The sequence below is a fragment of the Phoca vitulina genome, unplaced genomic scaffold (assembly GCF_004348235.1).
Source record: "Phoca vitulina isolate PV1807 unplaced genomic scaffold, GSC_HSeal_1.0 scaffold57, whole genome shotgun sequence".
Classification (NCBI taxonomy): Eukaryota; Metazoa; Chordata; class Mammalia; order Carnivora; family Phocidae; genus Phoca; species Phoca vitulina.
In genome coordinates, this window is record NW_022589760.1 from 7,884,519 (window position 1) to 7,956,607 (window position 72,089).

The 72,089-nt window shown below is 36.4% G+C and overlaps 2 protein-coding genes across 2 annotated transcripts; one reads left to right on the plus strand and one right to left on the minus strand.

Moving 5' to 3' along the window:
- Positions 1 to 1,430: 1,430 nt before the first annotated feature.
- FAM133A (family with sequence similarity 133 member A) lies at positions 1,431 to 50,104 on the minus strand. The gene is made up of 3 exons (XM_032390043.1): positions 50,017 to 50,104; positions 49,172 to 49,240; positions 1,431 to 4,345 (listed from the first exon to the last, which is right to left on the minus strand). The coding sequence occupies exon 3, from the start codon at positions 4,243 to 4,245 to the stop codon at positions 3,511 to 3,513; it is 735 nt and encodes a 244-aa protein (XP_032245934.1). The 5' UTR covers positions 4,246 to 4,345; positions 49,172 to 49,240; positions 50,017 to 50,104; the 3' UTR covers positions 1,431 to 3,510.
- Positions 50,105 to 50,236: 132 nt separating this feature from the next.
- On the plus strand, positions 50,237 to 52,637 carry NAP1L3 (nucleosome assembly protein 1 like 3). The gene has a single exon (XM_032390083.1). The coding sequence runs from the start codon at positions 50,598 to 50,600 to the stop codon at positions 52,014 to 52,016; it is 1,419 nt and encodes a 472-aa protein (XP_032245974.1). The 5' UTR covers positions 50,237 to 50,597; the 3' UTR covers positions 52,017 to 52,637.
- The last annotated feature ends 19,452 nt before the right edge of the window (positions 52,638 to 72,089 follow it).

The window sequence follows — 72,089 nt, forward strand, 5'->3', positions numbered from 1 at the left end:
CTAATCCCTTGTTTTCGGCCTAAGATCTTTAAAATTCTTCTTTTTGTGCTCGCGATTACATTACTAAACTAGATTGTATTGATTTTTCCCCTCTCCTATCTACTTTCTTGTTGATTTTCCCACTATTTCTCTTCCCATAGTCAAAGCTAGTTGAATATTATGGCTAAAGCTATTCCTTTTTTTAAAGTTTTTATTTTAAATCCAAATCCAGTTAGTAAACATACAGTTTTTTATTAGTTTCAGGTATACAATATAGTAATTTAAAACTTCCATACATCACCCTGGGCTCATCAAAAGTGTACTCCTTAATCCCCATCACCTATTTAACCATCCCCCAACCCACCTCCCTTCTGGTAGCCATCAGTTTGTTCTCTGTAATTAAAAGGCTGCTTCTTGGTTTGCTTCTTTTTTTTCCCTTTGCTCATTTGTTTTGTTTCTCAAATTCCACATGAGTGAAGTCATATGGGTTTCTTTCTCTGACCGACTTATTTCACTTAGCATAGTACTCTCTAGCGCCATCCATGTCATTGCAAATGGCAAGATTTCATTCTTTTTTGTGGCTGAGTATATATATATATATATATATATATATATATATATATATATATATACACACACACACACACATATATGGAATATAATGGAATAATTATATATAATATGTATACACACACACACCACATCTTCTTTATCCATTCATCAATTGATGGACACTTGGGCTATTTCCATAATTTAGTTACTACAGATAATGCTGCTATAAACATTTGAGTGCATATGTTCCTTTGAATTAGTATTTTTGTATCCTTTGGGTAAATATGTAGTAGAGCAATTGCTGGATCATTGGGTAGTTCTATTTTTAACTTTTTAATGAATCATATAAGCAAGCCACTAATAACAACTTCAATGCTTTTCACATAAGGGATAAATTATTTTGTTTTCAATCTGGAGGCTACGTATTACATGTTCACCTAAATCTATTTAATCTATTGTCCTCTACATATTTCCATATCACTTTACCATACCATCTATACTTATATCTAAAAAAAAATCATTCCTCTTCCTTATCAAGTTCCCAAGAGTGCTTTTAAAAGTTCCTTCCTGAACCCTTTACTGGAGTATTACTTTGGCTATAATCAGAGAAATAATGAAATAGTTTTACTTTCCAGACAGTCAGCACTGCTGATAAGCATAAAATGTTATGCTAGACCACCCTCTTCCTCAGTCATTACATAAAAACCAATACAAACAAAATAACATTTCCTTCTACAATGGCATAAACGATCACCTCTGAAACAATCTAAAGAAAGATGTGATAGAAGATACATGAGTTATTTGATGTAAATAACAAAATAGACATTCTAGAATGCTATGGTATTAAATTAGGTTAGGTGATGCTGTGGTAATAAAAAAGACCCAAAATCTCAGTGGCTTAACATATAACAGTTTATTTCTTACTCCCAAAAGGTTCCCTGCAAGTCCATCAGCTCTCCAGGGCAGGTCCCTTATAAACAGTAACTTAGAGATACAGGCTGCCTCTATCTTGTAGGCACACCATTTGGAGTACATTGAGAGAGTTCGAAGGTCATGCAGGACATTTTGCTGCTCCAGTATTGAAATGACACCTCATTTCTGTTTACAATTTTTGCAATCCCTCTGCTAGAAGTAGTCAAATGGCATTGCCTATCTACAAGGGGCTAGGAAGTGAATGGGAGCACACAGATATTTGGTAAGCTGTTAATGTTTTTGCCATATTCTACAAATAATATAAGCTTTTCTCATATTTTAATGAAAAACAATTTTGGAAAACTCTATGTGGTTATAAAATATCCCTTAAATATATATTTTATCAGCATATATAGTTTTTTGTTTTGGGTTTTTTTTTGTCTGTTTGTTTGTTTTTTAGCAAACAACTAAAGTTATGAAGCTTTAAGGTGATCTAACATGACATCACATTTATAATGTTCCAAGAGCCTTTCTGAGAGATTCTGGTATTTCAACTGCAAAAATTTGGGGAGTCAATATTTATTTGCTTGATGTTTTCTATCTTTATAATAACTTTACCTGTGATTCAAGGGAACTGATATGAAATCAGTTATTAAAAAATAGCTATTGATTCTCTCATCATGCCAAAATACTTTGTAAATATGACATTACAATTAGCACATCCTCTGTAACAGGTGGTTCTTTTTTGAGACATCAATTGATGATTCGTATTACTCTGATATATCAATATGTAAAATAAAAATGATTCTCAACTCATTCCAGCATTAATGGTAAACAAACACAAGTCACCAAATCTTAGTAAAATATGACACAGAAAGATCAATGATGTCATTATGTCCTAAACTGAATTCCTATTTTAATTCAATACTAATGCTTAACACACTGAACTTTTAAACAGCATACTTACTAAGATTTTGGCAGTAGTTTTATGTAACAAGACACATAGCGTACTAGAGGTCTGGCACTTAACTTGCTTAGAGTAAACAAGCTTCAATATGAAGGCATTAAATATTTTTTAAAAACCTTCTTTTTACATGCTAAATACTTTGTCAAGTGTGCAATTAAACCTAGTAATGAAATATAGTAAGATTAAGAAATTACAAACTTGTATCCTAAGCATAAATCATATAAAAAGGATTACTGCTTGTATAGAATATCCCTGGATAATCAAAAATTAATAGTATAAAACATGCAAAATATTTCAGAATCTTTATTAATCAAAAAATACCAGGGTTTATTTAAAATGATTCCCCTCCAAAGGGTATCAAAGTTAATTCAAATAATGTAACACTCTAATGCTAAACATTATTCAGTACTGCTAAAGTGGAGGTAAATTTCACAGAACTGGGGGCTTATACTTTCTGTCTTCTTGTTCACTTGAAGCAGCATACAACATCCCAGAATTTCACTAAATAAGAAAAGAATGGCTGCTGCACTGGCAAAAATAGGATGTGTAAAGATCAAAGGCACACTATTCAGCTAGCCAAAGTGATAGCAAACTCTTTTTTCCCCCACAAGCCCTTTCCCCATGTAAACTAAAGTTTATTAAGAAGTAAAATAATCTTCAAAAGTAAGGATTCTGAGACATCATTAAGTCCATGCTTCAAAAATGTCAACTATAGTTGTCTAGATATTTCTGATTATATTTTAAAGATATATCCAAATTAGATACTTTTAAATTAGATACATTTGGGGGGTCAAAATTATTATCTAAAACATTTTAATTCAAAATCCAAATGTTTTAAACACTAGTATGAACAACAGGGTTTTAGCTCTCAGAAGAATTAACCCTGGAAGGGAAAACATACAAACAAAATTATATATTTATGCTGCAGGCAATGATTATGGCCCTTTCTGGCACAGTGGCATATGACTGGCACTCAGTCCAGGAATATTCTACAAACACAAGGAAATTCATGCATTTTGGTAAATATGCCCTAACATTCACAGTTGAAATTTCCTTAAATCCTTGCTTTTTTAAATAGGAAAATCTTAATTTTTTTCTTGTTATCCTGACTTGTGACTTGAACCTGACTTCTTTTTCTTCTTCTTACTATGTTTCTTGTGCTGTTTCTTCTTCTTCTTCTTTGCTTTTTCTCGCTCTTCATGTCTTCTCTTCTTTTTTGCTTGCACTTCCTCTTCATAATCTGATTCTGATGAGTACTCTGATGATGAGGGTTTATCTTCAGGATAAGCCTTCTTTCTTTTTTTGCTGAGACTTCTAATATACTTTTCTTTCTCTGTTTCATCCATTGACTTCTTTTTCTTTTTCACAGATTCCTTGCTCTCTGATTCAGATTCATATGTAGAGCTTTCTGATGATTTGTATGAATGGTTCTTCTTTTTCTTTCTCTTTTTTCCTTGTTTCTTTTCCTCATCCTCAGAATCTGAACTGCTTGAAGAATCAGAGCTTGATGAAGAAGAAGATGAAGACCGACAAGATTTCTTCTTTTTCTTTTTCTTTTTTTCTTTTTTTTTAGAAGAGCTCTCATTTCCACTCAATAATTTCTCTCTACTTTTTTCTAATTCTTTTTTCCAATTCTCATTCATTTTTTCTTCAAATTCAGCTAATGCCTTGGAGCCTTTCTTTTTATTTTCTAATTGTTTCTTCACTTCTTCCCAGGTGGGCCTTGGTCGATTCAGATAATCTTGTATTGTTGGGCCTGTAGATTGAGTTGAGCCCCTCCATCTGGCCATTGCTATAGGATTCATATAGGCCACTCGATTATCCCGCTTCCCCATGGTGCCTGATGGTTCCAAAAGCAGACTCTCAATGCTAAGAAGAATAAAGATAAACCCTCCTTTGGTTCTTCACCTGCTGGTATATCAAGCAGGCTCCATTCTGTTAGAGAAGCAAAAGGAATGGTTACAAAATGCCTTTAATATAAGACAAAATAAACACATGAGCTTAATTGTTCACTATCTATCATATAGTACAGTAGAAATTTTCAAAATCTTAGACCTTGGGAATAAAGAATATACACATTTAAGACTTTTGCATACTCAAGATATTGTGGTATGGATCTAAAATAAAGTATTTTATATAACTTATGTACAATTCTGACTTACCTGATTTTTTATTTTTTTTTTTTTATTTATTTTTTTTTTTTTTTAAAGATTTTATTTATTTATTTATTTGAGAGAGAGAGAGAGAGAGAGAGAGAAACAGCATGAGAGGGGATAGGGTCAGAGGGAGAAGCAGGCTCCCCGCCGAGCTGCGAGCCTGATGTGGGACTCGATCCCAGGACTCCGGGACCATGACCTGAGCCGAAGGCAGTCGCTTAACCAACTGAGCCACCCAGGTGCCCTGACTTACCTGATTTTTTAAATAAATATTTCCTTTTATATTATATGATACTGTTTTCCTTTTTTTCATTTGGCCTTATTTAGTATAAAAAGAGAAATTTCTATAGCTAAATTCTATATGAGGCAGATCTCCTCCAACTTAAGAAAGGGCAGCACAATCCACTCCACTCGGACAGAAACCTAGGAGGCATACCTGAAAAATCCTCTCCCTCAAGTCTCACATCTAATCCATTACTATATTCTGCTGTTTAAGCCTTGACAATAGGTCTCATATCCATTCACTTTTTCCAGATATATTGTCACCAATTTAGTACAGGCACTATCATCTCTCACTTGGACTATTAATCTCTAGTATCAATTAAGTGTTATCTGCCCGGGACTGCTTAGTGTTTTGTAACAGATTATCTCATTCAATCTCTAGACTAATTCTAGGAGGATGATTCTATTATTATCCCTATTTCACAGATGAAGAAACTGAGTCTTAGGGAATTTGAATAACTTGCATAAAGTAACAGCTAATAAATGTCCAAACTAGGATTTAAACCAAGGCAACCTGACTCCAAACCCTGAACACCTGACATAACACTATATTGCCTCTTTACATCAACCTCTTAATTGATACACTTATTTCTACCCTTACTCTCTTCCATTCCAGCCCCGCACTACAACCAGCAGGTCTTAAAATACTACAGTGGCTTTATATTTTAATGAGAATCAAATCCAGACTCCTATAAAGGTCCTATATGATCTGCCCTGCTTCTCTTACTTTTTTTTTTCTTTTTTTAAGATTTTATTATTTATTTGACAGAGAGAGAGAGAGCACAAGTAGGCAGAGCAGAAGCTAGAGCAGTAGGCAGAGGAAGAGGGAGAAGCAGACACCCCGCTGAGCAGAGAGCCTGATGGTGGGTCTCAATCCCAGGACCCTGGGATCATGACCTGAGCCGAAGGCAGACACTTAACTGACTGAGACACCCAGGCACCCCTCTCTCTCACTTTCATCACCCCTTTTCTCAATTCTATCTTTTCTTATCTTCTCTTGGTTTCTGGAACATGATAAGCTCCAAGCTTAGCCATCATGACCCATGCTACTACATTCTTCAGGTCTCAGCTTATTTATTTATTTGTATGTATGTATTCATTTTATTTTATTTATTTTTAGAGAGGGGGGAGGGCCAGAGGGAGAGAGAGAATCTTAAGCAGGCTCCATGCCCAGAGCAGAGTCCAATGCGGGGCTTGATCTCATGACTCTGAGATCACAACCTGAGCTGAAATCAAGAGTCGGATGCTTTCCAGAGTGGCAGCACCAGCCTGCATGACCCAACAATTGCACTACTGGGTATTTACCCCAAAGATACAGATGTAGTGAAAAGAAGGGGCACATGCACCCCAATGTTTATAGCAGCAATGCCCACAATAGCCAAACTTTGGGAGGAGCCGAGATGTCCTTCAACAGATGAATGGATAAAGAAGATGTGGTTCATATATACAATGGAATATTACTCAGCCATCAGAAAGGATGAATACCTACCATTTGCATTGACATGAATGTAACTGGATGGTATTATGCTAAGTGAAGTAAGTCAAGCAGAGAAAGATAATTATCATATGGTTTCACTCATACGTGGAACATAAGGAATAGCACAGAGGACCACAGTGGAAGGGAAGGAAAACTGAATGGGAAGAAATCAGAGAGGGAGACAAACCCTGAGAGACTCTGGACTCCAGGAAACAAACTGAAGGTTGTTAGAGGGGAAGTGGTTGGGGGGATGGGGCAACTGGGTGATGTGCATTGAGGAGGGCACAGGATGTGATAAGTATTGGGTGGTATACGCAACTGATGAATTGTTGAACACTACATCAAAAACTAATGATGTACTATATGTTGGCTAACTGAACATAATAAAAATAAATAAATAAATAGGGAGAATGCTTTAAAAAAAAAGTTGGACGCTTAACCAACTGAGCCACCCAGGTGCCCAGGGCTCAGTTTAAATGTCAATTCCTCTGTAAGGAAATTATTAGGTTGAACTACATAAAACTGCCAATTAGATGGGACAGAAACAACTACCAGCAACTTCATATGCATCAACTTTATATTAAAGCATGCTGCCTTTGCATCTGCCCCTCATACAAATTATTTTGTATCACAGATCTTTGCATCTTTTATGCACAACATTTAGCAAACTGGTGATTATTTTATTTATCTGGTTATTTGGATGTGTGTGTGTGTGTGTGTGTGTGTGTCCGCCACTAAATATAAGGCCAAGAAGAGTAAAGGGTATGTTTAATCTTTCTTATTCACCATGGTGCTTCTAGTATCTAACATGCCACGTGGCTCACATTAAGTACTCAATAAATATTGGTTCAGTAATAAACAAATGAATGGATAGATGGGTGTATGGCTCTGGGAGAAAGGGATATTTAGAGAAACTTCCTAGAATTGGTGATGTCTGTACAGGATTTTAAAGAATAAAAGTTTATCCTGGAAATTAAGACATGAAGGACATTCCAGGCAGAGAAAACAAAATGTGAAAAAACAAAAAACAAAAAACAAAAAAAACCACAGGGATATGAAAGAGCACCATGTATTTAGTGTTGATGCAGCCTAAATTTCAAGAAAGCAGTGGCTAGAAGTGAGGATTCATAGACAGGAAATAGCCTGATCACAGAACCCCTCTAAAATATATAGTTGTTAGGAAGCCAACAAAGTTCTTTAAAGAGAAGCAAAAGATGATCAGATATATCATAGATTTTCCTGTCAATCTCCATCCTGACTCTGACCCTTTAAATCAACCAAACATACCTATTCATCATAAGCTCAATGTCACAGATGTTACAGTGACCCTTGGTGATAGTTTACTGCATTTGATTTGTTGTGTTCATGATATTCTCCTTCCCTTTCAGTTCTGTCCAGCTCCTCTTAGGTATTTCTGTGATTTTCATTCTGACTGATACTCTAAATATCTATCAGACATTATTGTTTCCCTGACCTTATCATCAAAAGCCCTTAAAAACTTTAGTTCATATTCAACTTGCTGGTTCTCTCTGCTACTGGACACTTAGAATAGCATAATCCATTCTAACTTCAGTTCCTTGAGACCTAGTCCTGACACCATCTAGAAAGATAGGCAAAGATCAGTTCATAAAAACTTTGGATGTGATGCTAAGGATGTTGGAATTCATTCTATGAGACTTAAAGTGAAGTTAATTGGGAGATAATGACTATTTTAAACAGGAGAATGATATGACCATGTTTGAGTGTTTACAAAACAATTTTTTATAGCATGGAAGTTGGATTGGATGCAAGTAAGAATGAAGGCAATGAGATCACTTAAGTATTCATTCAGACAAGAAATGAAAGGGTCTAAAATAAAATCAGCAGCATTTTGAATAGAGAGGGGAAGATACCTGAGAAATGTTGAGATGATTACACTAAAATTAATGACTAATTGTATACAAAGTGTGAGAGCGAGAAAGGACAAGATTCTGGCTTGTGAGCATAGATATAAGGCAATGCCAATGACTGGGTAATATAGGAAATGGCAGACTTTAAGGAAAGGTCTACATTCAATATTGGATTCATAAAGTTTGAGGTGCCTATGAGACATCTGAATGAAGCTGCATGTAGAAAATCAGATGTATGGGTGTTGGCATGCTGCAATGTGACCTGAATTAGAGATGTAGGATTGGCAGTCACTGAGTGAAGGCTAAATACATGAGAGAAAAATTAAATTACCTTGGGGAGATTTCAGATGAAGAAAGACTTGAGCATTGGATCCAATTTAACAAGATGCAAGAGGTTGCCAGAGAGAGTAAAGCCTATAAATAAGACTTCAGAAAATTAGCTAGAATGTTAAGAGCTAGATTGCTATCAGAAAAAAAAGTAAGAGTTACAGAAACACAGGGAAGGAGAATAAAGTTTCAAGGTGAGGACAACAATCCTCAAAGATGTGTGTTCATGCAGTCAAATGCTCTACCACTAAAGATGTGTGTTCATGAATTTAATTTGAGCAATTTTTAAATATCAAACATTTTGGAAAAAAACTAAATGTCCATCAATAACAAACAGGTTTGGGTTCCTGGGTGGCTCAGTCATTTAAGTGTTTCTTGATTTTGGCTCAGGTCATAATCTCAGGGTCAAGGGATTGAGCCCCACGTCAGGCTGTGCTAAACGTGTAGTTTGCTTGAGATTCTCTCTCCCTCTTCCTCTGCCCCTCTCTCTGCTCACACACACTCTCTAAATACATAAATAAATAAATAAATAAAATCATTAAAAATTTAAAAAATATAAAACAGCTTATGTGAATTATAGTGTACATATACAATGGAATACAATACCCACAACATATTGTTGAGTGAATAGTTTGTCAAAAGTAAATATCAGTTATCTCTGCATATTGCGGAGGCATAATTTCCTTTTGTATGTTTTTCTATAATGTTTACATTTTCTACAATGAGCAGGTGTCATCTTTACCTTTAAAAATCCAGAGAAGAAAAGATATCATGGACAATATTAAATACAGCAGATGGATCAAGTAAGATAAGATCTGAAAATATCCATTAAATTTAGCTATGAAGGAATCATTAGTAACCTTTGCTAGTACAATTTCAATTAAACAGTGAGGGCAGAAGCCAGAAGACCACAGGTTAAAGACTTTAAAGACTAAATGGGAGTTGAGAAGGTAGAGATATAGGGTATAAAGATACATTTGAGAAAAAAAATAAAGAGATAAGTTGGTAACTATCATGAAGGATGCAGAATTAAAGAAAATGATTTTTTTTTGTATTTGTTTTTGTCACCGAAGAAACTTGAACAGATTCACAGGGTGACAAGACGAATGGAGTTATAGGGGTACCTGGGTGGCTGAGGGTCCTGGGATCGAGCCCCTCATCTGGCTCCCTGCTCAGCGGTAAGCCTGCTTCTCCCTCTCCCACTCCCCCTGCTTGTGTTCCCTCTCTCGCTGTGTCTCTCTCTGTCAAATAAATAAATAAAATCTTAAAAAAAAAAGAAGAATGGTGTATAATGAGAGAGTTTTAAGAAAATAAAAAAGAAGATAGAAAAGAGAGGGAATAACTAATGTGGCAAAACTGTAGAGAAAGCAGAGAGGACTCAAAGTCACAGGTACGAAATGCTTCTTCTTGCAAGAACAGATGCAAAGAATAAAGAGATGGTATAGGTGCAGGGCTTTTTTTTTTTTTGTGGAGGGAGAAATGAAAGGGAAAAAGATGAAGTATTTCTCACATAATGGCCTTCATTTTCAGTCAGTGGTAGGTGCCAAGGTCATCTACTAAAATTAAGGCAGGTCAAGGTAAGTTTTGAGACCAATAACTAAAATTCCTGAGAGGATGCTGACACCAGGTAAGTGTAGGAGGCCTTCAAAACTGCAGAATGTGTGTGGTCTTTTCTCAGAAGATTAAGCACACTGAGAAAAAAGAAAAAGTAACACCACCAAAGTTCTCTTGCTCAAATAATCTTTGCTTTAGAATTTAAAATTCTTTGTTTCTATTCCAGAAGAGAAACTTGATTCTCTATATCCCTATTTATTTGTATGAAGTATGTTAATTTTGTATAGAGATTAGATACAAATTTTGACAGTCCTGCTGATAATTTGAGTATTATAATAATTAAATGTTCATTCATTGTCAAAATAATTCCCTTTTGATCTGGATAGGAGTTAAAATGGCAGAGTAGTAGGAGGACTTTATGCTTGCTTCATCCCTGGAACACAGCTAGATAAATATCAAATCATTCTGAACCACCAGGGAATCGATCTGAGGTAAGAGAACAAAACGCACGACTAGAGGGAGGAAAAAGGCCACACTGTGGAAGGTAGGTGGTGTGGAGATGGGATTTGGGGGAGAAAAGAATTGCTGGTGCCTTAGAGGGGAGGGAGTCCTGATCAGGGAGAAAGGAGAGAGAGAAGAGGGGTGGATACAAGGCACAGCACAAGAAAAACACTTCCCCAAAACCACTGACGGGGAAAACGAGAGGGGCTGATAATCACAAGTTTTTACAAGCAGCAGAGCTCAAAGTCTGAAGTTTTAAAAGTCCATGCAATTGCCAGGGTGGAGCCTGGCAGATGTAGAGGTGCTCCAGTGGAGGTGCTCCACTGAGAGGTGCTCCAGTGGAGGAGGGCAGAGGCCTAGGAATGGAGAACATGGTCTGAGGATCCCCTGGGATGCACTGGGAGAGAGAGTTTCTCTTCCTGGAGGTGGCACTGCCTCTCTGGGGACAAGAGAGCTGATGGGCACCACTGAGCTGCCCCATTCATTAGCATAGGAGCAGAGGCAGCTGCTGAGGGCAGCTAATCTAGACACCAGCTCTTTCCTGCACTTTATCATAAACTCCAAGGCCCTATATGTTCATGCAACTGCCCTTTTGGGACAAATCAACAACAGCCACAATGCAGCAAGACCCTCCCCCAGAGGATCAGCACTGGTCTGTGAGACGCCAGGTCCCTAAAGTTTGGAGTTTTGAAACGCAGCTAGCATGCCTCACATAAAATATAGGAGCACTGAGGCGCTCTGTGAGCAGATGGCTTGGACACAAATAAGGAGAAGACAGGGATCTGAGGGATATTTGGGACACATGAGGGGTGATTTTTTCACTCTTCTGCAAGGGCTTCCCGAACAGTGGCAGGCATGAACTCCCTCCCCTGTCTGGGGATGAGAGACGTGGCTGCTACCATTTTTACCCCTGCCCATCAGCACGAAGGACTTCAGTGAGCAGCATAGTGCCCATAGTGGAGACTTGAGCCGCTTACATCAAGCTCCACCTCCCTGCATTCTGCAGGTGCTTTTTTACTAGGGCAAGTGTGCCTAAGAGTCGGAGTAGCAGCAGGCCCCTCCCCCAGAAGAACAGCACAAGACGCCGCACCCATCAAGACCATAGAGTGCTGCAAAACTTCAGCTTTAGGGGAAATATGATCTAGCCTCTTTCAACAAGCAGACCAAAACACACCTAGTTAAAACTTGCCACATGGTGGATAAGGTTCAAACACTCCCAACTGCAGGCAAGGAGAAACTCTGCAGAGGACAGACATGATGGAGACAGTAGCCAAAACATAAGAGCAGAGTGTACACCACATACACCAGAAACACTTCCTGAAGCTTCAGGCCCTGGACAGTATATGACCCCTTCTTAATATAGCATTAATCTCAGGAGCAGTACAAATATCAGGCTTTCCTAACACACGGGAGACAGACTTACACAAAATGCCAAGATGGAGGAATTCATCCCAGAAGAAAAAACAAGAGGTTATGGCCAGGGATCTAATGAAAACAGAAATAAATAATATGTCTGAACCAGAATTTAAAACAACAATCATGAGGATACTAGCTAGGCTTGAGAAAAGCATAAAAAGTACCAGGGAGTACATTACCACAGAGATAAAAGATGTAAAAATTAGTCAGGCTGAAACAAAAAAATACTATAACTGAGATGCAAAACAGACTGCATGTAATGACCACAAGGATAGAAGAAGCAGAGAAATGAATAAGTCAGATAGAAGAAAAATTATGGAAAAAATGAAGATGAAAAGAAGAGGGAAAGAAAAATATTGGATCATGAATGTAGACTTAGGGGACTCAGCAACTACATGAAACATAGTAATATTTGTATCATAGGAGTCCCAGAAAAAGAAGAAAGGGAAAAGGGGGCACAAGGTTTATTTGAGCAAATATAGCTGAAAATGTCCCTAATATGGGGAAGGAGGAGAACTCCCATTAAAATCAACAAAAGTAGGCCAACACCAAGACATATCATAATAAAATTTGTAGGATATAGAGTTCAGAAAAGAATCCCAAAAGCACAAGGGAAAAGAAATCCCTACTCTACAAGAAAAGAAAAATAAATTTAGCAGCAGATCTGTGTACAGAAACTGTGTAGGCCAGAAGAGAGTGGCATGATATATTCAATGTGTTGAATGGGAAAAATATACAGCCAAGAATATTTTCTCCTGCAAGACTGTGATTCAGAAAAGAAAGAGAGAGAGTTTCCCAGACAAACAAAAACTAAAGGAGATTGTGACATTAAACCAGCCCTGCAAGAAATATTAAAGGGAACTCTTTGAGTACAAAAGAAAGGCCAAAAGCAACAAAGACTTGAAAGGAAGAGAGAAAATCTCCAGAAACAATGACTTTACAGGTAATACAACGGCACTAAATTCATATCTATCAATAATCACTCTGAATGTAAATGGATTAAATGTTCCAAACAAATGACATAGGGCATTAGTATGGATAAAACAACAACAGCAACAAAACAAAACAAAAACAAAAAACAAGACCCATCCATCTTCTACCTACAAGCGATTCAGTTCAGACCAACAGCCACCTGCTGATAGAAAGTGAGGGAATAGAGACCATTTATCATGCTAATGGAGATCAACAGAAAGCTGGAGTAGCTATCTTTACATCAGACAAGTTGATTTTATTTTATTTATTTATTTTTTTTTAAGATTTTTTAAATTTATTTGCGAGAGAGAGAATGAGAGACAGAGAGCATGAGAGGGAGGAGGGTGAGAGGGAGAAGCAGACTCCCTGCTGAGCAGGGAGCCTGATGCGGGACTCGATCCCGGGACTCCAGGATCATGACCTGAGCCGAAGGCAGTCGCTTAACCAACTGAGCCACCCAGGCGCCCCAGACAAGTTGATTTTAAAACAAAGACTGTAACAAGACATGGTGAAGGGCACTATATCAAAATAAAGGTGTCTATCTGACAAGAAGATCCAATAATTGTAAATATTTATGCCCACAACTTGGGAGCACCTAAATATATAAATCATTAATGACAAACACGAAGAAACTAACCGATAACAATACAATAATAGTAGGGGACTTTTATAGAAATGGACAGATCATCTAAGCAGAAAATCAACAAAGAAACAATGGCTTTGAATAACAAACTGGACCAGAGGGACTTAATGGACATATTCAGAACATCTTATCCTAAAGAAGCAGAATATACATTCTTTTGGACTGCACATCACATGGAACATTCTACAGAATAGATCACATGCTGGGTCACAAATCAGGCCTAAACAAGTACAAAAAGATTGAGATCATACCATGCATATTTTTGGACCACAACACTATGAAACTTAAATTCAACAAGAAAAAATTTGGAAAGACCACAAATACATGGAGGTTACAGAACATCCTACTAAAGAATGAATGGGTTAACCAGGAAATTAAAGAATAAATAAAAAAAAATATAGGGAAGCAAACAAAAATTAAAAGACAACAGTCCAAAACCTTTGGGATGCTGCAACAGTGGTCCTCAGAGGGAAGTGTATTGCAATACAGGCCTACCTCAAGTATCAAGAAAAGTCTCAAATGTACAACTTAATCTTATACATCTAAAGGAGCCAGAAAAGGAAGAACAAATTAAGCCTAAAGCAAGTAGAATAAGGGAAATAATAAAGATTAGAGTAGAAATAAATAATATAGAAACAGAACAACCCTGGTAGAACAGATCAATGAAACTAGAGCTGGTTCTTTGAAAGAATTAAAAAAATTGATAAATCACTAGCCAAACTTATCAAAAAGAAAAGAGAAAGGACACAAATAAATAAAATCATGAACGAAAGAGGAGAGATCACAACCAAAACCACAGAAAAACAAACAGTTGTAAGATAATATTATAAAAAATTATATGTCAACAAATTGGGCAATGTGGAAGAAATGGATAAATTCTTAGAAACATATAAACTACCAAAACTGAAAGACGAAGAATTACAAAATTTTAAAAGAACCATAACCAACAAAAACGTGAATCGGTAATCAAAAATCTCCCAATAAATAAAAGTCCAGGGCCAAATGGCTTTCCAGGGGAATTCTACCAAACATTTAAAGGAAGAATTAACACCTATTCTTCTGAAACTGTTCCAAAAAATAGAAATGGAAGGAAAACTTCCAAACTCATTCTATGAGGCCAGCATTACCTTGATCCCAAAACCAGACAAAGACCCCACTAAAAAGGAGAATTACAGGCCAATACCCCTGATGAACATGGGTGCAAAAAGCTTCAATGAGATACTAGCAAATTGAATTCAACAGTACTTTAAAAAAATTATTCACCATGATCAAGTGGGATTTACTCCTGGGCTGCAGGGTTGATTCAATATTCACAAATCAATCGACATTATACACCACATTAATATAAGAAAGGATAAGAACCATGTGATACTCTCAATAGTTGCAGAGGAAACATCTGACAAAACAGAGCATCCATTTTGATAAAAGCCCCCAACAAAGTAGGGACAGAGGGAACATACCTCAACATCATAAAGGCCATAAAGAAAGACCTACAACAAATATAATCCTCAATGAGGTAAAACTGAGAGCTTTTCCTCTATGGTCAGGAACAATACAGGGATGTCCATTCTCACCACTGTTATTTAACACAGTACTGGAAGTCATAGTCTCAGCAATCAGACAACAAAAAGAAATAAAATGCATCCAAATCAGTAAGGGAGAAGTCGAACATTCACTATTTATAGATGACATGATACTCTATGTAGAAAATCTGAAAGATTCCTCCAAAAAATTGCTAGAACTCATACACCAATTCAGCAAAGTCACAGGATACAAAATTAATGTACAGAAATCTGTTGCATTTCTATACACCAATAATGAAGCAGCAGAAATAGAACTCAAGAAATCGATCCAATTTCCAATTGCACCAAAAACCATAAGATCACTAAGCATAAACCTAACCAAGGAGGTAAAATATCTGTACTCTGAAAACTATAGAACACTTATGAAAGAAATTGAAAAGGACACAAAGAAATGGAAAAATATTCCATGCTCATGGATTAGAAGAACACACATTATTAAAATGACTATACTACCCAAAGCAATCTACACATTTAAGGCAATCCCTATCAAAATACCACCAGCATTTTTCATAGAGCTAAAACAAACAATCCTAAAAATTCGTATGGAACCACAACAGGCTCCAAATAGCCAAATCAATTTTAAAAAAGAAAAGCAAAGCTGGAAGCATCACGAATCCGGATTTCAAGCTATATTACAAAGCTGCAGTCATCATGACAGTATGGTACTGGCATAAAAACAGACACATAGATCAATGGAACAGAATAGAGAACCCAGAAATGGATCCACAACTATATGGTAAACTAATCTTCGACAAAGCAGGAAAGAATATCCAATGGGAAAAAGTCTCTTCAACAAAGGTGTTGGGAAAACTAGACAGCAACATGAAAAAGAATGAAGCTGAACCACTTTCTTACACCATACACAAAAATAAATTCAAAATGGATTTAAGACCTAAATATGAGGCAGGAAATCATCAAAATCCTAGAGGAGAATGCAGGCAGCAACATTTTTTACATCAGCCATAGCAACTTCTTACTAGTTACATCTCCAGAGACAAGGGAAACAAAAGCAAAAATGAACTACTTAGACTTCATCAAGATAAAAAGCTTCTGCACAGCAAAGATAACAAACAACAAAACTAAAAGGCAACCTTCAGAACGCGAGAAGAGATTTGCAAATGACATAACTGACAAAGGGTTAGTATCCAAAATCTATAAAGAACTTATCAAACCCAATACCCAAAAAACTAATAATCCAGTTAGGAAATGGGCAGAAGACATGAGTAGACATTTTTCCAAAGAAGACATCCAGATGGCTAACAGACACAAGAAAAGATGCTCAACATCATTGATCATCAGGGAAGTACAAATCAAAACTACAATGAGTTATCACCTGACACCTACCAGAATGGCTAAAATTAACAACTCAGGAAACCACAGATGTTGGCAAGGATGCAGAGAAAAGGGAATCCTCCTAACTGTTGGTGGGAATGTAAACTAGTCCAGCCACTCTGGAAAACAGTATGAAGGTTCCTCAAAAAGTTAAAAATAGAACTACCCTACAATCCAGCAATTGCACTACTAGGTATTTACCCAAAGGATACAAACATGCTGATTAGAAGGAGCACATGCATCTGGATGTTTATAGCAGCCATTATCAACAATAGCCAAATTATGGAAAGAGCCCAAAAGTCCATCAACTGAGAAATGGATAAAGGAGTTGTGGGGGGTGTGTGTGTGTGTGTGTGTGTGTGTGTGTGTGTGTGTGTGTGTACACATACAATGGAATATTACTTAGCCATCAAAAAATGAAATTTTGCCATTTGCAATTTTTTTTGCAATTTGTGCAATATGGTATTCCACATTAAATACCATATGATTTCACTCATATGTGAAATTTATGAAACAAACAGATAAACATAGGGAAGGGAAAAAAAAGAGGGAAGCAAACCATAAGAGACTCAACTATACAGAACAAACTGAGGGTTGGTGGAGGAAGGTGGGTGGGGGATAGGTTAAATGGGTGATGGGTATTAAGGGGTACTTGTGATGAACAGTGGATGTTAAATGTAAGGGATGAATCACTAAATTCTACACCTGAATCCAATTTCACTATATATGTTAACTATCTAGAATTTAAATAAAAACTTGAAATAAAAAAATAAAAAAATAAAAATAACGAAATAAAAAATAACCATCAAGAAATTATTTTGCAACATAAACAAACAATTCCCTTTTGATCTTCTATTATGTACCACACACTTATGTTATATGCCATGGAGACTACGGTCTAGTAAAGTGGTAGCCATTACACAAATATTAACAAAATGAGTATGTAATTATAACCATGATTAGAATGATGAAGGAAAACTACAGGATGCTAGTGAAAGCTATAATGAGGGACCTAATTCAGAATGGAAGGTCAATTCTCAGACCCTAACATAATCTGAGACCTGATGGGTAAATCAGAGCTAGCCAGATGAAGGAGTTGAACAGGATGCAAGTAATAAAAAAGCCAAAGTTGACTGAATGTTCCAAGCAGAAGGAATAACAGATGTTAAGGTCTTGAGGTGAAAAGAAAAAGCCAAATACAATGCAAAATATTGACATTATCACACTCTTGAAAATCAGTCATCATATAATTTTCTCCTCTTGAAAGTGATTGTATCTGTACTATTTTTCAATGAACATGTTCCGGTAAAAGTCTATGAATTTTAGTTAATTAAAGGCATATTTTAATGTTTCACAATGAAATTTATATTGTAAATATCGCCAAAGCTAGTTGCTTTAGAGACTTACTCTATTTTAAAAATAATTTCATTGAATTTTCAGTGATATGTCTAACTGTGGACAAATTCTCACAGACACATGCACTTTAGTTGAAAAACCTTTTCAAATTAGTTGGTAATCACTCTGAGACTTAATCTGAAGCACCCAACTCTTCTGCAAAGGTCTGGACATTTGGATGAGGTTCTTATAAAAATAAGCTTACTGTGGGGCACCTGGGTGGCTCAGTCAGTTAAGCGTCTGCCTCTGGTTCAGGTCATGATCCTGGGGTCCTAGGATCGAGCCCCGCATCAGGCTCCTTGCTCTGCAGGGAGCCCGCTTCTCCCTCTCCTCCCCACTTGTACTCTCTCACTGTCTCTCCTCTCTCACTCTCTAATAAATAAATAAAATCTTTAAAAAAAAAGAAGCTTACTGTTCTTTGTTCACACTAGTTAAACTAAATTGAAATAACATGCTACTGAAATAAATGCCTCTTATAAAGTTACTGAAAGGATTTAAGATAGTAATGAATTTACTAAATTATAAAATAATTGTCTACACATATATGCTAACAATACCTTAAATTATCACAGTATGTTTTGCCATTCCACACAGAATGAGATAGAGAACAGCCACAGAACAATCTAATTCATAGGCCAAATAGGAGACAGAGAGAGTTAATGAAGAAATTTAATGTTGCTTCACAATTTCTTGAAAATATCTAACTCTATCAAGTGTACGTAACATGATATCCATTCTTCTCAATAAAACTCAAGCCTGAGTGCATTCTATTTTAATTGTTAACATGACTACTTTGAGAGAGGAATTACTGCCCTTAGTTTAACTGGGAACAACCTGATAGAAAACTATATACTGTGTTGAAACCATTCTCCTCGTGTGAATTCCCTCTAGCATAGTCGTGTCATGGAACAGTTGCTATTCTAAAGAAAAGGTGCAGAATTTGAAATAATGCTTCCTCTTTCTTTCCTTTATAGAACTGCCAAATAATAAAAGATCAGTCTCTACCATGTTAAGGATGATACCAAAAAGCTTACAGCAGCATCAAAATATTGCAGATGCAAGAGATAAAATAGAAGGGAATGTTTTTGAGAGGGCAGAATTTCTTTTTTTTAAATTTTTTTATTAACATATAATGTATTATTTGTTTCAGGGGGACAGGTTTGTGATTCATCACTCTTACACAATTCACAGTGCTCACCATAGTACATACTCTCCCCAATGTCCATCACCCAGCCACCCCATCCCTCCCACCCCCCTCCCCTCCAGCAACCCTCAGTTTGTTTCCTGAGATTAAGAGTCTCTTATGGTTTGTCTCCCTCTCTGGTTTCATCTTGTTTCATTTTTCCCTCCCTTCCCCTATGATCATCTGTCTTGCTTCTCAAATTCCTCATATCAGTGAGATCATATGATACTTGTCTTTCTCTGATTAACTTATTTCGCTTAGCATAATACCCTCTAGTTCCTTCCATGTTGTTGCAAATGGCAAGATTTCATTTTTTTGATGGCTGCATAATATTCCATTGTATATATACCACATCTTCTTTATCTGTTCATCTGTTGAGGGACATCTAGGCTCGTTCCATAGTTTGACTATTGTGGACATTGCTGCTATAAACATTGGGGTGCATGTGCCCCTTTGGATCACTACATTTGTATCTTTGGGGTAAATACCCAGTAGTGCAATTGCTGGGTTGTAGGGTAGCTCTATTTTCAACTTTTTGGGGAACCTCCATACTGTTTTCCAGAGTGGCTTCACCAGCTTGCATTCCTACCAACAGTGTAGAAGGGTTCCCCTTTCTCTGCAACCTCACCAACAGTAGAATTTCTAAGTATAAATTTTAGCTGTTTAAAGAAACGAGTATTTCACCCTCTTATTTATTGTAATATAGTAACATTTTGTATTTTGTATTCAGAAAAACAAATCATCATTATTGTTTAGCTTTTATTCTAATGAAGTAAAATGCTTTTTACTATTTTTATTAAAAAATTTCAATGTAATTTAACATACCATAATGTAATTATATATATATTATGAATTCTGGATAGGAAAGGAATTTTTTATTGAAGTATGGTTGACATACAATATTATATTAGTTTCAGGTGCATAACATAGTGATTTGACAATTCTATACATTATACAGTGCTCACCATAAGTGTAGATACTATTTGTCATTATACAAATTTATTACAATATTATTGACTATTTCCCTATGCTGTACTTTTCATCTCCATGACTAATTTATTTTACAGTTGGAAGCTTGTACCTCTTAATCCCCCTTTTGCCCATCCCCCTACACTCTCTCTTCTGGTAACCATCTGTTTGTTCTCTGTATTTATGAGTCTGTTTGTTTTTTTTGCTCATTTGATTTGTTTTTTAGATTCCACATGTAAGTGAAATCATACAGTATTTGTCTTTCTCTGTCTGACTTATTTCACTTAACATAATAGCCTCTAAGTCCATCTATGTTGTCACAAATGACACGATTTCATTCTTTTTTATGGCTAATATTTCATTATACATACACACACACACACAGCTTTTTTATCCATTAGTCTATCAGTGGACACTTATGTTGCTTACATATGTTGGCTTTTGTAAATAATGCTACAATAAACAGGGGTGCATATATCTTTTCAAATTAATGTTTTTGTTTTCTTCTCTGGGTGAAATACCCAACAGTGGAATTACAGGATCACATGGCTTTTTTATTTTTAATATTTTGTGGAACCTCCATACTGTTTTCCATAGTGGCTGCAGTAATTTACATTCTCACCAACAGTGCACAGTGCACAAAGATTCCTTTTTCTCCACATCCTTGCCAACACTTGCTATTTATTATTATTTTTTTAATAGTAGCCATTCTGACTTGCAGGAAGTGATATCTTATTGTGGCTTTGATTTGCATTTCCCTGATGATTAGTGATGTTGTGCATCTTTTCATGTGTCATTTGGCCATCTGTATGTCTTCTTTGGAAAATATGTCTATTCAGGTCCTCTGCCCATTTTTTTTTTTTTTTTAATCTTTTTTTTTTTTTTTTTTTAATTTATTTGCAAGAGAGAGAATGAGAGACAGAGAGCATGAGAGGGAGGAGGGTCAGAGGGAGAAGCAGACTCCCTGCTGAGCAGGGAGCCCGATGTGGGACTCGATCCCGGGACTCCAGGATCATGACCTGAGCCGAAGGCAGTCGCTTAACCAACTGAGCCACCCAGGCGCCCCCTCTGCCCATTTTTAAATCAGATTATTTGTTTTTGTTTTTGTGTGTGTGAGTTGAGTTGTATAAAGTCTTTAGATATTTTGCAGATAAACCGCTCATTGGATATATCATTTGCAAATATATCCTCCCATTTTGTAGGTTGACTTTTCATTTTGATGATGGTTTTCTTCACTTTGAAAAATCCTTTTTATTTTGATATAGTCCCAATAGTTTATTTTTGCTTTTGTTTCCCTTGCCTGAGGAGACATTCAGAGAAATATTCCTAAGGCCAATGTCCAAGAGATTACTGCTCATGTTTTTTTTAGGAGTTTTATATTTTCAGGTCTTACATTTAGGTCTTTAATCCATTTTGAGTGAAATGCTTTATTAAAACATTTTTTTAATTTTAGAATATTTTTAGATTTACAGAAAAGTTGCAATTCTTGTATCCTCTGTACCCAGTTTCTGTTATTTAATATGAAACACTTGCCACAACTGATGAGCCAATACTGACATAGTCATATCAACTAAAGTCCATTATTTATTCTAATTCCCTTAGTTTTTAGCTAATGCCATTTTTTTAATCCCAGGAATCCATCCAGGGTACCACATTACATTTAGTCACCAGGTCTCCCAGGCTCCTCATGATTATGGAAGTTTCTCAGAATTTCCTTGGTTTTGATGACCTTGACTGTTTTTGAGGAGTACTGATCAGACATTTATTAGAATCCTCTTCAATTTGGGCTTCTCTGATGTTTTTCTCATGGTTGGAATTAGGTTTAAATTCTTGGAAGAAAGAACACAGGTAAGGAACCATTCTTATCACATCCTACCAAGGATAGATGTGTTGATCACCTGAGGTAGTGTTTGTCTTATTTCTCCACTGTAAGATTACCCTCCTTTTCCATACTGTACTACTTGGTTTTCCTCTCACATTTTTAGCTTCTCCTTTCCAGTTTCCTTTTCAGGTTCTTTCACATTGACCAAAAATAAATATAAAATAATATTTGTTAAAGTTTTTGCACTAAACTGGTGGTAAGGTTTAGGTTACCGAACTAAAACTTAAAGTAACAAAAAAATGTAATAAAAAGGTATGCTGACCAGAACAAAAGGTTCTTTTATTCAGGCAAAGTAATAATCCTCCTTAAAAGGTTATGATTAGCACTTTCTCACCATTATAATTATTTAATCAATTGTAAATAACTAGTGTAAGTAACTACAAATTGATCCCTGTTATCACACTTTTCCTACCTATAATCGGTCATCGAATGTATTCTTCCCCATTGCTGAAATTCCTCTACCCTCAATGGAATCATTGTTCTGAAACCCAATTTCCTGAAACAAATTCTGTTCCAACATCTGGACTCCTAATTTTATATTTCTATAGTGCTGTCAAATTTACAGAGTAAATTAATAAAAGAAATATTAGAGTAAATTTTATGAAATAATTTAATAATCTAAAACAATCTATGGAATAAATTAATTTTTTACCTTCCTTGATATCTCTAAATATTTATGACCAAAATGAACTGACTAATATAAACCTTTCTGATAGCAACAAACAGATATGACTCTAAGACTATAACTCAAAATGGGATACCAGGACCCATGGGGTTCTCCAAGATACTCCCAGGGGGTCTGCAAGGTTCTCATTTTTCCAACTATGTTATTTATATGAGGCCTTATTTTCTTCATATACTTCAACCAAAACATCATATCACAACAGATTAAATGTAGAAATATATATGAGAATTATTAAGTCAGCATTAAAGAGATTTAAAACTGTAAAATAATACATCCTGTTCACTAAATACTTTTAATTTGGAAGATATAATTACTTCTCATAAAATGTTATCAGGTTAAAATGCAATGGCCTTATTAACTGGTATTTTCAAATGAGGTAAACATTTTAAACATTTCTCTCTCTCTTTTTTTTAATTTTATTATGTTATGTTAGTCACCATACAATACATCATTAGTTTTTGATGTGGTGATCCACGATCCATTGTTTTTGTATAACACCCAGTGCTCCATGCAGTACGTGCCCTCCTTAATACCCATCACCGGGCTAACCAATCCCCCCTCCCCCCTCCCCTCTAAAACCCTGTTTGTCTCTCAGAGTCCATAGTCTCTCATGGTTCATCTCTCCCTCCAATCCCCCCCTCATTTTTCCCTTCCTTCTCCTAATGTCCTCCATGCTATTCCTCATGTTCCACAAATAAGTGAAACCATATGATAATTGACTTTCTCTGCTTGACTTATTTCACTTAGCATAATCTCCTCCAGTCCCATCCATGTTGATGTAAACGTTGGGTATTCTCAGTTTTTACTTTTAATACCTTAAGGATCAATAGCTATTATTTATCAGATACTATTTACCACATAAACAAATGCTCTTTGGGGTCCTCAGTACTATGTAATGAAGTAAAGCAATCCTGAAACAAAAAACTTCAAGAACCATTGCTATGACAAAATGTTTCTCAGAGTATGTGCACTGATTATTTGTATCATAGCCACCTAGGATACTTGTTAAAAATATAGATTTCTGGACTTTAGAAATCCAGGGGTCATGAACTTACATTTTTAACATAGCCCTCAGGTGATTCTAATGCATACTAATACTAGAAAATTCTAATAAAGATGTATATTGACTTTGGAGCCTAATGGATTCCAACCCTAGTTGTGCTGCTTCCTTGTTATAATCCTAGCATATATCACTCTTCACTGATTACCTAAACTTACTTTCCCCTCCCTCCATCTCCTAAATCCTCTTCCCACTGCACATCCTCAATTAAATAGTTCCTCATTTCCAGAGAAAGCTCAAAAATTTCTATGTAACAGGAGTTTAGAAGCAGGAATCATCTGGATCTTAGAGAAAGATAGGGGCTTAAAGTTGCACTTCCACAGGAAGCACATTGCTTTTGCATAGGTTGTTTTCTTTGGGGTGACTAAGGGAGAGATCTGGTAGAGAGAAAATATGCCCTAGGCTACTCATTAGCAAAACCACTTACTTATTTGCATCTGGTCCTGAACAGGAAAGGCCTCCTCAAAGGATTTTATTTTCTGTTCTTCACTTGGAGCATATGGCACAGTGAAGTGGGTGGACATTTTGTCTTTCCTTAGCCTCACCCCAAATCAGTTAACTTAGCTCCACCCAAATCAGTTATACTCATAAAGCTGTCATCTCCTACTTCCTCAATGTTTGCTGTGATTTGCAACACAGTTCTGACCAATCAGAGGCCTGGAACTGCTTACGATGTTAGTGATTTAACCAATTAAGAGAAACCTAACAAAAATCAATTAAATTGTGCCCAGCAGTGAACAATGCTTTAAGTAACACAGGGTTATTTAAAGATAGCAAATATAGGAGGCCAGAGAAAAACAACTCAGAATCCATGAAAATAGAATCAGAGAAATAAGTGACACCATGAAACATTCCAATGTCAAAATTATTGGAATCCCAGAGGGGGTGGACAGAGAGAGAGGACTAGAAGATATACTTGAGCAAATCATAGCTGAGAACTTCCCTAATCTGGGGAATGAAACAAGCATTCGCGTCCTAGAGGCAGAGAGGACCCCTCCCAAGATCAAGGAAAACAGGCCAACACCCCGGCATGAAATAGTAAAACGTGCAAATCTTAGAACAAAGGAAACCATCTTAAGGGCAGTTAGGGGGAAGAGATTCCTTACATACAGAGGGAGGAACATCAGAATAACATCAGACCTATCCACAGAGACCTGGCAAGCCAGAAAGGGCTGGCAAGACATATTCAGTGTACTAAATGTGAAGAACATGCAGCCAAGAATACTTTATCCAGCAAAACTGTCATTTAGAATGGATGGAGAGATGCAGAGCTTCCAAGACTGGCAGAAACTAAAAGAATATGTGACCACTAAGCCGGCCCTGCAAGAAATATTAAGGGGAGCTCTATAAAAGGAGAAAGACCCCAAGAGTGAAATACAACAGAAATTTACAGGGACAAACTATAAAAACAAGGTCTTCACAGGCAACATGATGACAATAAATTCATATCTTTCAATAATCACTCTCAATGTGAACACCATAAATGCTCCCATAAAACGGCACAGGGTTGCAGATTGGATAAAAAGACAGGAACCATCCATACGCTGTCTACAAGAGACTCATTTTGAACCTAAAGATACATCCAGACTGAAAGTGAAGGGATGGAGATCCATCTTCCATGCCAGAGGACCTCAAAAGAATGCTGGGGTAGCAATTCTTATATCAGACAAGTTAGATTTTAAATTAAGACTGTAGTTAGAGAAAAAGAAGGACACTATATCATTCTTAAAGGGTCTATCCAACAAGAAGATCTAACAATTGTAAACATTTATGCCCCCAACATGGAAGCAGCCATCTACACAAACCAACTGTTAACCAAAATAAAGAGTCATATTGATAACAATACGTTAGTTGTAGGAGACCTCAATACTCCACTCTCAGCAATGGACAGACCATCTAAGCAGAAAATCAACAAAGAAACAAGAGCTTTGAATGACACACTGGACCAGATGGACCTCACAGATATATACAGAACATTCCACCCTAAAACAACAGAATACTCATTCTTCTCGAGCACACGTGGAACTTTCTCCAGAATAGACCACATACTGGGTCACAAATCAGGTCTCAACCAATACCAAAAGACTGAGATTATTCCCTGCATATTCTCAGACCACAATGCTTTAAAACTGGAACTCAATCACAAGAAAAAATTTGGCAGAAATTCAAACACTTGGAAGCTAAAGACCACTCTGCCCAAGAATGTTTGGGCCAACCAGGAAATCAAAGAATAACTTAAACAATTAATGGAAACCAATGAGAACGAAAACACATTGGTCCAAAACCTATGGGATACTGCAAAGGTGGTCCTAAGGGGGAAATACCCAGCCATCCAAGCCTCACTCAAAAAAATAGAAAAATCCCGAATTCACCAACTAACTCTACACCTTAAAGAACTAGAGAGAAAGCAACAAATGATGCCTAAGCCACGCATTAGAAGAGAAATAATTAAGATTAGAGTAGAGATCAATTAGAAACCAGAAACACAGTAGATCAGATCAATGAAACTAGAAGCTGGTTCTTTGAAAGAATTAATAAGATCAATAAACCATTCGCCAGACTTACCCAAAAGAGAAAGGACCCAAATTAATAAAATTATGAATGAAAGGGGAGAGATCATGACTAACACCAAGGAAATAGAAACAATTATTAGAAATTATTATCAACAACTATATGCCAATAAACTGAACAATCTGGATGAAATGGAGGCCTTCCTGGAAACCTATAAGCTGCCAAGACCGAAACAGGAAGAAATTGACAACCTGAATAGGCAATAACCAGTAATGAGATTGAAGCAGTGATCAAAAACCTCCCCCCCAAAAAAAGAGTCCAAGGCCTGATAGATTCCCTGGGGAATTCTACCAAACATTCAAAGAAGAAATTATACCTATTCTCCTGAAGCTGCTTAAAAAAATAGAAATAGAAGGAAAGCTTCCAGACTGATTCTATGAGGCCAGCATTACCTTAATCCCCAAACCAGGCAAAGACCCCATCAAAAAGGAGAATTTCAGACTGATATCCCTGATGAATATGGATTCGAAAATCCTTAACAAAATTCTAGCTAATAGGATCCAACAATACATTAAAAGGATCATTCACCATGACCAAGTGGGATTTATCCCCGGGATGCAAGGGTGGTTCAACATTTGCAAATCAATAAATGTGATAGAACACATCAATAAGAGGAGAGAGAAGAACCATATGGTCCTCTCAATTTCCTTACACCACACGCAGAAAAAGCATTTGACAAAATACAGCATCCTTTCCTGATTAAAACTCTTCAGAGTATAGGGATAGAGGGAACATTCTTCAAGTTCATAAAAATCCATCTATGAAAAACCCACAGCGAATATCATCCTCAATGGGGAAAAGCTGAGAGCCTTTCCCTTAATAGCAGGAACACGTCAAGGATGGCCACTCTTGCCACTATTGTTCAACATAGCACTAGAAGTCCTAGCAACAGCAATCAGACAACAAAAAGAAATAAAAGATATTCAAATTGGCAAAGAAGAAGTCAAACTCTCTCTTTTAGCAGATGACATTATACTTTATGTGGAAAACCCAAAAGACTCCACCCCCAAATTACTAGAACTCATACAGCAATTCAGTAATGTGGCAGGATACAAAATCAATGCACAGAAATCAGTTGCTTTCTTATACACTAACAATGCAACTGTAGAAAGAGAAATTAGAGAAACGACTCCATTTACAATAGCACCCAAAACCATAAGATACCTCGGAATAAACCTAACCAAAGACGTAAAGGATCTATACCCTAGGAACTACTGAACACTCATGAAAGAAATTGAAGAAGACACAAAAAAGATGGAAAAACATTCCATGCTCATGGATCAGAAGAATAAACATTGTAATATTGTCTATGCTACCCAGAGTAATCTATACCTTCAAAGCCATCCTAATCACAATTCCAATGACGTTTTTCAAAGTGCTGGAACAAACAATCCTAAAATTTGTATGGAATCAGAAAAGACCCTGAATCACCAAAGAAAGTTGAAAAGGAAAAACAAAGCTGGGGGCATCACGTTGCCCAATCAAGGTATATTACAAAGCAGTGATCACCAAGACAGCATGGTACTGGCACAAAAACAGACATAGACCAATGGAACAGAATAGAGAGTCCAGATATAGACCCTCAACTCTATGGTCAAATCTTCGACAAAGCAGGAAAAAGTATGCAATGGAGAAAAGACAGTCTCTTCAATAAATGGTGCTGGGGAAATTGGACAGCCACATGGAGAAGAATGAAACTGGACCATTTCCTTACACCACACGCAAAAATAGACTCAAAATGGTTGAAATACCTAAATGTGGGGGCGCCTGGGTGGCTCAGTCGTTAAGCGTCTGCCTTCGGCTCAGGTCATGATCCCAGGGTTCTGGGATCGAGCCCCGCATCGGGCTCCCTGCTCCGCGGGAAGCCTGCTTCTCCCTCTCCCACTCCCCTGCTTGTGTTCCCTCTCTTGCTGTGTCTCTTTCTGTCAAAGAAATAAATAAAATCTTTAAAAAAAAAAAAAAAAAAGAAATACCTAAATGTGAGACAGGAGTCCCTCAAAATCCTAAAGGAGAACACAGACAGCAACCTCTTTGACCTCAGCCGCAGCAACTTCTTCCTAGAAACATCACCAAAGGCAAGGGAAGCAAGGGCAAAAATGAACTATTGGGACTTCATCAAGATAGAAAGCTTTTGCACAGCAAAAGAAACAGTCAACAAAACCAAAAGACAACCGACAGAATTGGAGAAGATATTTGCAAGTGACATACCAGATAAAGGGCTAGTATCCAAAATCTATAAAGAACTTATCAAACTCAACACCCAAAGAACAAATGATCCAATCAAGAAATGGGCAGAAGACATGAACAGACATTTTTCCAAAGAAGACATCCAAATGGCCAACAGACACATGAAAAATTGTTCAATATCGCTCGGCATCAGGGAAATCCAAATCAAAACCTCAATGAGATACCACCTCACACCAGTCAGAATGGCTAAAATTAACAAGTCAGGGAACGACAGATGTTGGCGGGGACGCGGAGAAAGGGGAACCCTCCTACACTGTCGGTGGGAATGCAAGGTGGTGCAGCCACTCTGGAAAACAGTATGGAGGTTCCTCAAAAAGTTGAAAATAGAGCTGCCCTATGACCCAGCAATTGCACTACTGGGTATTTACCCCAAAGATACAAATGGAGGGATCTGTAGGGGTACGTGCACCCTGATGTTTATAGCATCAATGTCCACAATAGCCAAACTATGGAAAGAGCCAAGATGTCCAATGACTAATGATTGGATAAAGAAGAACTGGTATATATATACAATGGAATATTATGCAGCCATCAAAAGGAATGAAATCGTGCCTTTTGCAATGATGTGGATGGAACTGGACGGTATTATGCTGAGTGAAATAAGTCAATCAGAGAAAGACATGTATGATATGATCTCACTGATATGAGGAATTCTTAATCTCAGGAAACAAACTGAGGGTTGCTGGAGTCGTAGGGGGTGGGATGAATGGGGTCACTGGGTGATAGACATTGGGGAGGGTATGTGCTATGGTGAAGCTGTGAATTGAGTAAGACTGTTGAATCACAGACCTGTACCTCTGAAATAAATAATACATTATATGTTAAAAAAAGAAAAAAAAAGAAGATAGTAGGAAGGGAGAAATGAAGTGGGGGAAATCAGAGGGGGAGATGAATCATGAGAGACTATGGACTCTGGGAAACAAACTGAGGGTTCTAGAGGGGGGTGGTGGGGGGATGGGTTAGCCTGGTGATGGGTATTAAAGAGGGTACATACTGAATGGAGCACTGGGTGTTATACGCAAACAATGAATCATGGAACACTACATAAAAAACTAATGATGTAATGTATGGTGATTAACATAACATAATAAAAAAAGCTAAATACACTCTTACCACATGATTTAGCAACTGTGCTCCTTGGTATATATCTTGAAAAAGTTGATAATTTATGTCTGCAGAGATACCTGCACACAGACATTTATAGCAGCTTTATTTATAACTGGCAAAACTTGGAAGCAACAAAGATATTCTTCAGTATGTGAATGGGTAAATGAAGTGTGGTACATCCAGATACTGGACTACTACTCAGCACTAAAAAGAAATAAGCTATCAAGGCATGAAAAGACATGAAGGAAATGTAAACTCATATTACTAAGGGAAATAAGCCAATCTAAAGAGGCTATATGCTGTATAATCCTAACTATATGGCATTCTGTAAAAGGAAAAACTATGGAGATAGTAAAAATATCAGTGGTTTCCAGTGGTGGGGAGATGAAAAGCCAGAGCAGAGAGGATTTTCTGGGCATTGAAAATACAGTGGCAGTGGATACATGTCATTATACATTTGTCCAAACCCATAAACATTAAGAGAAAACCCTAAGGTAAACTATAGACTTTGGATAATTATGATGTGTCAGTATAGGTTCATCCTTGGTTAAAAAAAAAAATCTGGTGAGTGATGTAGATAATGGGGGAGGCTATGCAGGTGTGGAGGGTAGAGGGTATATGTGAAATCTCTGTACCTCCCTCTCAATTTTGTTGTAAAGCTAAAATTGCTCTAAAAAATTAGTCTTAAAAAGACATTCCAAACAAAATTACTATAAATAATAAACATGCTGTATCATCTTTCTCAAAAGATGTTTAACCATATTGGCATTTCCATCTTTTGGCATATCTACTCCAGTTTCTTTCCATCCTTTCTTCACGTCTAAAGATAATGAGATAATCCCTGTTCTGCCAACCCAATGCAATTATTTTACATGGACACTCATTATTTCCCTTCAAAATAACCCCTAGATTTTTTAAAAGGTCTAAAATATAGGTGTTATTTTTAATAAATAACCAACACTGAATTTAAATGAAGATTAAATTTATAATCCATTTATCTGTGTAATTATTTGTTCTGTCTTTGTTCAGGCCTTATAGATTGTTGTTACTTCAAAGTTATAAGAACTTGTTATGAAACCTTTATAAAAAGCATTAGTTATAAAAAGTAATGACAGTAAAATTGGTGCTACAATTCATGGATATGTGCTGAATTGAGAAGGGCTTTGGACTTAGAAAAAAGTTCTAATGCTACATCTCACATATATTAATTATATAAACAGGATGGTCTTTTAGCCTCTGTGAGTCCAGCTTTCACTTCAATAAAATGAGAAAAGCTGTCTCTATTTTATGAGTTTTGGTGAAAATCAAATAAGGTACTATATGTGAACATACTTCAAAAAGGTAAATGTGTCAGGCTGATGTAATTTCATATTGTTAGAACTGCTGGTATTAAGAATTATCATGATATCATGAGGGCATAATGGGAGGACCTATGTCCATATTTAACAAAAATTTCAAAGAAAATTTTGAAATTAAATAATATATATCTGAGTGACACTACACACACACAGTCACAAGCTTTTAGGAGGGTCCTATAAATAATACAGTTTGCTTTGCAAATGCTGTGCACCAAGTATGCCCTACTTGCATACATATTACTCTTTACTATTTTCTCTGTCCAGTCTATCTTCCACACTACCAATTCTAGTTACCTTCCCTGAAAAAAAAAAAAAAATCAGTCACTCCCTAATATTTACTTAATTACATTTGAATTCCCTAGTTTGGCAAAAAGATCCTGGCCTTGATCTACTTCTCTAACCTCATCTTACCTTAACCCCCTTCCTCTTATTCTGTCCTCTTCCTCCATATATCACTGAGATCCTTATGCTTTAGTCACAAAAGGTAGCTTACTATTCTTCAAATATTCCAAGAACTTTCCTAACTCTTTGACTTTGAACAAATATGTTTCCTTTTCCTAGGGTACTTTTCCTTTAATTCCTGACTTTCCAGATCCTTTAGAAGGAAATAATTTCCTTGTCTCTTATATTCTTATTGCATGTTCATTCATTCATTCATCTTATATTTATTGAGTGCTTACTATGTGCCCAGCACCATGCTAGGAAGTGCTGGTGACACTGTAATACAATTATGGTCCCTAAACTCATAGATTTTAGAAATGCTCACAGTAAATAAATAATCCACAAATAACTACATAATTAAAACTGTAATAGTTCTATAAAGAAAATGTATAGAGTTTGAGGCACATAATTAATGCTTAGTCTATAGGAACAGGGAAGATCTCTCTTTGAAAGTAGGATTTAAAAGAAGACCTGAGGGGCACCTGGGTGGCTCAGTCGTTAAGCGTCTGCCTTCGGCTCAGGTCATGAGCCCAGGGTCCTAGGATCAAGCCCCGCATTGTTCTCCCTGCTCCGCAGGAAGCCTGCTTCTCCCTCTCTCACTCCCCCTGCTTGTGTTCCCTCTCTCGCTCTCTTGCTGTGTCTCTCTCTGTCAAATAAATAAATAAAATCTGTAAAATAAATAAATAAATAAATAAATAAATAAGACCTGAAAGATGAATAGTCTTTAGCCAGGTAGAGTGGATAGGGTTCTGTTCAATGCAGAAAGAAAAACATATATGAAGGTACTGAAATAGGAATTAGCTTGGCTCCTTCAAGAAACATCAGGACAATATGACAGGAAGGTAATGATCAATGATTATGGTGGCATGGGATGATGCTGGAGAAATGGGCAGGAACATAATCATAAAGGACGTTGTGGGCAATATTAAAGATTGAACTTTTTCTAAAAGACCATGGGAAGAGTTTAGAATAAAAGAGAAAGAGAGACATATTCAAATTTGTCTTTTAGAAAAATCATTCTATCATATGAATAATAGATAGGAGGTAAGTAAGATTGGATGCAAAAGAAGTGTTAATCTAGGTAAGAAAGATGTTTACTTGGGCTAGGTTGAGGCTAGAATGCCATGGCTCTTAAATTATATCCTTAATTGAGCATATTGTATGCCCAAGTGGGGAGCTACTGAAAATTTTCTTTTTTTCTTTTAGATTTTATTTGTCAGAGAGAGAGAGACAGAGAGCAAGTGCACAAGCAGGGGGAGCATCAGGCAGAGGGAGAAGTAGGCTCCCTGCTGAGCAAGGAGCCCCATCCTGGGATCACGACCCGAGCCAAAGGCAGATGCTTAACCACTGAGCCACCCAGGCATCCTGACACTGAAAATTTTAAATAGGAAAGTGATATGATTATACTTTCATCTTTAAAAGATCATTTTGCCCATTGTGTAAAGAAATATTAGTGGGCTAAGAAGGAATGCAGGGCGATCAGTTAGGCAGTAGTCCAGGTATGATAGTTTAGAATGCAGTAGTGGTAGTAGATGATGATGGTCTGGACTAGGATGTTGGAACTAGAGTAGGAGACAAATGGGAAGTTAAGAGATACTATTTTGGAGGTAGAACTAAGAGGACTCGGGGACTGATTAGATATGACGTAAGGGAGAAAAAGGAATCAAAGATGACTACCAAATATCTAGAACTTGGTAGAGAGAGGTACCACTTATTGAGATGGGGCTCACTAAAGAAAATAAGTGGCAAAGGGTGGGTGAGCAAATTCGCTTTTGCACATGTTAATTTTGAGATGCCTGCTAAATATCCAAGTAGAGATTTTGAATAGACAGTTGATTATATGCACCTGGGGCTCAAAAGAGATGCACATTTCGCTGTCTACTTTATACTTCAATTAGTTTAGACTCTGATACTCATGGAGAATTTCAGTAGGGTAGCAATAATTATTTATTCATCTATTATTTCCTGTGGGATTAAACATATACAAAAGAGCTAACTAAGATGGCAGCAATAGTAGGAGGACCCTAGGCTGATCTGGTACCTCGAACACAACTAGATAACTATCAAATCATCTGAATACCTAAGAAATCAACCTGAGGACTGACAGAACAAACTCCACAACTAGAGGGAGAGAGGAGGCTGCATCAAGGAAGGTAGGAAGTGCAGTGACATGGTTTGGAGGAGAAACGGGATTGCAGGTGCTGTGGAGGGGAGGGAGCCCTGGTTGCAGAGAAAGGCAAGAGAGAGAGAAGCGCACAGGGAAACACAGAAGGAGAATACTTCACTAAAGCCATTGGTTGGGAAAATGAGAGGGTCTGATTTTTGTGAGTTTTTGCAACCAGCAGGGCTCAAAGACTGGAGTTTTAAAGGTCTGTGGACTTGGCTGGGATAGAGAACTGAAGAGAAGGCAGGCAAACAACCCCGTGGCACACAGCGAGATAGGAGGATCGTATGGTGCACTGGGGAGAGACTGTTTCCTCTTCTTGGAGCACTTCTGTGAAAGGTGGTATTCACAGGGATGCTTCTCCAGGGACAAAAGAGCCAGGGGGAGCCATTTTGCTCCCTGCCACTCAGCTTAAGCAACAGAGACACCTCCTGAGGGCTTCTCACACTGACACTGGCTGTTTAGCCTGCTTGCTTCAAATCCCACGCCCCTGCATTCTGGCACGACTGCCTATCTCTGTCAAACCTGCATCCGTCCCAGTGCAGCAAGACCCTCCCCTAGAAGACCAGTGCAGGCCTCTGCCACAGGACGTCCCTAAGGTTTGGAGTTTTAAAAGGCAGCAGGCTTGGCTGGGATAGAGGCCAAAGTGCACCACACTGCTCCAGGCCGGCAAGCAACCTGGAGACAGACAGCTTAAAAACAGAGATCTGAAAATGCTTGAGTCATATAAGGGGAGATTATTCGCTCCTCTGGGAGTGCTTACCTGAGAGCAGTAGCCACAGAGACCACTCTCTGGGGACAAAGGAGCTGGATGGCACCATTTCCACCCCCCACCCCTCAGCATAAACCAGGTTCAGTAAGTGGCACAGAACTTAACACTGGCTGCCTAATCTGCTTACACCAAGTCTGGCCCCCCTGCACTTTGCTGGTATTGCTTTTTTCAGGCAAGTGTGCCCAAGTCCCAGTGGGCCCCTTCACCGGAAGAACAGCAGAAACCATAGGATGCACCATGTCTCCCAGACAGAGAGCTCTGCAGGATATCAGTTCTAGTGGAAGTAGCATCAGGTCTCACTTAACAAACAGATCAGAATACACCTGGCTAAAACTGGCCATACTCTGGCCAAGGTCCAAACACTGCACACTGCAGGCAAGGAGAAATGCTGCAGACAAATGACCTGAGGAGACAGAGTAGCCAAAACACAGCAGCATAGTGACCACAAGGATGGGAGGAACAGAGGAACAAATTAGCGATACAGAAGCTAGAATAATGGAAAATATTGATGCTGAACAAAAGAGAGAAAGAAGAATTAGGCAACATGATAATAGATGTAGGGAACTCAGTGACTCCATCAAACATAACATTTCTATCATAGGTGTCCCAGAAGAAGAGAGAGAAAAGGGGGCAGAAGGTTTATTTGAGGATATAATAGCTAAAAACTTCCCTAATCTGGGGAAGGAAACAGATATCCAAATCCAGGAGGCACAGAGAACTCCCATCAAAATCAACAAAAAGAGGCCAATGCCAAGACATATTTTAGTTAAATTGGCAAAATACAATGATAAAGAAAAAATCCTAAAACCAGCAGGACAAAAGAGTTGTAAGATATAAAATCAATTTACAGAAATATATTACATTTGGGGTGCCTGGGTGGCTCAGTTGGTTAAGTGACTGTCTTCGGCTCAGGTCATGATCCTGGAGTCCCAGGATCGAGTCCCGCATTGGGCTCCCTGCTCAGCAGGGAGTCTGCTTCTCCCTCTGACCCTCCCCCCCATGCTCTCTCTCTCTCTCTCATTCTCTCTCTCAAATAAATAAAATCTTAAAAAAAAAGAAAAGAAATCTATTACATTTATATACACCAATAGTGAAGCAGCAGAAAGAAAAATCAAGGAATCAATCCCATTTATAATTGCACTGAAAACCATAAGATACCTAAGAATAAAAATAACCAAAGAGGTAAAAGATCTGTACTCTGAAAACTGTAGAACATTCATGAAAGAAACCGAGGAATCAAAGAAATGGAAAAATATTCTATGCTCATTGGATTGGAAGAACAAATATTGTTAAAATGTCTATGTTGCCCAAGGCAATCTACACATTCAATGCAATCCCTATCAAGATAAAGAAGTAACAACTGACATCACAAAAGTACAAAGGATTATAAGAGAATACTAGTATGCCAACAAATTGGACAACCTGGAAGAAATGAATAAATTCCTTGTAACATATAAATTACTAAAACTGAAACAGGAATAGAAAACTTGAACAGACTGATAACCAGCAAAGAAACTGAATCAGTAATCAAAAACCTCCCAACAATCAAAAGTCCAGGGCCAGATGGCTTCACAGGGGAATTCTACCAAACATTTAAAGAAGAAGAGTTAATACCTATCCTCCTTAAACTATTCCAAAAAATGGAAGAGGAAGGAAAGCTTCCAAATACATTCTATGAGGCCAGCATTACCTTGATATCAAAACCAGGCATATACCACAAAAAAGAAAATTAAGGCCAATATGCCTGATAAACATACATGCCAAAATCCTCAAAAAAATACTGGCAAATCAAATCCAACAATACATTAAAAGGATTATTCACCATGATCAAGGGAGATTTATTCTGGGTATGCAAGGATGGTTCAATACTCACAAATCAATCACAAACATCAACAAAACAAAGGATAAAATCATATGCTCAGCTAAGTAGATGCAGAAAAAGCATTGGACAAAATACCCCACCCATTCATGATAAAAACTCTTATCAAAGTGTGTTCAGAGGGAACATACCTCAACATAATAAAGCTGTATATAAAAAACTCACCACTAATATCATTGGTGAAACTGAGAGCTTTTCCTTTAAGATCAGGAACTAAACAAGGATGTCCACTTTTGCCACTTTATTCACCCTCGTATCAGAAATCTTAGTCACAGCAATCATACAAGAAAAAGAAATTAGAGACATTCATATAGGGAAAAAAAGAAGATAAAGTGTCATTATTTGTGCATGACATGATACTATACATAGAACATCCTACAGACTCCATCAAAAAACTACTTAAAGTGATAAATGAATTCAGTAAAGTTGTAGGATACAAAGTTAATACCCAGAAATCAGTAGGTTTTTATACACTAATAATGAAGTAGCAGAAAGAGAAATTAAGGAAACAACTCCACTTGCATCAAAAACAAAATCCCTAGGAATAAAGGAGGTAAAAGACCTGTACTCTGAAAAATATAAAGCACCAATGAAAGAAATTAAGGACAATACAAACAAGTGGAAAGATATTCCATGCTCATGGTTTGGAAGCATTAATATTGTTAAAATGTCCCTACTACCAAAAGAAACCTAGAGTCTCAATGCAATCCCTATCGAAATACCAACAGCATCTTTCACAAAACAATAATATTAAATTTGTATGAAACCACAAAGGACCCTAAATTGCCAAAGCAATCTTGAGAAAGAAAAACAAAGTTGGAGGCATCAAAATTTCAGATTTCAAGTTAAACTACAAAGTTGTAATAATCAAAACAATATGGCATCAGTACAAAACTAGACACATAGAGCAATGGAACAGGATAGAGAGCCCAGAAATAAACCCACATTTATATGGCCAATTAATGTATGACAAAGGAGGCAAGAATATACAATGAAGAAAAGACAGTCTCTTCAATAAATTGTGTTGGGAAAACTGGACAGTTACATGCAAAAGAACAAAACTGGATCACTTTCTTACACCATACACAAAAATAAACTCAAAAGGGATTAAAGACCTAAATGTGAGACCTGAAACCATAAAACTCTGAAGAGAAAATATTGACAGTAATCTCTTGGATGTCAGCCTTAGCAACATATGTATGGATATGTTTCCTCAAGCAAGGGAAACAAAAGCAAAAGTAAATGCTTTTGCACAGGGGTGCCTGGGTGGCTTAGTCGGTTAAGCATCTGCCTTTGGCTTAGGTCATGATCTCGGGGTCCTGGGATTGAGCCCCATGTTGGGCTCTCTGCTCAGTGGGGAGTCTGCTTCTCCCTCTCCCTCTGCCCCTCCCACGGCTCATGCTCTCTCTCTCTCATACACACTTTCTCTCTCAAATAAATAAAATAAAATAATAAAAAATTAAAAAAATGCTTTCACATAGCAAAGGAAATCATCAACAAAACAAAAAGTAATCTACTGAATGGGAGAACATATTTTCAAATAATATATGTGATATCCAAAATATATAAAGAACTTACACAACTCAAAACCAAAAATATTGAACAATTCCATTAAAACAATGGGCCGAAAACCTGAATAGACATTTTTTCCAAAGAAGACATACAGACGGCCAACAGACACATGAAAAGATGCTCAACCTAACTAATCATCAGGGAAATGAAAATCAAAGCCAAAATGAGAGATCACCTCACACCTGTCAGAATGGCTAAAATAAGAAAGACAAGAAATAACAAGTGTTGACGAGGCTGTGGAGCAAAAGGAATCCACATACACTGTTGGCAGGAACGAAAATTGGTACAGTTGTTGTAGAAAACAGTATGGAGGTTTCTCAAAAAACTAAAAAGAGAAATACCATACGATCCAGTAATTCCACTACTGGGTATTTACCCAAAGGAAACAAAAACACTAAATTGAAAAGATATACGCACCCCTATGTTTATTGCAGCATTTTTTTAAAGATTTTATTTATTTATCTGAGAGAGAATGGAAGACAGAGAGCATGAGAGGGGGAGGATCAGAGGGAGAAGCAGACTCCCCGCCGAGCAGGGAGCCCGATGCGGAACTCGATCCTGCGACTCCAGGATCATGACCTGAGCCGAAGGCAGTCGCTCAACCAACTGAGCCACCCAGGCGCCCCGCAGCATTATTTATAATAGCCAAGATATAGAAGCAACCTATATGTCCAGCATTAGACACATGGATAAGGAAGATGTTACATGTATATACACATACACAAAGGAATATTACACAGTCATAAAAGTACAAAATTCTGCCATCTGTGACAACATGGACAGACCTAGAGGGTAGTATGCTAAGTAAAATTTGTAAGACTGAGAAAGACAAATAGCATATGATTTATTCATTTGTGAAATCTAAAGAAACAAACGAATAAACAAAATGCAGAATCAGAGAACTGATGTTTGCCAGAATAGAGGGGCGTGGGAGCATGGGCAGAATGGATGAAAGGAAGTGGAAGATACATACATGCTTCTAGTTATGTAATGAATTAGTCATGGCAATAAAAGGCATATTGTAAGGAATATAGTCAATGATATTGTAATAGCATTTTATGGTGACTAATGGTAGCTATACTTGTGGTGAGCATAAAATATATAAACTTGTTGAATCACTGTTACACACCTAAAACTAATGTAATACTGTGTGTCAACTATACTCAAATAAAAATAAAATAAAATACAGATTAAAATAAAATATTTAGATTGTAAGCATAATGGAGAGGAGTGCAATGCTGCCTGATATCGTTATAGTTGTCCTAACAAAATAACGTTTGGGAAAAAAAACAATTATGTCTAAGGATTCAAATGCCAATCAGAATGAAGCATGAACTAGCTGAAAAATAGTGCATTTTGTAAGGCACCCATTTATGACGATATCTCAGATCAGGCTGTACAAGTGCAAGTGCTGCTCAAGCAAGAGATAGTTCCTACTTTGCAAAAGTGGTTATTAAGACAGTACTCTAGCTCTCTACATAAACCTCACTTGAGTAAATAACAACCCAAATTTTGTTCAAAATATGTTAAGCCTTGGGGTGCCTGGGTGGCTCAGTCAGTTACGTGTCTGACTCTTGATTTCAGCTCAAGTCATGATTTCTGGGTCATGAGATCGAGCCCCAGGTCGGGCTCTGTGCTCAGCAGGGAGTCTGCTTGAAATTCTCTCTCCCTCTCCCTCTGTCCTTCCACTCCTCTAAAATAAATAAATAATTTTTAAAAAATATGTTAAGCCTTGTTGCTTTAAATTTTTCCATTTTTAGTTACAAAAATAATATATTCTCATTGTTTAAAAATTCAAAAAGTGCTTAAGAATAGAAAATAAAAAGTTAAGTTTCCCTTCCACCTAATTGCATTAATTTGTTGCATATATTTTCACACATCTTTCTATGAATATGAAATCATAGACATGTACACCCCATATATACATCTTTTATATGTACTTTTTTATATACATGAGATCATACTGAAGATACTGTTTTGCAGTTTGCCTTTTTTATTTCTCACTCTACTGTGGACATCTTTTGTACATACTGAGAACCAGCTCTTTTGGCAGATCTGTTCTCAAGCTCTGGTTTCTGGCATTTTCCCAACCACTTTAAATGCCTCAATAACTGCTTTTAAAACAAACAAACAAATAAAACAAACAAAAAACAAAACAAAAAGAAACCCAAAATAAAACAAAATAAATACAAAACTGTACTTCCCAAGGAAAAGTATCTTTCAAATAATAAATAAATTAAGGAATTTGTTTTTTTTAATATACTACAAGAAAGGAAAATTCAATGTGACATGTAGATGATGCTCAATTCAGATAACAAGGCTCTGATAACAAAACAAAAATTAATCTGGTTCTCTCAGTAGCCTTTTTATTTTTTTTATTTAAATTCAATTAGCCAACATATAGTACATCATTAGTTTCAGATGTATTGTTCAATAATTCATCAGTTGCCTATAACACCCTATTTTACTGTGGTAAAAACTCAACATGAGATTTAGCCTCTTAAATTTTAAGTGTACAATACATTATTGTTGACTATAGGTACAATGTACAATGGATCCTTAGAGCTTATTCATCTTACTTAACTGAAATTTTTGAGTAGCCATTTTTATGATATTCACTATACAATTTATTGAAAGGCAATGCCCTGATACTTTGATATATATTTACCTTCAAATGCCTATTATTTGTAAAGCAATTTTCAGATAATTATTTTCTAGAAATCTTGTCTTATGAAATAAAATGCTAATTAAAGAAGGGGTTAAATAAACACTTTAATTTAATTTTAAATATAGATCTTCATTAGCTTCTAGAATTTTTCTTCTGAAGATTCTGCATGGTCTCCTACCTATTAATAAAGTATGTGACGTACTCCTATTTAGAAGTTGATTGCAAAAACACTAATTCTTTAAATCCTGAAAATTTAGTCAAACTAATGTGATTTGCTACATGGCAGTTGTATCAGTATATTAGGCACATTTAGGGGACAATTGTTATATAAAAGTAGAATGTAATTAAAGGTTAAAAATTATTTCTACTTCAGCAGCAAGTGAGAACAGTTCTACTATCAGGAAGCCAGTTCATTAGTTCAAAAAACATACAAAATGTAAGGTAGGCTGAGTAGCCCTAAAGGAAATGAAGAGTTAAAGAACTATATTCCATTGTGTAAGTGCTCCTGGAGAAGATAAGTTTAGTAAGAAAGTTAGAATTTGCTGAGACTCACCATGGTCTAAGCTGTATTATGTTATTTAAACCTCACCATGGTTCTAGGAGGTAGGTACTATTATCTTTATTTTACAGATGAGGAACCTCAGGCAAAGGGAGTTGAGAAATTTGTCCAAGATCACCAGAAAGTAAAAGATACAGCTTATAATTATATACACAGGTCTGATTCCAAATACTGGAGTATTACTAAAATTTGGATTATAGAATGGATATGATAAGTGTTTTCAGGAAGATTTTTCAAAGAATTATGTATAGCCTATATTAGAAACTGGGAACAGCTTGGAGGTTGCTGTAAGTAGACTGAGCATGTAGTCTAATAATTTATATAATTCTGTCTTTATGCCATTTCTAACCTTTCTTCCAGAGAAGGCTAGACAAATTTTAATGATGTCAGATAAGGAAATTGTGTTAATTAGAACATTTGGCTACCTCTAACCAGAGAATGCTTAGTTTTTTAGATAGATAAACACTGGTTATAGAAGAAAACAGACAAACCTGCTCAATATTATGATTTTGAATTATTGGTTGCATCTGGTTTAAAAGAGTCACTAAAACAAAGTAATGAATCTGGAGAATTTATGGCTCCATTTCTTGCTCCTTTCTCTGTATTAAGCAGATTTTTTGAGGATAACTAAAAGCAACAATGATTTAATTAGATACCCTGTTTATTTATTCCTTTGTAGTTAGTCAAAAATGCAATTTTCTTGCTTCCCTTTCATTGCTGAGTTAAAGAACAGTGAAGTGTTAGTTATCACTACCTTGAAAGTGAAACATTAGGCTTTACTACATGCTCATCATAGAATTTAATTGAAAACCGTGCCACAGTGGAAAATAACTAAACCAAGGATATTAGTTCTCACCTTGACAATAAAATGTAACTTTGGGTCACAAGGCAAATTCAACTTATTTTCTAAGTTGAAGGGAATGGTGTACATATAAAACACAGCAATTTAAGCTGATTAAATTCATTAGCCTTGCCTGTGGATCATACTTATTTAACTGGGATGGAAATCCCTACATGGCTCTGTGAATTGTGTAATAATAATAGATAAAACACTGAGCCTTTATGCATCTGCTAAACAATTTATATAGATAATCCCCTTAATTCTTATATAACAACAAATGGGGCAGTTCCTAACATTATCCTCTTTTTATAGATAAAGAAACTGAGAATTAGAGATGTGTGACTTGTCCAGAGTCATACAGTCAGTAAGTGAAAGAATTTAAACCCAGACAGTCAGGCCCCAGAGCCTGTGGTGTTGCCTGAAACTCACAGGAAAGTGGATTGGATCATCGTAACACATCTTCCTGGGTGTCAGTTTTACTCAAGGACAGGAAATCTTGTCTTACATAAAAACTAATGTCAATAATTTATAGAATACACATTAAATATTGAAAATAAATTTATAGTTAAAATGTATAGATTTCAAGAGAGTTTCCTGCTTTCAAAGGGTAGCTTGAGGTCATACCTTCAGGCTCCTCAAAGTACAGGTTCCTCTGCCATAAGGAATACTTAAACGGAAAAATTCCTAGGGTGTTTTTCATTTAATTATGGATTGGACACATTGGCATTTATTTTAAGCTCTGACTTCCCAGTGTTTGGTTGTTAACCAAATAAAGCTGTTAGGCATGTTAGAATTACTGAAAACCATCTTGTTTGTTAAATCAGCTTGTTCTAGTATACTTCGTCAGTTCAAGCCAACACTCATGTATAAATCAGAGGAACTTGAGGACTAGTGCTCCCAAAGGTACTCACATCATAAAAACATAACTACAACCAGAGGAATGGAAGAGTGGCCGTAGCTGTCACTTAAATAAATCCAGATCGAGCACCTCAGTTCAAGAGTTCATTCATTTTTGTTCACTAGAGATGGTAGAGTAAGAATTTAACACCTGGAATAAACCATCTGGTTTTACATCTGGGCTCTTCTGATTATAAACTACGTGACCTTGGGCAAGTTATTCACTTAAAGTCTTAGTGTTCTCACTGAGGACACTAAGGATGATATGAAGATAATATTATATGAGGATAGTATGAGGATGATAATGAACCCCTCAGTGGGCTCATTAAAATGAAACAGTAAAAGTATAGTACTTGGTTCATTGTCTGATACATTGAAAATGATAAAGTTAGTTATTATTCAGTGACAACTATAAGTACATACTACTTAATGCTTAGGATAATTATCATTAGAGGACCTTTCTTTACTACTTAATCTGCCCCTAAACCAAAATCATTAACATTGGTGAAAATGACTTTTTGAATACATAATAATGTTTGTAAAAGTGTTGCTTGTAGTGACACATACTTGAAAACACACAGAATGTCCATCCAATAGAGAAGGCCTCAGTTTCCCAGTCTGTATAAGGGTATTGGACTAAAGGATCTCTAAAATCCCTTCCACCTCCAACAAGGACAATACTTTCACACAGCTATTAGGTAGGCTTGAGACCACTACTCTAAGCAAAAGGGAAAAAAAGGAAAATCTAACGCATTTGGTGGGTATTTAAAATTATGTTACAATGCACAGTACTCTAAATTTAACCAACACATTAAAAGTTAAAAAAAAAAAAGTTATTAATACCAAGAACAGAAGTCACTATTTAATACATTGGGAATTATTTTATTATATTTTTAGATATATGTAGTTAATTGTATGCAAATTTTATACTCTTAACCTTTATAATAGAATAAAAAATAAATGGCATCAAAAATAAACATGAGATATAAATTTGAGGTTGAGATAAAGAAGATTATATAATTTAGGACTGTCAGGAAGTTTAAAAGCTCTCAAGAAAGAAAGGAGGCTGTGTGTGGTGTAAAAATTAAAACAATACTTGGTTTGGAGTTTTATTTGTGTTGTGCTGATTTTTTTTTCCTTTGAAATAACAGGAGACATTCTGTAGGCAGATAATGCCAACCAGGATAAGTGGCTATTTGACCTTAGAACTATCAAGATCTAGTACTATTAGTAATATGAAAAGTAGCAAACCATATTGAATTTTAGTTCTATGTGCCATTCTTAGCCCCATTTTAGAAAGGGAGAACAGAAGTAAGAAAAGTGAGGCAGCTTGCCCAATATCTAATGCAACTAGCAAGAGAAAAAAAAAAAACAAAAAAAAACAGGATTCAAGCCCAGCAATTCTGACTCTAGAACCTATACTAAAAATCAGGTCATAATGTCTCAGTAAGGAAATCAAATGCTAAGACTTGATAATTATTGGGATTCTCCTCTTTTATACTCTAAGAAAGGGTTTTGTGATTGTATGTATGTTGTTTGATATAAAAATGGCCATCACCTCTGAAGAGCTGTGGAACATGCATTTGTTCCCACCAGGAAGAATATTTGCAGTACCATAAGATTCGTTTTCCCCCAGAGGATGCACTAAATCAAATTAGTTAAATATATATTGGCATTCTGGATAAAATTTGGCAGAGAATGTCCATTTGGGCTTTTTCCACATTGTCCAAATGTAATGCAAAATTTAGAAATAGTTATTGTAGTCATATACACTGATCACCATTTTAAGTCCTTCACAATTTTCCTCCCCTTTTAGAAGAGTTAAATAAAATGCTTCCACACTTGCAATAAAAAATGTTTACTTTATTTGAGTTTTAATGTAAGAATTCTTCAAATGAGTACCATGGGCAAAATATTTTTGAATGCCCTTGTAAAAGTGTTCCTCTGCAATGTGGATTTATATTTTTGAACATGTATGCTATTTTTAAGTTGAAAACTAGCATTAGAACAAATATCCAAATTAGTAACTGATTTTCCTTCTCTGCCATTGCATTAATTATAACTGCCCTTTTAAATACCATGAAGTAAAGGCTATAATGCCATAAATGTAAATCACAAATATTTCCTTTAAAAATCAAATGTTATAGCTACATACCATATTCTATTCATTTATGTGTAACCTTATTTTAGGAATGAGTATGGAATGAGATAATGTTGCTTTGAAACCCATAGTATGAAAATAACAACCAATTATTTATAACAATTGTCTTTTAATCATAATTTATTAACAACTTGAAAATACTTTCTATTTACATTTTAGCAAACTGGTCTCTCTTATCAAAGGTGAGAAAAACAGGCGTTATTTGTGCTTCTGAATAATGCTAGCTACCATTCCTGTGGCTGGGCTGTAGACAGCCATACACTGGCAACTCCACAAAAATAGAAAAGCATTTGTGTTTCTTATTTTGATTTACTTTCTAGGTTACCAGTGCTGTTATTTTCCTTTTCTCTCAGATATTTGAGAGCAGAAATGAAAGGCCAAGGATGAAGATCCAGCTACTGTAACTGTCTCCACTATAATTAAATTCTGTTATCCCACAATTTGTTTCTCATTCCCTCCCAAAAATACCTAAGAAATGTTTACAAATTAGGCAAGTAAAATAAGTACACAATGGAACAGAATAGAGAGGCCAACACATATATGGACAACTAATTTTTGATGAAAGTACAAGGTAATTCAGTAGAGAAAGGAAAATTTTTCAACAAATGATGCTGGGACAATTAGATACCTAATTTCAATCTATATTTTGTACCACAGACAAAAATAGGTCAGATCTAAATGTGAAATCTCAGAGTATAAAACTTCTAAAAAAGCATAGAAGAATATCTTCGTGATCTTGGGCTAGGCAAAGATTTCTTAGAGATGACACCAAAAACGTGGTTCATAAAAGAAACAAAGATGATAAATTGGACTGAATCAAAATTACAAACTTCTGTTCTCTGAAAAACTATGAAAGGCACTGTTAAGAGGATAAAACGAAAATCCATGGATTGGGAGAAAATACTTGCAGAACTTATATCTGCTAAGGACTTGTATCCACAGTATATAACAAATTCTCAAAACTCAATAGTAAGACCAGAACCCAATAGGAAAATGGGCAAAATATGAATAGACAGTTCACCAAAGAAGATATGTGGATGGTAAATCACTACAAAAAAAAAGATGTTTAACATCCTTAGTCATTAGGGAAATGCAAAGTAAAACCACAATGAGATACTACTGCATACCTATCAAAATGGCTAAATTTAAAAAGAATGACCATACCAAGTGTTGGTGCTCCTAGTAGGAATGCAAAATTGTACAACCACTTTGGAAAACAGTTAATTCTTAAAAAGTTAAACATACACATAGCATGTGACTCATCAGTTTATTTATATAACATTCCAGAAAACGCAAACTAGTCTATAGAAACAGAGAGCAGATCAGTAGTTGCCTAGGCAGGCACAAGGAGAGGCTTTTGGGGATGATAAAAAACTTTCATTATCTTGACTGTGGGTGATGACTTCACAGGTATAAAGATTTATTAAAATATCACAGTGTGTACTTTATGTACAGTTGTATTATTGTACTTTAATAAAATTGTTTTTAAAAAGAATTAACTTATGTACTCAGATAAAACCTGTCTAAATGAATAACAACAACAAAAAAAGAAAAACATAAGTTCACAAATAAATGAAATTGCAATGCTTTGCTTCTTAAATATCTACAAGATAATGCTATAGCACTTATTGCATATTACGTATATGTGTTTTTGTGAAAGGGGTGGTAGTCGGGATTGTGTATATGTTCCTAACAGAGAAGGTATAAATGGATGTCAAAAAGCCATGTTCAGCCTAAATATAACAATAGATTCTGTGTTAAGCATCATCTCATGTAGAAGTATGAACATCTGACCCCAAAAAAGAATATCATAAAATAATGAAACAGAGAACATATCACTATGCAAGTAATTTAAAGATGGCCTTATGAAGAAAAACAAGCATATCATATGCTAGAACTAATACTTACAAAAATATTCACAGTAGAAAATATATGATATAATGCATAAATTAAATGCATTATATAAAGAAAATACTTATTTTCTTTTAGGAAACTGCAATAATAAAATTAAGTTAACTAATAGACCAAGAAAAGCCTCAAAAATGAAAATAAGTTACAAGATACCTAAGGTAGTATATATGCATCAAAAGTAGAGCACTGTAGTTAGAAGTCACCTATATAGTCTTTGGCTTGGGAAAAAGGAAGAACAAAAAAATCAAAATAGTTCATTAATAGCTCTGTATGAGTTTTTTTTTTTTTTTACAAGTCTTTCTCTTTTTATTCTCCTTGTTTCATTCCAACTTTTTGTGATTAAGTATTAATCCTTGAAAGGCATTGTTTAGATGACAATTAAATTGAAATTAGGTAATTTAAAATGAAAGCTGTAGTTAAGATGCATTTGTCCAATGTTGTAAGTCAGAACAGATGTATTTTCTAAAGGAGTCACAGTTGTCTTAAATCAAGGCCAAAATTATTTTACCTGTAGGATTTCACCACCAATTAATTTCTTTCTTAATTCAGTGGAAAAGAAGCAAAGGGTATAAATAGGCAATTCTCAAATGGACAATAAAAATATGAAAAGACATTCAATCTTACTGCTAACCTAAGAAATATAAATACATAGTGATAAGAAATTAATTGGGGGATGTTCATTAAAGATGTGAATAGTGATTACCTCTCAGTTTGTTTTTAGTTACTTTTCTTGTTTGGATTTCAATATATTATCCAACCTTTGTTCAACGCATATCATTTTCACAAAATATAATGTTATTAAAAAACAGCCACTACCTCATTAGTTGTTTGCAGAAAAATTAAGGCCAACGGATCAGAAAACAGAATTCAGAAACAGAACCAAGCAGTTTAGTTAATATGGTAAATGTCGTATTTCAAATAAGGGTGAGACAGAGAGATTATCAAATAAACAGTACAAAAAAATTAGCTAGCTAATAAAAATATATTTTAAAAAATATCTGAATCCCTAACTCATTGCTTACTCCAAAATACTAATTCCTGATAGTACAAAATTTAACATGTAAATGAAACCACTATAGTACTATCAAAATATAAGAGCTTTCATTTCAAAAAGGATATCTATTATTTTAAATGAAAATAATAAGTTACAGAACAATATTTATGGCATAACCCCACTGATTTAAATCATTTTTCCATAGTATACGTTTTGATTAAAATTATGAAATGAAAGAATATACACTCAGTTAAGTTTTATTCATCATTATATTACCATCCTCTACCACATGTGGCTGGCATATGGCAGGCACAAAAACATATTAGTTGAATGATTAAATAAATGAACTTATGCATTATTGGTGGAACTGTAAATCATGATAACTTTTCTGGGGAGAAGTTTGGCAATATGTGTCAAAGAATAAAATGAACACACAATTTTTTCCAGCACTCCCATTTCTAGGAATTCATCTTATGACTAATTTTCACAAATCCATATAGTAGGTATCCACGGCTAATTTTTTTTTATAACAGGAAAAAAAAGTGTATGCTCATGGAGAGATGGTGTGGAAAGGAGCTGCTCTACAACAGGAATCTGGTTAAATAAGTTAAGTCAAATATTTCCATGGAATATGCACCTATTTTAAATTAAGATGTTGATCATTTACCATGCAAATATAGCCACAACTGATAAGTTAAATGAGCAGATTACAAAATATAATATGTTTTACATCGAGAACAGTTTATATAAATAAGCAGGTGTGTAGATGTACAAAGAAATTTCTGGAAGGAAATGCATCAAAATCCTAACAGTGGTAATCATTTGGTTGTTAAGATTATGTATTTTTACCATCATTGGAATTTTCTATATTTTTTCCTTACAATGCTTATATACCTTGAAAATCAGAAATAAACAATAAAAGTAAATTTATTTACAAAATAGAAAAGTGTTCCCTAACTTTTAAAAAAAAATATGACTAAATGACAAAGCATAAAATCTATAATAAAAAGGTAATGCAAAGATTAATCTAACTTTAATATTTCTCCTCATTTGAAGTGATAATTCATCATGTTTTATATTTTAATTTACTACTTGTATTCCATGAGCAGGTTTAGACACTGAATGTGATTAAGTAGGTTATTTTCTACATTAGTATATCAAATCACCTCTATGGGTTTTTTTGCTTCCACAGAAATATCAAGGTATCTTCCAGCTAAGTCTTTAAAAGACTGTAATATATCCTGTGAATTTTTATACAAATACAGATAGGTAATTCTTGTCATTCATAAAAATGGGCTAAATATGTTTCTTACCTTTAATGAAAAGTAAACACTGGTCTTTTGGGTTGTACCAAGGGAGGTGTTCTGTAGCAGAAATGAATCCTGTAAATAAAAATAACAGATACCTGTTTTTAAACTTCATTTTACAAAAGTTTATTCACATATTACTGGATTTGTAAATCATACTTCAGTGTGGCTGGAATATTAGAAGGAAATTGGTGGCAGATGACATTGTAAAGTATACCCTGACAGAGGATGCACTTTTCGTCAGCACAAATTCCCCCCCCAATCCTGCTGCTCATGGAATTGAAAACTGCTGCACAAAAGTATGGAGCAAACCGTCTGCTTTTAAATAATACTACCTAACGTTTGAATGCCCTTGTATTTCATCTACAAGATTGTTGCAAGCATTGAGAACAGCTAATGGCAAGTCAGCAGCAAGGTCGGGGTATATTATATGCCAGTTTAAAAAGAGAAATATAGTAAAAATGGTGTAACTGACTCACGCAACATGGGTTCACAACCCTGTAGATGGATATAAACCAGGCTTGCCAAACACCACAGATAGTACTTATTAAAACTGATACGTGGACGCATTATGCCTGCTTTCTAGCCCCTTCCCCCTTTGCCGATAAACGACTCCCCTTTTTCCTCCAGTGTAAAAATACACTCCCAAGGATATTTAGATAAAGAGATTTAAAAAAAAAATCATCCATAATCACACTACCCAATGATGCCATTTGGAGCATTTTCATCCAATTTTTTAAAAACAGATTTTTGTCAAGAGGCTCCTGACAAACCAAACGGGAATTCAGGATGAGATGATGGGAGAACGATACCCCTCTTCCCTTGTTAGGAACCATGGCTAGTATTTTTACCTCATATCTAAGCTTGTTTTTGAGTTATATAACTATAAAGATAGAATTTTGAGGGGAAATAAACGTCTTCCAAGGGTGTGTGCCTCAGCTACCAAGAAGCATCTGGGAAGGTGGGCGGAGCCTGGAGGGCGGCGGGTGCGTTTGGTATTTCATTAGGCTTAGAGCTTGTCAATCAAGCTTGCCCAGCAAATGAGGCGCGAGCTAAGGGCACACTGGGAACTAAATTAACGGCAGTTCTGACTGCAAGGGGTGGGGGCTTGCGATCTAAACCCTGAAGAGATCTTGGGGTCTTACACTGCGCCATTAGGCTGCGGCACGCCTCGGTCCGCCGCGGCTACAGTGAGAGGCTTTGCCACCGCCGCTCTCGCCCAGGCCTCTATTGCGGCTAACACCTCTGCGCGGTCACGGCAGCCCAGCCCAGCCCAGCCCCGCCCTACGCTACTGCTACCTTCGCCGCTGCTGCAACCTCCTCAGCCCGGGCCTCCGCCGCTACTCAAGCATCCGTGAGTCATTTTCTGCCCATCTCCGAGCGCGCGGTCTCAGTGGTAGTCACCACATTAAGAGGTTTGCAGGGTTGCAAAATGGCAGAAGCGGATCTTAACATGGTCTCGGAACCTGCCGCCCAAGGGGTTGCTGAAGAGAAGATGGCTAGCTCGTCTAGTGATTCTGGGGAAGACTCTGACAGCAGTAGCTCTAGCAGCAGCACTAGTTGCAGCAGCAGCAGCAGTAGCCGCAGCCGCTTATATAGAAAGAAGAGGGTATCTGGGCCTTCGCGAAGAGCACGGCGGGCTCCGTTGGGTAAAAGTTTCGTGGATCGGCTGCCTCAAGCAGTTAGAAATCGTGTGCAGGCGCTTAGAAATATTCAAGATGAATGTGACAAGGTAGACATCCTGTTTTTAAAGGCAATTCACGATCTCGAAAGAAAATATGCCGAACTCAATAAGCCTCTGTACGATCGGCGATTTCAAATAATCAATGCAGAATATGAACCTGCAGAAGAAGAATATGAATGGAATTCAGAGGATGAGGTGTTCAGCAGTGATGAGGAGGTGCAGGAAGACAGTCCTAGTGAAATGCCTGCCTTAGAGGGTGAGGGAGAAGACGATGACCCTAAAGAAAAACCTGAGGTAAAGGCTGAAGAAAACGAGGTTCGAAAAGAAACTCCTGAGGCAAAGGCTGAAGAAAACGCAGAGTCTAAAGATTTTCTGGGGGTAAAGCCTGAAATGAAAGAAGAGCCTAAAGTAGTCCCCCAGGCAAAGGCAGAAGATAAAGAACAGCCTAAAGCAGCAGAGGCTAAGGCAAAGGCTGCTGTAATAGAGGCTCCTAAAAGAATTCCTGAGGTCAGGCCTAAAGAAAGAGCGAATCTTAAAAGAGCTCGGAAGGGAAAGCCTAAAAAAGAAGATCCTAAAGGCATTCCTGACTACTGGCTGACTGTTTTAAAGAATGTTGACAAGCTCGGGCCCATGATTCAGAAGTATGATGCCCCCATTTTGAAGTTCTTGTCAGATATTAGCCTAAAGTTCTCAAAACCTGGTCAGCCTATAAGCTACACGTTTGAATTTTATTTTCTACCCAATCCATACTTCAGAAATGAGATGCTGACCAAGACATATATAATAAAGTCAAAACCAGATCACAATGATCCCTTCTTCTCTTGGGGATGGGAAATCCAAGATTGCAAAGGCTGTAAGATAGATTGGAGAAGAGGAAAGGATGTTACTCTGACAACCACCCAGAGTCGCACAACTGCTACTGGAGAAATTGAAATTCAGCCAAGAGTGGTTCCTAATGCATCATTCTTCAATTTCTTTAGCCCTCCTGAGATTCCTAAGATTGGAAAGCTGGAACCACGAGAAGATGCTATCCTGGATGAGGACTTTGAAATTGGTCAAATTTTACATGATAATGTCATCCTGAAATCAATCTATTACTATACAGGAGAAGTCAAAGGTACCTATGATGATGGTAAAGATTATGGAAACAGGAAATATCGAAAATAAAAAAGAGGCTGCCTGAAGGAATTTTCAAGCATCTCAAAACTTCAAGCAGGAGTGAAGCAGGTTTATATAGCCTCAGACGAGATGGGGGGGGGCTGCTCTATAACCTCAACAGTAGCATTCCTTAGTCTTGTGTTTTCATATTTTCTTGGTAGTCTAAAAAATTGTCTTACAGTGTCTAAGTAGCCTGTTGTAGTGTAATATTCTTCAAAATATGTAAGTGCTGTCAGTTATCTAAAGCATGCTCATTTGGTGCTACAGAGTTTTGATTTTTGTGAAGTCCTTTGTCATGTTCCTATTAGAATGTAGCTGTGAAAACTGGCATAATTGTCAATTGAGACAAATGTTTGCTTGAAAAAAAGAGTTCCTGAAATACCAATGCAAGTGGTTTTTCTTTTCCAGCCCAGAAAACTAAACGTTTAAATCTGCTTGCACTAACTGTGCCTTCATTACTTTGCTATAGAAATACAGTACTTACATTAACTAGAACAGCTAAACAGTGAAATTTGATTGCTTGAAAAAAGATTAGCATAAATTTAAGAATGTCCATCAAGGGGCACCTGGGTGGCTCAGTCGTTAAGTGTCTGCCTTCGGCTCAGGTCATGATCCCAGGGTCCTGGGATCAAGTCCCACATCGGGCTCCCCGCTCAGCGGAAAGCCTGCTTCTTCCTCTCCCACTCCCCCTGCTTGTGTTCCTGCTCTCGCTATCTCTCTCTCTGTCAAATAAATAAATAAAATCTAAAAAAAAAAAAAAAAAAATGTCCATCAAGACCATATACGATATGACTGAGCTTATTTATGTGACATAGTGATCTATAAATTAAGAATAATGGAGTTATCGTTTACCACTGAAGTGTTACTATGACAGTATTTTTTAAAAGTTTCCTCATCTTATACTGTGTAATTGTGAACTAAAGTTACTAACCACATTTTCTTTGTAATATGTTCTATTTTGTCTTTCACTGAGATGATCACTTTTTATCACTTGATATTCTTTTCATGTTGTTCTATTGCATCCTAAAATAAATGTCCAATAAAGTGTATCATGCTATAAAAATCTAACATTTTTCCTAATTATAAAAAATGTGGGTCTTCTAGAAAAAGTAGAAAACACTGAGGAAAAGGGAAATTTAAAAAAAAGAATACATAACTATTATTAACATTCTGATATGTTTCCCAGATCTTAGCTCTTTGGAGGATACACATTCAAGTGATTGGAGAGAAATGGAACAGGGGAGCAAGGCTAAGGGAGAGGAGAAGGGGAGGAGAGAGAGGGAGGGAAAAGGAGAAGGAAGAGGGAGAAGAGGAGGGTGAGAAGGAGGGTGGAAGGAGAGTGGGTGGGAGGGAGCGGGGAAGGGAAAGGAGAATAGGGAAGGAAGGGAAAGGGAGAAGGGTGGGGAGTAGAAGGGATGGGAGGGAGTGGGGATGGGGCAGAAGGGGGTAGAGGGAAGGAGTGCCTCACCCAGAAAGGACATCTATATAAGCTGTTGCTTTCACTTCCAAGAGTAGGATGGGTAAATGACCTAGGAAGAGTAAGTGACCCAGACCCACCCTCCACCTGATTTGGGAGGAGATCACACTCCTAGATGTGGCATTTTTTTTTTTTTTAATAGGTGGCAACAACTTTCACTTCAGCACCATGCAGCTGGTTACAGGGTAATGAGATCCTGAGATTTTGGGGTTGAAATTGGTGTGAAGAGGAGGCCCCTTAAAACTCAGCTTACCAGAGAGTTTTGCGCAGGGCACAAAGGCACAAGCACAACAAATAATAAAAGTAGTATTTTATTTCACATTTGCCGTTTCCCCATCCACATATATTTTCCTTCAAAACCTGAAGGAAAGAGCTGTGGCAGGAGGATTTGGGGATTTCTGGGTCTCTAGGCATAAAATTACCTAATAATCTTTCCAAATCGCATCATATAGTTTAATATCTTGCTTTTATCCCTGTTTAACAATAGCCCAGCCCCATATCTATAAATGTAAAAATATTACAATCCATGACACTATTTAACCAATCATGTATGTTTAGATATTTAAGTTGTTAGGATTTATACAAAATCAGGAAGCAAATTACTGCTTTTAGCAACACCACTGCAATTTTTAGAGTGCCTTTGTTTTATTTCTGAGATATTTGCATCCATCAAGAAAGGGTATGGGAGCAGATTTACTTATACACCAGGGCCAAAGTGAAGACTATAATAAATATGGTGTACCTGGATCACTGCTGCAGAGGTTCCCAAATTGGACATATACTGTGCTTGCCAGACAACACAGCAGAGCCCTTAAAACTTCTACATGGAATGCAAAACCCTTATCGCGTCTTAGAACACTTACTGAAGTATTTAGCCCCTTCCCACTCTGTATTTTCCAATATTAAAGGAATGCATCTCAGAATATTTGCAAAAAAGAAGCAGAAACGCAGAATATAAAAATCATTCAGAAGCACGCTACAGGAAGATACCCTGTTGGTAGATTGGTGTATTTCCTCCCAGTCTGTCTCTTGATTAGATTTTATCACAACTTCTTGGCTCAAATCTAAAGGTTAATTCAAGCTGGGTGGGTGTAAAGGGAAGTGGAAAGGCAGCTTATTGGTATTTTTACCTTTTTTGTTTAGGGCACTGGTGGGAGGGTAGGGGAAAGGGAGGGGCAGGGTAGGTGCCAAAGATTTTTCCATCAGTAAGGCTAGAATTCCGGAAATGCAAGCTCTCTGAGGTGGGTGATTCTACCACACAGAAAGTGGCTAGTGAAAGTGGCTAGAGCGAAGAAGCCTTTGGGCTTGCACCTTCGCTGGGCTGTAGGTTTGTCTATCATACTTACCCAGCCAATGACTAATGCCAGAAGGAGGAGCTGACTGGGCTTGAAACTCATGAGCAGGGGGCAGAGGCAGGAGAAGAGCTTTTATTCAGTCTTCGACTTCTTTCTGGTGAGCTGTTTTCCTTTTGCTGTGATTCAAGGCTGAGGCAAGCTACCTCCTTTCCTGCTCCCAACCGGACCAAGGAGGACTCCTCCTCCCCCGCCCCTCCCCTCCTTCTCCTCCTGACTAAGCTGCAGTAGGGACTGCCGAAGAGGTAATGGAAGAAACTCTCTATCCAAGTGGACAAAGTGACAGTACAGATAGTCAAATGATGCAAATTACCCATTATGTCTGAATCTAGCGAAACTGGTGCTCCTGCCGTCAAAAAACTTCAAGGACCATGTGATAAGATAGAAGCCAAATTTAAAAAGGAATTGCAGGCCCTTGAAAAAAAAGTATAAACTCACTTGATGAGGTAGGTAGGTGTTTGTGCCCACCAGCACATGTATTAATTAGGACAACAGGCAGTGTAATAATTTCAACACACTTATGGATTACTTCAAATGTTGTTTTGTGGTTTTTGCAGAGTACATTTTTTTAAAATTAAAATGAAATATTTAAGTATTTAAATGCATAGCATTTAGAAGTATACTTTTCTTCAAAATATGCAGAACGTAACAAATTCTCTAGAGCATCTTTGCTCATTGCTATGTAGTTTTGTCCTTATGATTTTTATTTTGTGATATAGCTTTTAGAGAGTGGGAAAATTATTAGAACTCTTCGCTGAAGTTAATATTTACTTGGAGGGAAAAAAAAACATACTTAGAGAGCCAATCCAAGTGTGTGTTTGCCTCCAGCTCAAAAGAGTTTAAGTCAACTTGCGCCAGGTGTGCCTTCATTATTGTGCTGTAAAAATGTGATTTGTTGTGATATGGTACTTTGCAAAATTTTATCACTTGAATAAAGTAGCATAGAGTTAAGAATTTTCAAGAACACATTAATATCAAGTCTCCTAGGGCGCCTGGGTGGCTCAGTTGGTTAAGCGACTGCCTTCGGCTCAGGTCATGATCCTGGAGTCCCTGGATCGAGTCCCGCATCAGGCTCCCTGCTCGGCAGGGAGTCTGCTTCTCCCTCTGACCCTCCCCCCTCTCATGTGCTCTCTCTCATTCTCTCTCAAATAAATAAATGAAATCTTTAAAAAAAAAAAAAGTCTCCTAGATTACCTTTTTTTAAATTTTTGTATGACACATAGATTTATAAAGAAAAAAATAAACATAATGAAGTTGTTTTTCTGTTGTAGTGCTGATAAAAGTTAGTGTTTTCAACTGTTTTATTCACCTGTACTCATGAGTTATGTAAGCTAAGGTGATGGAGTATATTTTCTTTCTACTATGCTTCACTGAAAGTTGTCACTTTATCACTGTTTTATTACATCTTCTGATTATGAAAAATGTTCATTAAAGAAATTTTGGAAAATATACTGAAAAGCATAAAAATTATTTTAAACAACTCTACCTTCAAATATAACCACACTTTTAAAAAAGATTTTATTTATTTATTTGACAGAGAGAAAGACACCAAGAGAGGGAACACAAGCAGGGGGAGTGGGAGAGGGAGATGCAGGGGGAGTGGGAGAGGGAGATTCCCGCCCGAGCAGAGAGCCCGATGTGGGGCTAGATCCCAGGACCCTGGGTTCATAAGATTACCACACTTTACATGAAAATGTCTATAGCTTTATTAATATAAGTACTATCACGATCACTTTTCATTTAATATATTTTGTTTTAACATATATGAAATGAATATGCCATACTTTATTACATCAGCTTCCTATCAAGGGCATTTAGGTTAGGAGCATCTTTTTCTAATTGATTAGTAATTGTAAACGCTGTCTTTGAATTAAGGAAAAATGTTGCATATGTTGAAACATTTTCTCTTTTGATTTTGTTCATTTTTTTCCCTGCAGAAGAGTTTTAATGTTAATACAGTCACATTTATCCTTTCCCCCCCATTATAGATTTTGGGTATTTGGCTTAGAAAGACCTTCCCACATCAAGATCATTTTTTTTAATTGCTCATGTTTCTTACAGTACTCTTATAATTTCATTTAATGCTCTAATCCTTCTGGAATAATTTTGATTTAAAGATTAAGGTAGCTGTACCACTTTTTTTTTCTCTCAACACAATTCACCAGTTGTTTCAGTACCATTTATTGAATATTAAACATCCAATGTAATGAATTGCCACCTTTATTATATAATCCATTACCTCATGTGTTTGGGCCTACTCCTGGTCTGTTCTGCTCAAAATAGTTATTCTTGTGCCAGTATAAATCTTTTCAAACAAATCTCTATATACATTTTATTATCTGGTAAGAAAAGTTCCTTAAAAAACTTGTTTTTAAGATTTTTTTGGATATTTTCACCTATTTATTTTTCCAGATGAGCTGCAGTGTTGCTTTTTTTTCAGATTCCCTCCCCAAAGCCTATGGATATTTTGATTGGAGTTTGTTTGAATTTATAGATAAATTTACAGAGAATCAAGAATTGCATATTATTCAGTCTTTTTATCCAGTGACAAGTCTTTTCATTTAATCAAGTCTTTCTTATATCCTTCAGTAGAATTTTAAAGTTTACCTGTTAAAATAGGCTTTTCAAAAATAGTCAGAACCCGTTCTTTAGTTTCTTCTTCCTTAGTCTGCCTTTTGCTGATGCTGTTTTGCTTCTTATTTTTAAATCATCTATGCTTTGGTATTGTCCCTTTCTTTCAGCTTTGAGTGGGGGCAACTTTCCTGAAGTGTGATGTGTGAAGAGGTAGGAAGAAATGAGCTTGAGCATCTCAGTAGCTTCAATTCAGGTTTGTCTCATATCATTCTCTCTCTAAATTGCTATATCTTCTGCCTGGGGCCTTTTCTCTCAATTTATGTTGTTCTCTCCATTGACAGCTTTGGGATGAACAGTAGGTCAGCATGACTCAGTGAAATGGTGATGTAATTTCTGCTCAACTGACTGGCCGGCATCTGTAGTTACTTGTTGCTTGCCTTTCTTATATTGAAGCAATCTCCAGAAAATAAAGATGATACTCTGGTATACTTTTCTTCTTTACTTCAGCTCCCCGTTTATTCTGTGTTATGGAGCTGTTTCCAAAAAGGGTCATTTTTTGCTGCTTTCACTATCTGCCACAGGCCTAAATTCAGGGCTTGAACACTTAAAGGAATCTGCACATTGTCGGAGACCTGTGAAAGCAAGGCTCATAGTCCTGCTTTTTTTTTTTTTTTTTTTTTGGTTAAAATTTCATTGAAACTGAAAGATATTCTTTCCAGTGTGTGTCACTTGTGATTGTGGCTGTTTTTTTTTTTTATTTGAAAATTATTTCTGCCTTTATTTTTTATTCAGATGATTCTGTTGCACATGCAGGATTGAGAACCACAGAACAATGTAGAGAAGAATCTCCAAGAGGAGTGTTATATAATGTTCTCTAAATGTATTGACCTCAGAAAACCTTTTCTACAGCAAAGCTATTAACTCTCCTAATTGAATAGTGTTCCTGAAATACCAGTTTGGTGAATTTGGCTTTGGCTAAATATGTAAATTAGCCCCTCTTCATTTATTGGTAAAAACATCCCTTGACATTCAAAAAAAATATTCTGTTAAAAAATTTTTTTTGAGACAAAGAACTCATAGAAAGATGCAAATATAGTACAGAAAGGTCCTGTGCACCCTATACCCAGCTGTCCCAAATGGTAACACCTTACATGACTATCTATAGTACAATACCCAAATTAGCAAATTAACACATACAATCTACAGACCTCATTCAGATTTTGTCACATTTTACATGCATTCCTGTATGTGTGTGCATGGATGTGTGTGTGTGCGTGCACGTGCACGTGCACGCGTGTGTGTGTGTGTGTGTAGTTCTGTGTAGTTTTACCACATATACAGATTCATGGAACTACCACTGCAATCAAGATTCAGAACTGTTCCATTATCACAAATTAACTCCCTCATACTAATGTCTTCCCTCTTGTCCCTAATGTCTGGCAACCAATAATTTGTTTTCAGTATTGAAATGAAAAAGTTATACAGATGGTTATGTAAATGGAATTATACAGTATGTAACTTTTTGAGATTGACCTGTTTTCACTAAGCAAAATAACTTTAGCATCCATCCAAGTTGTACCTGTATCAATAGGTTGTTCTTTTTATTGCTGAATAGTATTCCAGTGTGTTAATAACTGATCTGTGACTATGCTATAGGAGAATAAAACCGGGTGAAAAGCAAACAGGACTGCCAGTGCCCAGAACCTCCCATAGGGATAAAAGAGGGAATTACAAGGTCTTTCTTTATAAAATTTGAAAGTTTAATAGTATCAATAGAAAATGCCTATGTGATGCTTACTATGCCCCAGAAATATATAAATTATTATTTATGTAACTCTTGCTATAGTCTTAAATAAGTATAATTATTATCTCTATTTAACAAATGGAGAAACTAAGGTACAGAAAGGTTAAGTAACTTGTCCAAGCTCACACAAATGGTAAGTGACAAAGGCAAGCTTTCAACTTGGCTGTCAGGCTTGAGTCCATGTTCTTAACTGCTCTACTATACCACTCTCTACCATGCTATACCACCTAGAAATGCACCTTCCTTGTCCATTCTCAGGATTAGACAAGGGTTCAAGGGAAGCAGCAGAGAAAAAAATAAGTACAACCTGGAGGCAAAGGTGTTGTCCATCTATAGAGGAAAACTAATAATTTTGTCTTATCTAACAGTAGCGCCCCCTGAATCCACTTATAGCTCATGTCTTAGTAACTTTGCCAAGGTTTATAGCTTAATTAGACCACTGGGTGGGGTTTAGGCCCTGGGTAGTATCCATCATATTCAGGGGTATGATGAGAGCTGGCTTAGTAAATTTATATTTTAATAAATGCAGGATGATTTATTACTATTAAAGATTTCTTTTACCTTTCCAACTTCTTATATACTTATTCCCTGTCTGTTTTCCTGTAGTCAGCAGCAATAAAGAGCCTTTTAAGTCAGTAGATGTAAGAAGCAAAAGAAGTTGAAAAGTGATTTATTCCTCAGCATCCTTGAGCAGAACCTGAAGGGACATTTATAGGATTTGGGCATTGTAGAGGATGAAAGCAGGGATTTGAAGTCAGTAATAGGCCTGTTTTTTTTTTTTTTTCCCCAAGATTTTATTTATTTATTCGTGAGAGACAGAGCGAGAGAGAAAGGCAGAGGGAGAAGCAGGCTCCCAAGGAGCAGGGAGCCCGATGTGGGACTCGATCCCAGGACCCTGATATCATGACCTGAGCCGAAGGCAGATGTTTAACCATCTGAGCCACCCAGGCGCCCATAGGCCTGGTTTTGACTCCCACTTTCGTCACTTATTGGTTCTGTGACCTTATGTGAGTTGCTTAACCCCTCTACTCTTTGTTTTTCATATCTATAAAATGGGACTCTTATCTTCCTACCTCATAGAACTATTATAAGGCTTACATGAGATATTCTTTATCAAATACTTAGCATACTGATTGGCATGCAGTAACCATTCAAATGATAATTATTATTGTTATTGCTGTAATTAGGATAAGTGAGTTTTAGTTGGAATTCCAGATAAAATATCATGATATTAAATATTTTACAATCAGGGATGCCTGGGTGGCTCAGTCTGTTGAGTGTCTGTCTGCCTTCAGCTCAGGTCATGATCCCGGGGTCCTGGGATTGTCTCCTGCAATCAGACTCTCTGCTCAGCCAGAGCCTGCTTCTCCCTCTGCCCCTCCCCCTGTTCCTGCTCTCTCTCCCTCTCTCTCTCTCAGGTAAATAAATAAAAATTAAGCATATATACATACATATATATATATATATGTATGTGTATATATATATATATATATATATATATATATATATATATATATTTTACAATCGGTATTCACTCATCCAGGTGTGTCCATCTTCAAGGACAAAAATCATCTTTCATGGATTTCATGTAACTGTTCCTGTTCTTTCTTGGATTTTTCCTCCCTAAGTCAGTTCCTGGTAAACATGTACCTGCCTGCATCATTACTGTATCTTCAGTCTTTCAAGATCATTTTGAATTTTTATCCATTTCTTTAGAGCCAGTACTCTACCCAATGTGTTTCCTTACAAGTCTATGACATAAACTCTTTCTTTAGTAATGTTGAATACAACTGGATCATTTCCAGATCCCAGTTGCCCATTTCTATGTAAAATAGGGATTTACAAACTATTTCCAGGTGAAATCCTTTCTATACAACCTCTTCCAGTTTTGCCTTGGTTTCTAAAAATGTTCCTTTGGTCAGGAAGTTTATTTTTAAGAATTGCTTGCAAAAGTTTAAGAGAATACAAGAGGTGAGAAGTGAAAGGCAGTGAACAGCATATTGGATGGCATTTACTTAAGAAATTTGCACCACACCCCATAAAAATGAAATTTGAGGAAAGTAAAAATATTTCATGTAATATTTTCCTTTAATTATAACCACTAATTACAAATTCAGGTAAAATATCATGATGTTAGATCAGCTGAAATTGATATTAACTCACACCAGCCTGTCTTGCTTTAAGGAAAAAAGTCTCTTTAAATCCCTGTAAAAAAGGATTATGGGAATAAGATGCATTACTTACAATTATTTAAGTAGAATTAAAGTTTTAATAGAGTTCTTCAGTTTTTGGATTGAAAAACAAAACAAGGAAAAGCACCAGGACAAATAAGTCACTTAAATTTTTTTTTGTTGTTATTTTTGGTTGGGTTCAGGGTGCAAGGAAAACATTTCAACAAATGTAATATACTTTTAAATATTGGAAGAATTGGATTTTCACAGTCTATTTACCATGTCAGCAGGTTGCCAATTAGTTGTTTGAAATTCTTTTATGCCAAGCCTGCAGCTGTATTTAATTAGGCTGATGGGTTAGAGAAAGAACCTAGCTATTTTTAAAAATCTGTATAGGTGATGAGGCTTTAGGAAAATGAATCCTGACTTTTTGCAATTGAATCTATATTAAAACAAGAATCCCTAAGTGGCAAAATCCATGGTTGATTTTCTAGACAACGGTTTTAGAAATAAGTTAGGTCTTTTCAAATGTATTTAGATTTGTTTAGCTTGTGTTATTAAATATTCTCACAAGTATAATAGTGAAAAAAAAACTTTGCAAGACCCAACAAAGCAAATGCTATGTCTTAAACTACATGTTCGAAGAAGTATTATCTCAGTAGTTTGATTTTCATTTTAAGATATGAGGAAGCAAGAGATCACAAATGGTAATATTTATATGTGAAAAGAGAATATTTAGTTGTTTTATGTTATGCAGAAACTTATTTGATATTAAATATGGCTTAAACCTCTATATTTTCTTAATATTTTTAGTAAATAAAAAGTGTTTGTGTATAGTAAAGTGCAGTTGAGTCAAAGTTTTGTTACTCAGGGTAGATTAACAAATCTCCATCCACCAAAAATGTATTATGTGATATTTTAAAAAAATACCAGAGTTTGTTGATGTTTAAGATCCTTTAGTTGGCCTGTCTTCTCTATCCAGCAACCTGCTTTGTGACACCTTGTGTCTAAGGAAAGGTAGAAGAGAAAATACTGGGTGACATTCCTCATCTAATTTTAGGATCTATCTTGATATTCTCAATTTAAAACCATACTAACACCACTTATAAAACAATATATATAAGATAAATGAACAAACTGAGGAGAAAACAACTTGTAAAAGAGATAAATAGGCGGGGCGCCTGGGTGGCTCAGTCGTTAAGCGTCTGCCTTTGGCTAGGTCATGATCCCAGGACGCTGGGATCTAGCCATGCATCGGGCTCCCTGCTCAGCGGAGAGCTTGCTTCTCCCTCTCCCACTCCCCCTGCTTGTGTTCCCTCTCTCTCTCTGTCAAATAAATAAATAAAATCTTTAAAAACAAAAAAGATAAATAGGCAATTCAGAAAATATTTTTATATATATATCAGCCTTTTGGCTAATGAATATGAAAAATCTCAGTGCACTACTAATAAAAAAGATGACAATTAAAATAACAAGGAGATACTGCTGTTTACCTGTTTTGTTGATAAAATTTAAATTTAAAAGTTCCCACCATTGTTCCATAATGTAAGGAAAATTCCCATGTCGCATGCTCAAGCGAAAAGGTTAGTACAAATTTTCTGGAATATTATTTGGCAGTACTTAATAAAAACCTGAAAAATGTGCCTACTCCTTGACCCAGCAAATCTTCAAGGAATTTATCTTAATTTGAAAATAATCGCGGGCGCCTGGGTGGCTCAGTCGGTTAAGCGACTGCCTTCGGCTCAGGTCATGATCCCAGGGTCCTGGGATCAAGTCCCACATCCGGCTCCCTGCTCTGCGGGGAGCCTGCTTCTCCCTCTCCCCCTCCCGCTGCTTGTGTTCCCTCTCTCGCTGTGTCTCTCTCTGTCAAATAAATAAATAAAATCTTTAAAAAAAAAAAAAAGAAAAAGAAAATAATCGCAAAACCAAGTATAAGAATGTTCATTTCAGTGTTGCTTATAATACTGAAATGTCAGAAACAAGTTAAATATCCAAAAAGAGGGGATTCAATTTATAAGTTATTGTTTATTCCTATAGTTGAATAATATAAAGGTATTTAAGGTAATAATGTAGATCTATACTGATCTTGAAAGATAGCTAAGATAAATTGTTTAATGAAAATGGTCTCAAAAATATGGAAAGGTATGCATATATATGTAAATTATATATAGTACACAAAAATGTTGATACTAGTTATCTATATGTAATAGCGTTTTAGGTAATTTATAGTCATGATTTTTGGGATTCTAAATTTTATATAATGACCAGAACTTAACTGTTGTGATCAGAAAAAGTGGGAGAAACAGGAATATGTTAGAATTATAGGCAATTATGTGGAACTGTAGAGTCAGGAAACATAAAGAATTATGAAGGTGCTATATAGGCACATATTTGAGCTACACAGTATTGGAGACTAATTTTTAAAATAATGTATTAAAATCATTCACACAGTGTATGACCCTTCACAGTGGTCTCCTTAAGACCAAACATGAAATCCAATAATGTTGACACCAGCAGAATGTTAAAGATGATCTACTTTCTCATTTCTTAGATAAGAAATCTTGGGCTCATTGTATCTAAGTACTATCCAAGGTCACACAACAGGTAGTAATGGAAAGTTCACAAAACCATGCTGCTTTCCTTTTCAATTTTTTGGATAATTAACAATTGCTATAAAACCGAGGTTATTCTAACCTCTTTGACCTTCAATGTTTACTTTTCCCTTTAATACCCAAATAACCTAACCTCAGCCTTCATTCCCTCAAGTAACTTCAGCAGACTCTGCCTAGTTTCCTTTTCCAAGTATTTCTGAGAAAACTAAAGAATGCTTGGTTATATGTTCCAAAAGTGTGTCTGCTTGTCACTTATTAGTGCTTTCTTAGGGCAATGCTTCAGACTTTTCCACTGGTCATACTGTGCTGTCTCACAACCACTTCTCTATGTTGCTGCTACTTACCCAAATACACATTACACTAAAAATTAACACATCACACCAAAAAGTAAACCCCTAAAACACAGCTAATATCTGACTCTTATGCTTAACAAAATTTTACTGATGACTTGGGAATAGGAGAAGGAAATTATCAGATAGAAAAAGGAAATTTTAAAACTAGCTATCAGAGATCCATCATCTATGCCTCTGCACAGGGATCCCTTAATGACAGTCCTTCCTGATGCCATATATGTTGTGTCAACTTATTTCCCACGTGGAGAGTCCCCTTGACCCCTTTCTTTACAGGTGACTAGAGTTCCTATTTTTGGGGGGGTATTAAAAAAAAGGAGTATCTACCTCTCTTCTTGTCAAAGGCCTGTTATTTTCCCAATGAGAAAGTTGAAAAACTCAGTTCCTTCAAGAGATATTCCACAGTTGCCACAACTGGTCTAGTCATTATGTTCTGGATAAAACAATTATAATTGCACATTTCTCAGTCTGGATTATTCATATATGTGTGGAATATGTGAATTTCCTTCTGTGAACCAACAAAATAATTTTTAACTGCAGGTCCTGAACCATCTTTTCAACTGCCTCTCCTCTCTTTCTCTTTGCTTCAGCTTGTCTTTCACTTTTTTCTGGTGTTCTACTTTCTCTCTAGCTTTGTCTACTTTGACTCCCCCTTCTCTTTTCACATTATTTGCTTGCTTTTGACTTCCTGGACAGATGATTAAGTCAATTTTGGCTTTGCTACTTCTTTTCTATTACTTTTTGTTGTTGTTGTTGTTGCATAGTTAAGTGTACTGTAATCTGTAAAGATGAATTGGAAGTCTCAGGAGGATTATTTTTAATTTTAAATTGGGTAAGATAAATTTGCTAATTAACCTAGTTCTAAAAATCACAGCTGAGAAAATGATATCCAACAGAGATTACTATTTTCATAGAGATACAAAATACAATGATAGCAGCACCTTCAGGATGCCTGGGTGGCTCGGTCGTTGAGCGTCTGCCTTCAGTTCAAGTCGTGATCCCGGGGTCCTGGGATGGAGCCCCACATCGGGCTCCCTGCTCCGTGGGAAGCCTGCTTCTCCCTCTCCCACTCCCTTTGCTTGTGCTCCCTCTCTTGCTGTCTCTCTGTCAAATAAATAAATAAAATCCTAAAAAAAAATAGCAGCATCCACGGTGAAAGACAATGCGTGAAAAATTTCAAACATCCCCAGTATAGACATCAGAATAGAGTAAATTTTAATGTTGAATATTGTTTATACCTTTTTAACATTCTTCACTTTAAGATTTCAAGTTCTCTTGTTAGTAATCGACAAGATATGTTTTCTGTTGTTGCTAAATCCTTCAAACAAGTCTATAACATTCTATTTTAAGTAGTACTGAGGTAAAAGGAATCCAGCATTTCTCCCGTCTACTGTCCCTCATTCCCCTCCACAAGATCACAGAGAAAAAAATCAAGAACATTTCTCATTTCTCCCTTCTCCAACCCTCAAAATAAATTATCTGCTTTTCTATTCTTTTGAAAATAGCAGGTTTATTGAAATACAATTCACAAACATTATAATTTACTTTTAGGGTATACAATTCAATGGGTTTTGGTATATTTAGAGTTGTACAACTACCACTACAATCAACATTTTCATCACCACATAAAGAAATTCTATACCCATTAGCAATCACTCCTTATTTCCCACAGCTCCCCCTTCCTCCAGTCCTAGGCAACCACTAATCTACTACTATCCATCTCTATAGATTTGCCTATTCTATAGGTTTTATATAAATGGAATCATAAAATGTGGCCTTTTATGATTGACTCATTTTACTTAGCATAATATTTCCAATGTTCATCCATATTGTAGTATGTATCAATACTTCACTCCTTTACATGGTCAAATAATATTCCATTGTATGGATATACCATTTTGTTTATATATTCGCCCACTGATGATATTTAGGTTGTTTCCACTTTTTGGCTATTATGAATAATGCTACTATGAACATTCATGTGGCTATGTTTTCATTTCTTTGGGGCAAATACCCAGGAGTAGAATTGCAGGGTCATGTGATAACTGTGTTTAACCTTTTGTTTTCCAAAGTGGCTGAACAATTTTATATTCCCACCAGCAAAATAGGAGGGCTCCATTTCTCTATATATTTCCCAGTACTTATTATCTCTCTTCCTGATTCTAGCCATTCTAGAGGGTGTGAAATGATACCTCAGTATGGTTTTGATTTGAATTTCCTTGATTTTGATTTTCAATGATATTGTGCCAGATCCAAAAGAAGACATAGGATTATTGATTATTGATTAGCTTTTCAGGGTAAAGAAAAGGAAAGACTAGAAAGATCTTCTTAAAATTACAAAGCCAAATATAAATGGTTTGAATACCCTCCCCACTTTTAAAAATACTGCCTCACTACTGTTTACATGGCTAATTAAAAGTTAGGCATAACTGACAGTCTGCACTCAGGACAAGTCAAATTACATTTATTTTCTTTGCCTCAGCACCATTTGCATTTTTTCCTTAAGTTGAAGGATGTTCTGCTTGGAAATCTCTTTAGACAGAAGGGAGCTGAGTAACATGTCCCTCCTCTTTCTTCCTCTACTTTCTACACATCACTGGTGTGCATTAGTTTTTTCTTGCTGCTGTAACAAATCACTACACGTTTAGCAGCTTAAAATAACACAAATTTATTATCTTACATTTCTGTATGTCAGAAGTCCAGTATGGGTCTTGTTAGGCTAAAATCAAGGTGTCAGCAGAGCTGGGTTCCCTTCTGGAAGTGCTATGAGAACATTGTTTCCTTGCCCATTTAAGTTGTTGGCAGAATGCGATTACTCATGTTTGTAGGATGATGTCTCCATTTCCTTGGCTGGCTGGCTATCAGCTTGCCCCATCTTCTAGAGCTACTCACATGTCTTGGTTCGTGAACCCCTTCCTTCTTCAAAGCCAGCAACTCCTCTGCCTTCCTTTTCCACTTTTAATTATTTTTTTTAGCTTTATTGAAGTATAATTGACAAAATTTTAAAATGTTTGTAGTGTACATTGTGGCAATTTGATATATGTATATATTGTGAAATGATTCCCACTTTCTAGTAATTAATATATCTGTTTACCTAACATAGTTATTTGCTTATTGTTTGGTGAAAACATTTAGGTTCTCTACCCTCTTAGCAAATTTCAATTCTATAGTACAGTGTAATCAACACTTTTTATTTTTCTTGAAATTGTTTTTTTCTCTTTTTGTATAGGTCCCCGATTTAAATCTATCTTTTGTTTCTCTATCTACCTTCTAGTATCCCATAGGCTTTGTTTATTTTATGTATTGTGTAAGGATCTGTATTTCTCCCTTAAAAAGTTATTTGTTGCATGCTTACTTCCTCTTGGAGAGTGGTAGAGAGGAGAATGGGCTAAGCACTTGCACTGTGGTTAGTGATAATACTTTCAATGAGGAGTTCCCATTTCCATATAGGCCTTTAATTTAGATCCATCACAGAAATTCCTGACTTCCATGCTACTTTAGGTGATTTTCCCCCTGTCAGTCACTTAAGTAGTTCTGGGCTATAGGAGAGGGAGGTCAGAGATCTACTATTTTGTTGGTTAGTATCTTTCTAATATACAGTGTGAGGGCAAGACTCATTCTTAGAAGCAATATTTAAGGAGTATTTACCCATAAAACTCTACTGGGTCTACTGCTCAGTTGGTTACTATAAGGAGCTCTGCTTCAGCAATTCTTTATGGGGAAATATTCAATGTCAGAGCTTTAATGGCCTTGTAGCCATGAGCCCATTATATTACTGTTCTATCAATTAGTTGTTGCAATTTTTCCATATAACCATTTCCTGCCTGCCCTAGGAGTGTTATGTGAGGAGAATTGGTTGTAGCAACTACCACTTTAATGACTTATAACCAGTGTGATGGTTAATTTTATGTGTCAGTTTTACTGGGTTATGAGGTGCCCAGATATTTGGTCAAACATTATTCTGGGTGTGCCAGTGAGGGTGTTTTGGGATGAGATTCACATTTGAATTGGTAGACTGAGCAAAGTAGATTGCCCTCTTTAATGTGGGTGGGCCTCACCCAAAAAGTTAAAGAATGAGAATAGAACAAAAAGGCCAACTGTCTCACAAGAGGGAACTCCTTCTGTCTCACTGCCTTGAAGCTAGGAAATCATTTTTCTTTTGCCTTTGGACTTCAAACCAAAATATCGGCTCTACCTGGGTCTTAAGCCTGCTGGCCTTTGGACTGGAATTATACCATCAGTTCTCCCAGTTCTCAGGCCTTTGGACTTGGACTGAAATAATGCCATTGGCTCTTCTGGGTCTTCAGCCTGATGACTGCAGACCTTGGGACTTGTCAGCCTCTGAATTGTGTAAGATAATTCCTTATAATAAATTTCTTTGTATATATGTAAGTGTATATAATACATACACACACATATACATACATACACAAATATAAAATCTATTGGTTCTATTTCTCTGGAGAACCCTGACTACTACTGCCAGTATACTCATTTTTATACTCATTTTTCTCTACAGTAACTCCTCTCCCCACCTCCACCTTGGGAAAACTTTCTTTTTCCTCTCATAACTCTTATGCAGTCTGTAACCACCCTTCTGATAGAGGCTAATTTCAGTGAGTTGTGGAGGTCTAATATCCCCCACCCTTCTAAGGAAGGTTTTACTTTATATATATTTTAAGTTCTAGTCTCTCTACCACTCCATAAGTTGTAGCCTTCCACTCACAAATTATTTTGTATTTTCCAGGCAATTCCAATTGTTAAAGCAATAATTGGCCCTCTTTTATATTTCCTGGCATCATAACTGGAAGTCAACTCTGATTTAGTTGGCAATTTTTCTCACTGAAAAAAGATACATAAACCACAAGTTTCATCATTGCCATGTTTCTTCTCTGGCAGTGCCTCTGCTACACATATATGTGAGAAAACTGGTTTTGGAGTTCAACAGAACTAAATTTAAGACCAAGATATGTGAGGCCATTTAATTTCTTCAAAGTCAGTTTATTCATCAGTAAATGGGGATAGTAATAGCATCTACCTCATAAATTTTTACTGAATAAATAAGATATTGTGTATAACTCTTAGCACAGGATCTCTGCCACATGGTAAATAATAAGTAAATTCTAACTATAATCAGTAGTAATAGTATTATTATTCAATAGACTAAGGAGATCAATGAAATTCTATCCCTATTCTTTCTAGCTTGTTTCTTTATCTCTAAGATATATATTTTTAGTCCTATATATGAGATGATTCTCTGGAAAATCTAGCTCATTTTTCCCGCTCTACAGAGAATACATACACTGACTGACAAGATTTGGAGTAGGTTTTCAGTAAACGAAGTTAATCTCTTAGAACCTGTGATGAATCTCATTAAAAAACAGGAAGAATTATTTATGGTGCTAGAAGAAGCAATATTTGAAGTGCACGCCTAAGATTTTCTACATGAAAATTTGGATAAAATATGAGGAAATTGCAAATGAATTTTTCCCCAAATTGACAACTGTATTATTACCTATCATAAAACAACCCCTATCCTTGAAGATTTCTAAACAAAAGAGAAAGTTATTAATAAGTTACATTCCAGTTGTTCAAGTAGATCATTGCTTGCATTTTGACAAAAAACAACACTTGTGCATGGATAAGTTTTACATTTTTTTCTATACATACACACATATGTTCATAGTATTGAATGGAAATCAAAATAGAACAAATTTTGATGTTGGTCATAGTTCAGATTTTATTTATTTTTATTTATTTATTTGAGAGAGAGAGAGTGAGAGCACGAGCGGGGTGGAGCAGTAGAGGGAGAGGGAGAAGCAGGCTTCCCACTGAGCAGGGAGCCAGATGTAGTGCAGGCCTAGATCCCAGGACCCTGGGATCATGACCTGAGTTGAAGGCAGATGCTTAATGACTGAGCCACCCACGTGCCCCTGTTGATCATAGTTCATACCTTTTTTACATTCTTCACTCTAAAGTGACACAGACCTGAAGAAGGATTCAAATACTGCTTCTCCAGTTATCAGTTATGTCATCTTGAGCAAGGGAATCACTTTTTTAAAATGAGGGTTTATATAGAGTTATGGATCACGTCTGTGTGTCCATATTCTTTATATTATTTATTCATGTTTGCAGTTAAGTTGTGCATATATACATAGAGTAAAATAAGTCATATCTTTAAATTGAGTCTACTATGGTCCACTTGTTAGAGGGCAGGGAATTTGCACTTTAGCAAAAAGACCAGAGAATTAGGAATTAGCAGCTCACCTATCTCTAGACTTTTGGGTTCAAACATGTTTCCAATTGTTATTTGGGAAAAAAAAATCAAGTTTGACTGTAACAGCCCCAAACCACGATTTTGTCCACTTATGTGAAAATACAGAAATGTTGTAATAAGAGATCTTCCTCAGGCAAGTAACATACCTGTTGAACAAAACACTTGCATGAATATTTCACAAGAGATATGTTCTCCAATGACTTTTTAAATGGTATTTTTAATATATGCATACATTAACATTCACTCTTTGTATTGCAAATTTCTATGGATTTTGACAAATGCATAGTGTTATGTATCTACCACTACAATATCATACAAAATAGTTTTGTTCTTTGGTTTCTGATTTTAAATAAGTTATAAACTAATGTCATTCTTTTTTTTTAGGGTTTTAATAAATTTTTATCGAATTTAAACAATCTATTTTAAAAGTATCACACAAAGCTGCTTTCCCTTCTTACCTCTTTTTTATTATTATTTCTTAAAATATTGAGGAGCATTATGGAATCTAATACCTAGTGTCTCAAATGTTTTTTGAGGGATGCTCTTATATAACTAATAATAATATGACGTTTATATTTTACAGTTTCAAAACATCCTTCATACATAGTCTCAAATGAGTCTTTAAAGAATCCTAGGAATAAGATAGGGCAAGTATTAATTTCCCCATTTCACAAAAGAGAAAACAGGCTTTGAAAGTTTCAAGAAAGTTGGGACACCTGGGTGGCTTAGTTGGTTAAGTGTCTGCCTTTGGCTCAGGTCATGATCCCAGGGTCCTGGGATGGAGTCCCTCATCAGGCTCCTTGATCAGCAGGGAGCCTGCTTCTCCCTCTGCCTGCCTGTGCTCTCTCTCTCTGACAGATAAATAAATAAAATCTTTAAAAAGAAAGAAAGTTTGTGGAAAGAGCCGAGATGCCCTTCAACAGATGAATGGATAAAGAAGATGTGGTCCATATATACAATGGAATATGACTCAGCCATCAGAAAGGATGAATACCCAACTTTTACATCAACATGGATGGGACTGGAGGAGATCATGCTAAGTGAAATAAGTCAAGCAGAGAAAGTCAATTATCATATGGTTTCACTTATTTGTGGAACAGAAGGAATAGCATGGAGGCCATTAGGAGAAGGAAGGGAAAAATGAAGGGAGGGAAATTGGAGGGAGAGATGAACCATGAGAGACTATGGACTCTGAGAAACAAACTGAGGGTTTTAGAGGGGAGCGGGGTGGGGGGATGGGTTAGCCCAGTGATGGGTATTAAGGAAGGCACATACTGCATGGAGCACTGGGTGTTATATGAAAACAATGAATCGTGGATCACCACATCAAAAACTACTGATGTATGGTGATTAACATAATATAATAAAATAAAATTTAAAAAAATAAAACAAAAAAAAGAAAGAAAGTTTGAAGTTTCAGAATCATACAGCTGATAATCAGAGGTGCTGAGACTAAAATCAGGTC

Coding starts and splice junctions, on each gene's coding strand:
- NAP1L3 (XM_032390083.1), top strand. CDS start 50,598: ATGGCAGAAGCGGATCTTAACATGGTCTCGGAACCTGCCGCCCAAGGG.
- FAM133A (XM_032390043.1), bottom strand. CDS start 4,245: ATGGGGAAGCGGGATAATCGAGTGGCCTATATGAATCCTATAGCAATG.